The sequence below is a fragment of the Xenopus laevis genome, chromosome 1S, assembly GCF_017654675.1.
Source record: "Xenopus laevis strain J_2021 chromosome 1S, Xenopus_laevis_v10.1, whole genome shotgun sequence".
NCBI classification, from domain to species: Eukaryota; Metazoa; Chordata; class Amphibia; order Anura; family Pipidae; genus Xenopus; species Xenopus laevis.
The window spans coordinates 140,843,351-140,902,161 of record NC_054372.1 but is presented as its reverse complement, the minus strand read 5'-3'; the positions used below and the strand labels follow the sequence as shown (position 1 = coordinate 140,902,161).

Sequence of the window (58,811 nt, the reverse complement as noted above, 5' to 3'; positions counted from 1 at the left end):
GTTTAGCAGTAGGAAGAACATGACGAAGCCTGTGTATGGCCTGTTTAATGGAAGCAGCCAATCAGCGAGCTCCAGGTCGGCCATCCTCTGTGTATTGGGGGTGTGGACACACCTTCAAAAAATACGCGCTGTGTGGAGACTTTATTCCATGGCAACGCGAGAGACACTTCTGCGCATCAGCTTCCAGGGGAAATTATTGACAGCAGGGAGAATTTATAAGTGGAAAAGAAAATGACTGCGCTGCGGTAAAGGCTATAGCGGAAACCTTAGTGAAAGGTCTACTGACGTTGCAGATGAACAATGTAATCCATATTTCTAATGAGAGACTGGTATTTCCCCTTACTGCATAGTGTACAAACTGTATAACCTTAAGGGGCAGATTTATCAAGGGTCGAATTGAAATTTGGAAGTTTAAAAAAAAAAATCGAATTTCAAGCTATTTTTTTGTGTACCTCAACTAGGGAATAGTCCAAATTCGATTCGAATTTGAAAAAAAATGTGAAAATTTGAATATCGAAATGTATCATCGACTTCGACCATTCACCATCTAAAACCTGTCGAATTGTTGTTTTAGCCTATGGGGGACCTCCTAGAACCTATTTGGAGTCAATTGGTGGGCTTTGAAAAATCGAAGGTTTTTTTGGGAAAAACGTTGAATTGAATTTGATCGAATGCGCTATTCCTTAGATTGCGGCCTTATATGATCGAAAACGGACCTATTCGACCAAAATTTTGACTTAATTTTGGTTGGATTCAAATTTCTATGTTTTTTTGTAATTCGACCCTTGTTTTGACAGTCCGGAATCATTTGTAAATTGCTTTTCAGCTTTGCTTTTTTTCACAAAAGTTTAATGAAATTCTTCCGAGCTGAATTGTGGGGAATGAGTAAAACCAGAAATGCATGTTGGGCAAAGAAAACTACAGGCTGAAAAATGCACATTATCATTCACATGTGGTTTCATTGGAGTATTGAAGCTCGACTGCGTGTTTTTAAAAACGCACCATGTGATCTTGCCCTAACATAACAGACTCGGCCCAACGCATTTCATGACGACACATTGCAGTGAAATTTTTCTTTTAAAAAAGTTCATTGAAATCCAACAGGATTTAGTAGAATTAAGTCCAAAGTTAAATGGATCTTGTGGTTCGAGCGTGCAGTGAAAAAAAATGAAACAAATGACCTAAAAAGAGGAAATAAAAATAACAAAATACCAGAAACCAATATTTGGAGAAAAAAAAAGTCACAAATTAACAATTTAACCAGTATCCAGTTTAAAAAGTATCCAAAAAAGTATTGATTACTAAGGGAATTAATAACCCTACATTAAAGGGAAGGGAAAAGGAAGAATTACCTGTCCCTGAAGGAAAATCAGAGTTTGTTATCTAAAAGGGAAAGGCATAAGATTAGCAACTATTGGTATATTATATCACAGAAAACAGGACATGTTATACTCCTTATTGAGACCTCTAGGGGAGCTGGTTGTAGCAGCAGTTTCAATTATGGATCCGCACACACCAATTTTCTGCAGTTTTTCTTTTATTTATATTCACCACCAATATCAACGTTTCGGGGGTACAACCTCCCTTCGTCAGGATAGGGAGGTTGTACCCCCCGAAACGTTGATATTGGTGGTGAATATAAATAAAAGAAAAACTGCAGAAAATTGGTGTGTGCGGATCCATAATTGAAACTGCTGCCATTGGAAGGCCACGTCAGGCCGAAGGATAACCAGCACCACTAAAGCAGATAAAGTGAGTAAAATTCCAGGTGTGCGGTGTAACCATTTCAATACGAGCTGGTTGTAGCAACCAGATCCAATAACTCTCTCTCTGAAAGAGTGTTCTCTTATAGGGGGTTATGTAATAAAAGGCCCTAAGTTTGCCCAGGAGCAGTAACCTATAGCAACCAATCGGAAGGTAGCATTTCCTGGTCACCTGTTTAAAAGCAAACCTCTTATTGGTTGCTATGGCTTGCTGTTCCTGGGCAAACTTAGTGCCATATATTACATATGGGGGTGTGTCTTGTCCTCGTTTGCTCACCACTTTCTCCAAGATCTGCCAATGGAGTTGTGCCACCCGATGGCTATGTGTAAAAAAATGTTTGGCCAATAAAGTTTCTTGTTTTGTTTTCCCTGTCTCTTTATCTCTATTCTTTTCTTTGTTTTCAATGGGGTTCATAGCTGTTGTAGGCAGTTGGTAACTCCTTGTTGTGGATTTGTGTTCTTTTAACCTAGTTTTTATAGGTCTGGTAATCTGGCCCACATGAGCAAGGCCACAAGGGCATTTCAAACAGTAAATAACGTTACTGGTGCCACATGTAAAAAAAAACATTCACTGAGTGTTTCAAACCTTGTAGTGGGTGAGTAACATAGTTTCCAGAAATAATACAGTTACAGTGTCCACAGTGCCTGCATGGAAAAGTTCAGTGGGATTTAATGGAGGAATGACTGTCCAACTGTCACTTTGGCCTAGGTTTAACTAGACTTGTGCTCTGATAAACTTTAATCACTCTTAACTGTTGTACTGCAAGTTAGAGTGATATCACCCCCTGCCCTTTTCCCCCCAGCAGCCAAACAAAAGAACCATGGGAAGGTAACCAGATAGCAGCTCTCTAACACAAGATAACAGCTCTCTAACACAAGATAACAGCTGCCTGGTAGATCTAAGAACAGCACTCAATAGTAAAAACCCATGTCTCACTGAGACACATTCAGTTACATTGAGAAGGAAAAACAGCAGCCTGCCAGAAAGCATTTCTCTCCTAAAGTGCAGGCATAAGTCGTAAGACTGGGGGCAGCTGGGAAATTGACAAAATGTCTAGCCCCATGTCAGATTTCAAAATTGAATATAAAAAAGATTTTGCTCTTTTGAGAAATGGATTTCAGTGCAGAATTCTGCTGGAGTAGCACTATTAACTGATGCGTTTTGAAAAAAACATGTTTTCCGATGACAGGATCCCTTTAACATCCAAAAAGTGTAACTCTGTGGGACTAGCCTCCAAGGTGAACTTAATTGTGGAGTGTATATTATTTGTACTTGTAATTACAAATAAAAATCATTCTTAAAGTGAAATTAAGTTTTCAACAAAACATTTTCAAGTAAATTGCAAAGAAAATTAATAGTGTGGTTGGGCAACTTCCCTTGGGATAAGTACATTCGGCTACATTCCATTCCCTCTTCGTATGGATGGATGGATGTGAAAGGTCCTTGACATCCAAGGAGCATAAAAGGACACAGTAGCAGATCCTTCTTTTCTCACCTACTCTTTTAACCCTTGATTCTCTAATTCTAAGCAATCTTTCAGTTGGCTTTATTTTTTTCTTTTCTATAGTTTTTGCATTATTTGCCTTCTTCTGACTCTTTCTAGCTTTCAAATGGGGATCACTGACCCATCTAAAAAACAAATGGAACGTAAGGCAACAAATGTATTGATATTGCTTCTATATTTTAGTCATCTTTCTATTCAGGCCCTCTCCTATTCATATTCCGGTCTTTCATTCAAATCAATGCATGGTTGCTAAAGTAATTTTGTCCCTAGCAGCCAAATTGCTGAAACTGGAGAACTGCTGAAAGCAAAGCTAAATAATTAAAAAAAAACACAAATAATAAATAATGAAAACCATAAGACATGCATGCATCCAGTGCATTCACTTCTCTCAGTCTGTTTTTTTTTTTTTGCAGGCTGGTACATGCAAGCACATAGACCCGCGGACCCTCTCCTTTCCCAACCTCCATTGATAAAAAAGTACAGCTTCCATTTGAGTCCAGAGCAGCGGTGGTCCAAAAACAAGAAAGCAGATATCTTTTAGGCCAACTTCGGCTTTGCTGTCTGAATTAAACTGGCTTTACACATTGAGATCAAACCCATACCACCCCAATTTGGCCACCTGCATGCTGAGTCAAATCAGTATGATCCAGTGTGGTTGTCACCCAATCAGGGGCGATCCTGGCCCCTCTGCCGCCTGAGGCAGCAGCAGTTGCTGCTGCCCCCCCTCCCCTGTGCGCTTACCTTTTTGCGCCTGAGGGGGTTCAGGGGGTCCACGAGGGTGGCAGAGTGGGCCAGTATGCTAGTGCAAAGAGCCTAACTACACTCTCTGCGCTAGAAGAGACAAATTTCCGGGAGCGGCATTTTTGCTGCCCCTGGTACCTAGTGGGGTGCTGCCACCTGAGGCGACATCCTCAACTCGCCTCATTGGCGAAGCACCCCTGCACCCAATGCTGATCTCTTATTTTTAGACTGTTATTTATTTGGTTGGTCATCTGAAGGACCCTATATACAGGCCAATAAGCTGCAAGCCTGGAAGGCTGCGCAGGTATCTTATATCACAACCATATTATTTGATGTGTGTGGTCAACTTTAGCCTACACATGTGCATAAGCAGATTGCATTGGTTCAATTACTTGTCCTGACCAAGTAGGTCATTGCAAATAGGTGTGGAAGGGGAATCTTCCAGATATTCCCTCCTACAATTTATTATTGTCCAACACGATTCTCATTTTTGTGTTAAAGGAATCTTAATGCCTTTCATCTGTCACTCAGAATGGTTGCTAAAGAGCCCCCTACTTGAAGCAATGGTTAAAGGAGAACTAAACCCTAAAATGAATATGGCTAGAAATGCAATATTTTATATATATATATATAGTCAAATTGTTGAACCGGCACTTACCATCAATTAATCAAATCCCGGGTGCTTCTTCAGGAGAAAGCATAGAGATATGGTTAAGAGCACTCACGGGTATTGTGAAAAAAGGCTTTTATTGGAGTGTTACAATCTACCCCACATCAACGTGTTTCGGTTCTCTCTGAACCGTCGTCAGGATATATATATATATATATATATATATATATATATATATATATATATACTTTACATCTCAGTTCTCAGTGCTGCCACAAGTTTTTTGGACTCAAATTGCAGTCCAAGATACTGAGTTGAGAGATCAAGTTAATCAGCAGCGTAATCCTACAGTTAAAGTGTTTGGTAATGAGATCATCCTATTATTCCTTCCTGCTTATTGGATCACTTAAAACAGATCTTGTTTCACTGATACAGTTAGGTCTGTAAATCTTTGGACAGAGACACTTTTTTTCTAATTTTGGTTCTGTACATTACCACAATGAATTTTAAATGAAACAACTCAGATGCAGTTGAACTGCAGACTTTCAGCTTTAATTCAGTGTGTTGAACAAAAAGATTGCATAAAAATGTGAGGAACTAAAAGCCTTTTTTAACACAATAACTTTATTTCAGGAGCTCAAGTATTTGGACAAATCAAAAAACTAAAAATAAAACGTTAATTTCTAATACTTGGTTGAAAAACCTTTGCTGGCAACGACAGCCTGAAGTCTTGAACTCATGGACATTACCAGATTTTGGGTTTCCTCCTTTAATGCTCTGCCAGGCCTTTACTGCAGCGGCTTTCAGTTGCTGTTTGTTTGTGGGCCTTTCTGTCCGAAGTTTAGTCTTCAACAATTGAAATGCATGCTCAATTGGGTTCAGATCAGGTGACTGATTTGGCCATTCAAGAATATCCCACTTCTTTGCTTTAAAGGACCAGTAACATCAAATTTTTTTTTTCAAAAATTCGTTAGTACATAACGAAAAAATAACCCCAACACAAATTAAAATTTAAAATAGCAAAGCCTTTATTAAGAAATAACTTTGCCCGGGGCTTGTGAGGAGGCGATGGAGGCGGAGGTGGAGTAAGGGCCGGGCGGCAGGTCGGAGCGGGTGGATAAGCGGAATCTGCTGCTGCCGGAGCCTTCGTAGTCATGGTAACCGGCCGAGTATCTGCCACACGTCGGACCAGCTGGTTCCTCGGCCGCAGTGGAGCTACTGTCGTCCCATTCGTCGTCCCATACTGGGATCAACTGTGTGCAACCGGGAGGGCATGGGGACAGAGATCCGGAATCAGGACTGCTTCTCTCAACCGGAACCTGAGTTTTTCCTGAAGTCGCTCTGCCAGGTTCTCTTCTCAGTCAGCCGGGTGACACCTCAGCGCTCCGCTGCCTGTGGAGGGAGAACCGCTTGCTCCCAGGAAACTGTCTGCATCTTTGGCTGCCTGCACCAGTTGGTTTTCTTGCACTCGTACAGCAGAAAGGTCTTCATGTGTCGGTCCCGCAGGGTCTTGATCCGCAGCTTCAACTCTCTTCACCTCACTTCACACACTGTCAGTAGAATATTGGAGCTAGCCAGGGAGGACAAATCGAGCGCTGCAGGAAGGATGGTCGACTTTTCGCCGTTTCTGAAGAGGACAGGAAGTGGAGTTTCTGTAAGTTATTTCTTAATAAAGGCTTTGCTATTTTTAATTTTAATTTGTGTTGGTGTTATTTTTTCGTTATGTACTAACGAATTTTTGAAAAAAAAAATTTGATGTTACTGGTCCTTTAATAAACTCCTGGGTTGCTTTGGCTCTATGTTTTGGATCATTGTCCATTTGTAGTATGAAATGCCTACCAATCAATTTGACTGCATTTAGCTGGATTTGAGCAGACAGTATGTCTCTGAACACCTCAGAATTCATTCGGCTGCTTCTGTCCTGTGTCACATCATGGATAAACACTAGTGTCCCAGTGCCACTGGCAGCCATGCACGCCCAAACCATCACACTGCCTCCCAAATGTTTTACAGATGATGTGGTATGCTTTGGATCATGAGCTGTTCCATGCCTTCTCCATACTTTTTCCTTGCTTGCCATCATTCTGGTAGAGGTTGATCTTGTTTTCATCTGTCCAAAGAATGTTTTTCCAGAACTGTGCTGGCTTTTTTAGATTTTTTTTTTTTAACTAAGTTCAATCTAGCCTTTCTATTCTTGATGCCTATGAGTGTCTTGCACCTTGCAATGCCCCATCTGCACACTTGAAAAAGGGTATGTAAGACCCAAAACATGTCGTTTAGTAAACACAATCACAACATATTGCTATATTGGAGTGATCTCCTCTTATATGGAATAATTGGTCAAATTTGGGATAGCAGTAACCTGGAAGAGGATCTGGAGCGTTAATAATGAACAAAGGCAGTGCGGAGAACTTCTGTATATAATACACCCTCTGTATTTACTTTCATGCAGTCTTCTCTTTATAGTAGACTTGGATATTGATACGCCTACCTCCTGGAGAGTGTTGTTCACTTGTTTGGCTGTTGTGAAGGGGTTTCTCTTCACCATGGAAATAATTCTATAATCATCCACCACTGTTGTCTTCCGTGAACGTCCAGGTTTTTTTGCGTTGAGTTCACGAGTGCTTTCTTTCTTTCTTTCTTTCTTTCTTTCTTTCTTTCTTTCTTTCTTTCTTTCTTTCTTTCTTTCTTTCTTTCTTTCTTTCTTTCTTTCTTTCTTTCTTTCTTTCTATCTTTCTTTCTTCCAAACTGTGGATTTTGCCATTACTAATATTGTAGCAATTTCTCTGATGGTTTTTATCTGTTTTTGGAGCTTAAGGATGGCTTGTTTCACCTGCATGGAGAGCTCATTTGACCGCATGTTGTTGTCTGTTCACAGCAAAATCATCCACATACAAGCACCCCCTCAAATCAACTCCAGGGCTTTTATCTGCTTCATTGATAATGACATAACAAAGGAAATGCCCACACCTGCCCATGAAATAGCCTTTGAGTCAATTGTCCAATTGCTTTGAGCCCCTGAAATGAAGTGATTGTGCATTATTTCAATTGAAAAAAAAAACAGTTAAAACTTAATGCAAAGCCTTCATGTGCTCGGTAGAAAAAAGAAAAAAAACTAAGATAGGAGAATTACTTTAGTAATTACTAAAATGTGTCACTACAGTACAATAAGAAATCTGGGGCATAAGTGAAGTGTGGTAAGCCGGGAAGCTTCAAAGGATCTTGTGTTCTTAATCTAACATAAAAGGCTAGAATTGTTAAGCGCTGCAGGTAGGGAGAACAGAAATTACTCAGCTATTGGAAAAACTGTTATCTCCTTTGTACGGTATAAAATGTCCCTTCACCCATACAAGAAATATTATAATTTACTAAGATGGTTTGGCAACCTATTTTTAGAGGGGGGGAGCTTCAGAGGGTGCAATAAGTGATGTAATTACACCTGACAGCCAAAAATGTACCCACTTTCTAAAAAAATACTCTCACCATTGTCAATGCAGACTGTGGACATTGAAGATCTTTACTTATCCCCCACCGCTAAAAAATTCTCTCATTTGATATGACTGCCTACAGCGTTTTGATCAAGTGGTAACTGTGACACTCTTGAGTCAGCAAAATGCTGACCTTGGTTCTTTCAAACAGCTGCTTCAGTTGCTGCAGCTCTAGAGTCAGTGCAGAATTATAGGCAGCCGTTTCCCACTCGTTCTGAACAATCATTCAAACTCATTATAAAAGAGAGAAATACTTGATTTCAAGGCTCTATACATGTGAAACTGAATTGCATCCCTGGTGTATTTCACTTGGGTACCTATTATTCAGAACAATATATTTAGGACCCGTAGTAGTATTAAACTAGTAGTATTAACACTATTTAAACAAACAGTTACTAATTCTTAAGTGATTTGCAGTAACTAACTTTTATCACTTAGCTTTCTATTCATGTTTTCTCCTCTTCATCTTCCATTCTCTTATTCAAATCACTGCCTGGTTGCCAAGGTATAAAGGACCCTAGCAGTCAGATAGCTACCAAAATTCTAAACTGGAGAACTGCTTTTCTGGGTGGGGCTGTGAAGGAAGTTTGTGACCTGCTCAGACAATGTTGTGACAGCTCAAACCCATGGCCAGCCTGTACAACACTAATTTAAATACTTTCTCCAGTCACTCTAGCCCTACCCTGAACTTAGCTCATAATGCCAAAATAAGTGCATCCTGCTGCAATCAGGCCCAGACCATGTGAAGAATAATGGTGGTGCAATTCCATGCATAAGGTACAATGTGTGCCTTTGAGGAAAGAGGTGATACAGGAACAGGATATGGACATATATTTACAATCCCTTCAATTGTGTGAGTGATTCAGACGGCACAATGGAAAACAGCTAAAGGATCAATATTCAAAGGGAGTCTTGGTCCAGGGCTTCTTCACTCCTAAAGTTCACTCTTATTTGTGCTTTGTATCTCATTCATACAGCCAGCGATGCACACTGCTATTAAAGTGAGTCAAGTTGTATTGTACAATGTACAGTACATGGTATTATAGCTTAACACTCACAAATGAGCCAATTTGAGTAGCTTGTGTCGGAGTATGCACAACAACACAATTTATCTGTTGGAGGGACAATATGCAGGGTAAATAGAGATTGGAGGTAGAATGATCCAGAAAAACAATGATTTAATTGGAATTGGAATATCTGTTGAGGGAAAAACATAATCCAGAGAAATGGTAAGATCACCACTTATCTTAATGTGATGTATGCCCCCTAAGCATCTTCCCAAGCATGCTGGGAGTTGTGCTCTACACATTGTGGAGTAATCAGCTCTAAACAAATGTATTCATCATTAAGGTGTTTAATATTTAAATGTGTACAGTCCTTCAGAATATAATTGGAGTTCTATAAATAAATAGTAATGGTTTTAGCTGTTTGGTAATACTCATGCACATATTAAATACAATGCAGCTGTTTTGTTTTTTGTTTTTTTGGAAGAATTCTATCGCTGTAACAGCCTGATGTCTAACCCCAGTAAGCCTTGAAAATAAGCCTATGAAAGCAATATAAATGTAAGATTTTGCAGTGCTTACACAGGCTGAATTATTAGATGGTGTAATCCTAGTAGACATGGCTCTGTTCCTAGAGCAGCTCAGAGATTAGTAGACCAATGGGATATTGATGATGTTGGAGGAAAACATCAGAAAATGAATATACTACAAAAGCCAATCTGAGTATTGATTTCCTTTGAAGTTACATAATATTGACTGTGATCAGTAAGGTTATCACAAGGTGGGTTAAGAAATGCAGCAAAATAATATATATCATCATGTTCCTTTGCCTGTTACTCACAGTGGCCTCAAAGCAGATGCTTATTTTTGAATTCCAGGATTTTAGGCAAGTTTTGGTTGTATAAAAGCCATGTGTCAGGGCTGAGATCAGGGGGACAGCCGTACAAGGCCTGGGGTTTCTAAACTTTAAAGGAGAATTCAACTGTTAACTAAAAAAAATCCTACCCTATGTCGACCGCCCCTCCTCCCCCCCAGCCCAGCTTCCCCCCCCCCCGGGGGAAATGGCCCTAACTTTTTACTTATCCCTTGGTGCAGATTCAGGGATCACAGTTCACGGCAGTCATCTTCCGGGTGTTTGTGTCTTCTTCTGGTGATTCAGCAATTTCCATCCATTGCTATAACTGCGCATGCGCCGATTCGCCAGTCTCAGATTACCGAAGACTCGGAAGATGGCTGCAGTGAACTGCGATCCATGAATCTGCACAAGGGGTAAGTAAAAAGTTAGGCTGGGGGCGAGGAGGGAGGGGAGATCTATGTAGCGGTCTCTTTAGTTAACGGTTGAATTCTCCTTTAAGGGGGGCTGTGCTGGTTTATTTCACTGTGCATACCAACGTTTCGGTCCACATTTGGACCCCAAATGTTATAACATGTACCGTATACAGCAAATATCTTCCAACCAGCACACCCTTTGTGAAAAACTTTGTCTTGTTATTGCATAGTTTCAGAGTTCAATGTTTCGGTCCTCATTAGTACCTTTTTCAAAATCAATTTTTGTCTCATCTGTCCAAAGCACTTTATTCCAAAATGCCTGTGACTTGTCCAAATAAGCTTTTGCATACAACAGCGACTCTGTTTGTGGCGTGAGTGCAGAAAGGGCTTCTTTCTCATCACCCTGCCATACAGATGTTCTTTGTGCAAATTGCTCTGAATTGTAGAACGATGTACACATACACCATCTGCAGCAAGATGTTCTTGCAGGTCTTTGAAAGTGATCTTTGGGTTGTCTGTAGCCATTCTCACAATCCTCCACATATGCCGCTCCTGTATTTTTTTTTTTTTGGCCTGCCAAACCTGGGCTTTACAGCAACTGTGCCTGTGGCCTTCCATTTCCTGATTACAGTTGAAACTGACAGTTTAAACCTCTGAGATAGCTTTTTGTAGCCTTCCCCTAAACCATGATACTAAACAATCTTTTTTTCAGACCTTTTCAGAGTTGCTTTGAGGATCCCATGCTGTTACTCTTCAGAGTCAAACAGAAGCACAACTTGCAATTGGCCACCTTAAATACCTTTTCTCATGATTGGACACACCGAGCTAATCCAACCAATTTGATGTTGCCAGTAATCAGTATTGAGCAGTTACATGCATTCAAATTAGCAAAATTATAAGGGTATCCACATTTTTGCACATCTAGTTTTTCACATTTGATTTAATTTCCTACAACTGAATACTGCTTCACTAAAAATCTTTGTTCAGAAAACACCCCAGATGTTCCTGGGAAAAGCCAGGTTAAAAACAAGTAATGGAAATTAAATATAAATCATTTGTGGTTCAGAATGTACTCAGAAGGTCATCACGATTAGGGCCAGGTTGAAGGTACAACTGGAACAGTTGGGGCAGTCAGTTTCCCCACCATTTGTATTGGTAGATACTGTATATGTATTCCATTCTTGAATGAAAATACTCATGTGCTAGCATTTGATCTGGAATTTGAAGAAAAGCAGCATAATGTAAGCCAGACATGCACAACATTGTCTGTTGATATGAACCACAAAATAACTTCATGAAAAGCATTACAACCGGGGCTACATACTATAAAGTGATGTGAAAAACAAGTCGACCAAAAGCCAATGGGAAATACAGGAAACATGTTTTAATTAGATAAGGTGGCCATGACTGTGAAAGCCACTTTACAATTGCATAAGTTTTTTTTCCCATACAACAGGAACAAGAACAATCAAGAAAGGGTGGTGTATAATTATTGTCATTTAAAATCTGTTATTGTATATGGATAGGGTGTTTTTCAATAATGGCAGGGTGCAGACAGGTGGAGTCGGCCATTCTTGGTTCCACTTAAACTTCATGGCTATTTATTTTATAATTGCAGATCAGGAGAAGGCGATGCATTGTTCTAGAGTAGTACTTTGGGATTTGACTGTAGGGTGAAATGTCTGGTTTATTTACTTAAGCCAGAAGCAAACCATGTTGTGTATATGCTTCACAGCATTTGGAATGTATCCAGGCTCCCTGCTTTATCCACTGTCCTTGCAGCTAAAGCTATTTTGGGAGAACTTAATAATATCCTTTTTTAGTTAAGTGATTTAGTAGGTTAATTGCACACTAGTTTAACAATAACTAGGGCAAAAATAATACCTAGGGGACAAGTACATTGCCTGCCATTGTATTTGAGATCGCCAACTATATATGCATATATTTTTCCCCTTAAGGAACACATTTCCTTCCATGTCATTGTGTAAGCCCTGACGTCTCCTTTCTTATGTACAAAAACATATTTGTTTTCAACCCACAGTCTGTGAACTGTTCAGCCTACCACCTTGCTTCCAATGCTTAAGGTTGTCAGGGGATGTTGGGCATACCTTCCAACATTTGAAAAATGGAAAGAGGGACAAAAAGATATGGCTGACATAGAAAGGCCAAAATATTTTGACCATGCTGATTTTATGGCCACACCCCCTAATACCCATGTCCATTTTATAAATTTGGCAGGTTATGAAAGTTTGAACACATTTATGGGAGTTTTAAGACCATGTTTTTTGTGTTATACCAGTTTTGTTAATGAAGGTGAAATTGCCCTTTAAGCTGTGTGTGTGTCTCAGTTCTCCCAAAAGACTTGTTTATCTTAAATAGTTACATTTACATCTTTGGTAATCCTAAATTGTTACAAATGTATCTAAGTGTATGGGCTGAGGCTCCCTGACAAAAAGCCTCTTATTTTGATAAGATTTTAGAAACTTTGTATCTTTTTCTGGCTTCAGTACAGGAGATCAAAGAGAAACTCTGGACTTTTTAATAAAAATCCATGACGGCAGGCTGAGCTGTCAATATCGGGACTGTCCTGAAGAAAACGGGACAGTTGGACGGTATGTGTTGGGAGTTGTATTTCACCAGCAGCTGTAGGCAGCAAATTGGTCAGCCTCAGTATTGGGTTTTCATATTGGCTGGTGGTTTTACTGCTGTTACTGTAATTTGGTTTGAAATTGCATCCTATGCTTCTGTTTTCATATATCACTAAATTATTTTTAACTTTTATGTTGTATGTTTATTTACAATTTTTATAAATGCATTTGATTATATTTTATGATTTTTTTTCCGTTTTCCTTTTTTCATGTTTTCTTTTTTCATCAATTTTAGTTATATAATTTTTCAATTTTGGAAATTTCTTTTTTTTGTTTTGTTTAATTAGTTCAAATATTTGATATGATTGAAATTGAAACTAGTTATTCCTTTTGATTGCATCACCATGCCATGGTGTGATAGCCTCAGTGATTTTGTACTTCTATATTGCTCTTATTTTCCTCCCTAGTGATTGGATGACTACAATGTAGTCTTAGAAACTCGGTCATTGATTTTTTGACCAAGATATTATCCACTTTGGAGCAAATATACAATTGTGGACACAAGTATTGGAGGAGAAATTAGGTGTGCAAGTGTAAAACGCTTCTTGTACTTTGCTCGGGCAGGACATTGCCAAGCTTTGGGTAATCCTCGTGATTTAGAGGATTGTTGTACTGGTATATTGATTTTTTTTCAAAAAACATTTTCTGCTTTTTTATTTCAAACATTTTAAGTATAAACATAAGAAGAACATAGCAGTTAAATGTTTGTAGGCTGATGGTTTGTAGATATAATATTTGTTCTTCGTGCCTTATTGGAGCAGTTCAGTGTAAAAATACAAACGGGGTAAATAGATAGGCTGTTCAAAATAAAATAAAATTCTAATATAATTAGTTAGGCAAAAATGTAATGTATAAAGACTGGAGTGACTGGATGTCTAACATAACAGAACACAATACTACGTCCTGCTTTTAAGCTCTCTAACTCTGAGTCAGCAACTTAAAGGGGGGCCACATGGGAGATAACTGTTCAGTAATTTTGCAATTAATCTTTAGCATTCAGCTCACATTCAAAAGCAACAGTTATGACTCATGAGCCCCCCTCTAGTCATTTATTGGTTACTGCCTGGTAACGAATCAGTGTAAACCAAGAGAGCTGCAAAGCAAGAAGTAGTATTCTTGCTTTTATGTTAGACATCCAGTCACGCCAGCCTTTATACAATACATTTTTAATAACTAACTATATTGAATTTTTTATTTTATTTTGCACAGCCTACCTATTTACCCAGTTTTATTTTTAAACTGATCAATTCCTTTAAGGTGAGGGAGCAAATGGTTAAACAGAATTTTGAACAATAAATATTTCAGATAAGAAATATAACCTCTCCCAGATATAGGGAATGTGATTAAAAAAGAATAGGAGTAGTCACTAGTATTTCTTACTGCTGGTAGTTCTAGTGAAATTGAGTTATAGTTGCATAGTCAGAGGGATGAAATAAACTTTGATTTTTACTTTTTTTTTGTTGTATAGGCTCAACCTTATATTCTTCCGTTATATTCCACCTGTACAAGATCCTCTAGAGTAGTGCTGTCCAACTTTTGTCGTACTAAGGGTATACAGGAATTTCCATGACAACAAATGACTCGCCATGCAGTCTACTTCAAATTAACTTTATTTATTTTTCAGGCAGTGAAAAGTAGTATTAAATATGCTCCTTGGACCTCTTATTGCCAAAACTAAGGATGCTCAGAGCATTCTCGGCCAGCACCACAATTAGCCTTTGTTCTGTGTAAATGTCAGCGCACTGGCCACAATTCAAATAGAAATATACAACCAGTTTATCTGTCACCACAGAATACACATATTTGGCTCTGTGCTACATATATGCCCGCTGTTGCTTTATAAAGCAGGTCTATCAAATAATGGTTTAAATTACACTTATTATTCATTTGTTAGGAAATATGGGAAGCTGCTTCTATTCTATTATTGCACAAATCCTCTAGGAGTTAAATCACGTTAAGTCACACACTGAGGGAAGGCTCATGCACACAGTCTTCTCTTTTGCATAAGACTTTATGATCCTTCTACCTGCCAAGGATTTCGAATATACATCCAGGGCAAATGAGTGTATATACAGGACCCATGCTTGGAATACAATTTGTATTTATGGGATGTTAAGGCAGAAGGATCCACAAGAGGACTGGCTGATGTCAGGATCTGGGTGGCAGAGAACAGTGCCTCCAGGATAAGGTACTGAAGGTGACATGGGCACTTCCCCTTGGGGTCGTCATGCAGTGTGTCTTGAGCTCAGCCTCAGCGAGACATCATTCGGACAAATTCTGCCAGGAAAAAAGTAAGAAATAACATATATAAAAACCTCTGCTCCCTCAGCAAACAAACAGTACTGCTTAAACCAGTCTTTTTCCTAGAGTTTACTTAAAATTGAGTAACCATTACTACTGGTAGTGGCATGTAAAAGTTTCCAATGGTTGTGAATTCTGGTAAAGTTCTTGTCAGCCATGGGGCCAGTGGTAATGTAAACAATAAACTAACGGCACAAATATTAACAATCTCAACCGTCACTTTTACCGGCAATATAAAAACACCCCCCAAAAAAACGCCAAAACAGTTTATACATGCCCAATTAAATAAATTATGTAGGGTGTGAAACATATTCATTAAAATTATATTTGCCTTCAAAATCCACTTGTCCATCTCCATTCAGGTCAACGTCCCTTATGATATCTTCAATATCCCTGTGTCCAACCTGCTGCCCCAGGAGCTTTTTCATAGCCTCACGCAGTTCACTCATACTGATCTCTCCATCACCATTAGTGTCAAACTTACATAAGGTCAAAGACAAAAAATTGCACACTAGAATTACAGGTATCATTTGCTATCCCCACTGTTTGTTAAAATTACGGTTATAACTGACATATACTTATAGAAATACATTTTTAAGTTTGGATAGTTTGTTAACTGTAAATTACAAATACATCAGTCATTTCCCTATAAACTTCAACCCTACTCACAACTTAACAGTAATAAGTTTCTTATCTACTTCAGTAGGTTGATTTGTGCTTTAAATAAGATGAGTTTCTGATAGTGTGCAGGTTTTGGGCTGCCTCACCTCTTTGAAGGCATCTCGAAGCTCCTTCACTCCAATCATATCAGCTGTCTCAGCAAGAAGTTTGGGGCCCATCAGCTCAACAAAGTCATCAAAATCCACATGACCCCCAACTAAAGCGAGAAGAAAAATGTAGGAGTATTTAAAAATCTCCATGCATTTAAGATGTGGTTGTAGTGAAAGAATATTATTTATATTATAGTAATTCACCAATAGTATGGCTATAAATGAGTAGTTAAAGCTGGCCAAAGATGTAAAGATTTTTAAAAGATCTGATCGTCATCGTGAGACCACGATTATCTCGAACCGATCTTACAGATTGTACATCAACTAAAAAAGACCATTTCAGGCGATATTGCCAGGAAAACAAAGGGTAGCTGCCTGCTTGGCCCTGCAAACATAGATAGATTGCACTGGAGCCAATAAAGATTTTTTAACTTGGCCGATCAATTTTCTGACAGATGTCGGCTGAAAAATCGTAAGATGTTCAATCGTTCGAATCCCACTAACCAGAGATTGGAGTGGAAATTAGTTGCCCTGGGGAGAGGAGATTTATCATGGGCAACAAATCTCCACGTCTTTCAGTGCCCTTAAAGTTTAAGGGGAACTATTGTGAAAATAGAATTTTTACTATAAGCTTTGTCATGCTGAAATAAAAAAAACTTTCTAAATATAATCAATTAAAACTTCTCTACTGTTTCTGAAATAATCAAGCTTATCTTCTCTATCCCGATCTCAACATCTGTGTCTCTTCATTCAGGAGTTGGATGTCAGATATTCATTGACAGTTAGACCTAATATATCTTATGGGGGGGCTCAATTTCCTAGCAGATGTATTAGGGCTCACTCAAATAACTGATTCCAGTACAAACAAAATCTTGAATTTGGCACAGATCTCACATGTAGAGATACTGGATTTCTGGTGTATTAGAGGTCACTAGGCAAAAGAAGCCCACCCCTGAAAGATACATTGGATCTAACTGTCATTTAAAATCAGACTCCCAACTTCTGCATGAAGACAGAATGAAGTGAAACAGATGCTGAGAGAGGGATAACACATGATTATTTCAGAAACTGTACAGAGTTTTTAATTAATTATATTTAGATTATGAAGCTTATATTAAATTTTCATTTCATGATAGTTCTTTCATTTTTAGCATCCAAATATAAACTCTGCATCGATTTGACCCAGATTTTCATTGCCTTTCCATAACCACAGGGTTAGTAAGCAACCAAAATGTTCCTAGTGAATATTGGCTTATCATTTGCCTTGCCTTGTGTGCTGACACCTACTCTCCTCTCTCTCCTAGCTTACATGTCATTTTGATGTCAACTAAGGAGCTCTAGTGGGCATAAGCCATTAGTGAACAAAGTACATTATATAAGTACTTGGTTCCCCAATGTCTGTAGAGAATACCAGCAACACTGAGTTTAAAGGAGAAACAAACCCCTTATTAAAAAAAACCCTACCCCCCACCCCACATAGACCCCCCTCCCCCCAGCCTAGCTGCTACCCTATGATCTATCTATATATCTATGATCTATCTATATCTTTCTGTCCTATGATCTATCTATATGTATATCTATCTATTCAATTCCAGCAAGCATTGCAACTCTTTGCCCTCTATTAATATAGCATTTGAGTTAGCTAGGTACAAAGTGAAAAAATAGAAGTGTGTCTGTTTTTTTGCTCTCTGTCCCTTGCTCATTTAAGTCCATAAAAACGGAAAAGAAACTTCACTTTAAGAGAAACAAATGACTCACGGTTCATATTGATTTGCTGAGACAGTTCTATCAATTCCATTTCAGTTGGCATGTATCCCATGGTCCTCATACAGTCCCCCAAGTCCTTGCAGCTGATATATCCATCTTTATCTTTGTCAAACTCCTTGAAGGCTTCTCTGAGCTCTGTAGGAAATCCCTGGGATCAGTAGAGAGAACCTGAACCAACCAACCCACACCAAAGCACTCCCACTCCTCTAAAGCCTGCTTACACTTAACAACTTGAAACCTTTCTTTTTATCCAGTATTTTTTATGGATACTAAAGCACTACATTGCTGAATCATCTTTTTCATATGTTCCACCACCTGAGGTCATATATTGTTTAATAACCAATTATCATCACACTGTTGTATCACCACCATGAATTGCAAGATGCGACCCTCTAATGGTAGAGCCACTATTCCAATGTCATTTTTATAAATCATACAGTATAATCCTTCTTTAAATTCAACATGTAATAACAGTAGATAGCAGATAAGTTCTGAAGAATCCCATTATATACTACAGAGTTTATCTGCTGTGTATCCTGTGCATTTTTTCCTTTTTCAACTTTGAATTGCCTATGGCTACACAGCAGAGTTTCTAAAGCAAAATGCAGCAGTTTTACCAGTACAGGGCAACATCACATTATGCTGTCATTTTAAAATGTTTTCAAACACTTAAATTTTTACTTTTTTTACTTTGTTTTTTACACTTTAATTTTATTTGTTACATGTAGTAATTACAGGGCTCTTTTGTACCTTGTGACCAGCGGTGTTCCCCAGCTTAATGACACACAAGCTAGTGGGTATAAAGAGGAAACATATCCTGTCTAACTCCCATCCATACATATACAGTAGATATATATACACAAGGTTTTGCACCTTGCCCTATAGCCCTAACATTTTATAAAATGTACACACACAGTGCAAAGAATTCCACAGGAAATGTATGTATACAGCTACAGAAATAACAAGCCACAAGGAAGTGACCTTTTCTGATACTGTACTTAACACTTCTGCTTCTGACTCTAAGAGACAGATTAATCAGAGTGTTAACATTAGAACTTTGCCAAAGTAAAAATGCCACCACTATCTATTCATCCCTACGGGGATTTTTAGAGACCTGTTTATTAAATGGTGAACTCTTTCACTCCTTGATAAATATTCACCTCTAAAAATCTCATAGGAATGAATAGAGAGTTGTGGAAATTTTACTGTGGTGCACTCTGTTAACACTCTGATAAATCTGTCTCTAAATGCAGCACAATTTCAGAGCAATACTATCTCAATAATCTGACTTTAATGTTAAAATACTGGTCCACATTGTGACTGGAGCAAAATATCACTGCAAAAATTGCCAGAGTAGCATTTTTTTATTCCACCCTAAATTGTGATTTTAGGGTGCTTTTTTACGTGGGATCTAATCCTAATCAGTAGGGGTGCAACAAATCAACTATTTTGTGATCCGACTGAATCCCAAAGTGTGAAAAAAAGAGGGCAAAAGAGAACTACATAATTTCTTGTTTGTATGACAAAAAGTCACATGATTTTAAGCATTAGGAATCAGTATGGCAAGGCAATAGCATGAATTATTCTGCACAAGAAGCAGAATAATTAAAATGGGGAGCAGCCAGAAAAGGAAAACAGTGCTCCATTGGCTCAACATGATTAACCAGATTTGTCTGATCCAATAGTTTGACCCACTGTAGACCTTAACTTTCAAGATTTTACAGCTTGCCCAATCTATATCTTAATAAGCCCTGGTCAGATATTCATTTTATAGGGAATAATTGTGAGCCCATACACAGCCAGTAAGAGTAGCGAGGACAATAGCCAATGTCTTGCGAATGTGTAGGGACACAAGAAGTATGCAAAAGAGCCCGAGCATAAAACATTGTACATCTCTGAAGGAGGCAGTGTCGGACTGGGATGCCAGGGGCCCACTAGAAAACCTTAGGCTGAGGGCCCACTTTCCAAACTTTTATACCTCCTCTCCTCACTCAACCTCTTTATTCTCCTTGTTTCTTTTCTCTACATACTATACTCTATTCTTCCATTATTAAGTTCCAATAAAAAAATAGGGAATGACCATTAAATAGGCCAAATGGTCAGAAGCAAGAGGCCCACTGACACCTGGGCCCACCGGGAGTTTTCCTGGTATCCCTGTGGGCCAGTCCGACACTGGAAGGAGGTGGTCTAACCTTGTTGTGTGGAGTATGGGGTAATGCAGAATGCTCTTTCTCATAAACAGTTTAGTATGAAAGGCTGTGGAATACATTGGCAGCATAGACTGAACTGGAAAATGAAAAAGCTTTAGAAGGAAATGGATGGGCATATTTGTAGGTATGTATCTGTTGAGGCACATACCTTCTGCTTTAAAAGGGCTCTGCATTTTTAGTGTTTGGCATTTTGGCTTTTTCATTTTCCAGTTCACTCTATGCTGTCAATGTATTCCACAGCCTTTCATACTAAACTGTTTATGAGAAAGAGCATCCTGCATTACCCCATACTCCACACAACAAGGTTAGACCACATCCTTCCAGTGTCGGACTGGCCCACAGGGATAACATGCTATAATGTTATAGCATGTTGAGCTATAACATATGTAACTGAAATATTGTCTGTCTTTTAACATTATTTCTGATATACTGTTGCCTAAATTTTGATTAGCCCTCATGTTGCCTCTCTTCCTGCTTCTCCAGCGGAAAAATCCAGCTTCCATGTACCAAGAAAATGCATTTTGCTTACCTTCTATTTCTTCTGGCCGAAGCTCTCTGTCCTAAAACAAGACATATTGAGACAGATTAAAGTGAAAGCAATGCAGCATTGAAGATAAACGAGGGAAGGGGATTAATATACAAGCTACTGTAATCACACAGGGACATACGGTTGTAGGGTGGAAATTGGGGGGAGGGTTGTGAGTGCTCAGCCCTTCATTTTCATTTTATAAATATGAATATTTTATTTAATTTTTTATTACAACATTTAAAAATCACAATTTGACACAATAATCCCTCCCTAACTGAGGCACATAAAAATAAATTAAAAGGAATGCCCCCTCAAAAGCCAGAAAAGTAATATGCAGAGGTTTATTCTGATATCTCTGGTTTAGGCTTAGGATCAGGAGGCTAAAGCTGGCCATAGATGCAAAGATCCGATCGTTCGAATCATTGTACATTAACCATTCAGCTCAAATAAAGTAGTAAAAGAACGGATCAGCCGATGTTCTGCCCCTGACAGCAATCGTACGATAGTTATGTCTGACAAAGCTAGTGACAGTCTCCCACTGAAAATCGTACGATCGGCAATACACGCAGAGATATTATCGGCAGCCAACAGAAATTTTCTAACCTGTCTGATCGACCAAACGACCGTTCTCCACCAGATGAAAAATGTCTGGACTCTCCACACACGGTCTGAAAATCGCACTAATCCTCGATTCGTACGATCGGATCTTTGCATCAATGGCCAGCTTTAGGAACCAGGAGGTTATAGGGGCCCCATGAGACACTGATTCATATACAATTTCAATAAATAATGGAAAAACTGGTCAATCTCTAGACATTATGGTGGCCTGAAAATAATTTGCTGTGAGGTCCAGTAATTTCTAGTTACACCACTGCTTTGTATACCTATAGACGGGCACTGCAGAAATTCAGATTAACTTGACTAAAAAATGCAGGTCAGATAATCTTTGGTTGATTCAGTGCATGTACATATTGAACCAGGGAATCCTTTAATTAATGTAAAGGTTATGCATACATTAATGCGAATTACATGGTTACTAGACTACTGGGTTAAGTGCCCCAGAATACACAACAGAATCAAAACAGATACATGCCAATATTGCCAGATCATGTCTGGTTTAGACTTGCTTGGTATCCTGCACTGTATTCAGTGCAACCCTGCAAAATGCATTTATTAGACACATCCGTATTTAAAAGGCAATTACCTATATATTACCTATATAATATTAACCACTATACTCCCAGTAGCAACTTCCATCTAAAGCCAAAATCAATGTAGCACTGCTACAAAAAATGTAAATTTTAATAAAATTTTAATATTTTTTCTCCAAAGCGGTCAAGGGCCCTGTAATAGACAAAGGTAGCTATTAAATATGATGTTCCTTTTATACACACTTATGCCTGTCAGATTGCAATCAATAAAATAAGTGGACAGTCGAGAGCATTTTTTATGAAATCATTACCAATCCTGGTCACAAGAGCTATGCGCACAAATGGGCACAAAATTGCACATATCAGCATGCAATACAAACGCATGTTCTACACCTTGTGCTTATACAAAGTACAGCAGTTGATGCAAGGGAGCCCTGGACTTAATGCCTTAAGCAGGCAGTTGTACTGGGCTACAAATGTGCTTTGCACCTCCACGTGCTCCTGCTTGTGCAAGTAGGGGTTGTGCAGGTTGATGCCGGTGATCTACCAAAATTTATATCCCCTTAAATGCGATGCGCATTATGTTGGTGCTCTAAAAATAAATGTTAATAATAATAATAGGTTGGGCCTGACAGCACTATGGGTTATGAAGGCAGGTGCAAACTTTCATTTGCTACATGAAGATACTGGGTTCTTTATATCTACTGCCCAGCATACTCACAGTCACTTTTCCATCATGATATAAGAACCTTGAATCTTTGTACCTACAGACAATTTGAGAAACATGATCAGGTGTTTGGAGAGATGAGGTATTGAGGGGTTTCTGAGCCAGGGACCCACTTATAGACACAATTTGGAAGCCCCTCTTAAATTACCCACATCAACAGATACGTTTTACAGGTGTAGCACAGGTAGAATAATGAAAATAAATATCTAATTAGTCACTATGGGTTTCTACACTATGGGTATTTTGTCCCTGTCTCTGCCTTAAGTCATCCTTATGGTGAATTCATAGAAAGTGAAGCAAATACATTAGAAAAACTTATTCTTAACTTTATTATCTTACCCAACCAAATATCAAGATTGAACATGATGTGAGGAAGAAAATAATGTACTGTGGAATGGTAGTTGATATGAAAATGTAAAGCAGGCACAAAGTAGCACAAAATCTACAAAGGGACAAAACAAAACTCACGTACAGGCTGACGATTTTCAGCGAATCCCTTTCGGAGAAAGATACAGGCTGGGCCCAGCAGGTTATGCATCACTGCGCAGTTTTGAGCCAAAAGCATAAGTGGTCCCTGTGCCCCCTCCTCCCCTGACTGCGCTGGTCTGAGGCTGAGTCGTTCCTCCTGGTGCATCTTACAACACACAGCTTGTTATTACCAGAGGAAACTGAAAGGTTAATATTAAGAGGTGGGGGGGGAGAGCATATTCTAGTCCCATGTACAGTAATAAATGTGACTTTGGGATGCTACACGATGGCCTGGAATATTCAGTTAATTGATTTCTGTGCCTTTTTTTCTCAGTCCAAGACACTTAAAATAGGTTAAGTTTTTCCCCATGGGCATCTCTCTGCTCAGTATTTCTAGTTATCCATTTGTTTTTTGCTTTTTGGAAACTGATTTGTTGCTATCCTAAGGTAAATCCACAGTCCTTGTTCTTATTTTTCTTTCCATTCTGGTAAGCATCCTCCCACCCCTCCTTATTCCCTCTCTGTGTCTCTCCTTCTCTATATAAGGAGCTGTTCTGGTTACATTTTGCAGAACCCTCTATTCCCATGCCTTAATAAGACAATTCTCCTGGCAATCCTTGCAGATCCTTTGGGATTATATGGCCAGGATCAAAGGTCACACAATAAAGAGAAGATTTGAATTGTAAAAAAAAAAAGCAATTAGCTATATTATATACTGTATGATCTGAGTGTGGGATATTTACATCATCATCTAATCAAAGGAGAAATCAAATCCTTGGGCTCCTGTGCTATGAGAGAAGTGGGGGAGTGTGTGTGTGATTTTTATAGCCCTACACTCATCCTTCTACCTATTCTAGCCCCAACCACCATTTGGTGGCCACCATGGCTTCTGATGACATACCTTCTTCGACAGGTTTCGGAGAGGAGACTTCACAGAATTTCCCATAACCCAAAGTGAGGAGCAGAGGACAAGCTTTCCCGAAGGAAGAGAGTTGGAAAACAAGAGCATCCCGCTAAGTGAACACTTCTGCGCTTTGAGGACAGAGAGCGGTGGTCTGCAGATTAAACCCCTCTGAACCACAGATTGTTTCCCAGATAGAGCTTCTGCTTACAGCAGATAAACTGCAGCAGAAACCATTCCCTGATGAGCTCAGAGAATCCTGCTAATTTGGATGGTCCCCTTCCCCCATGAGCCTTAGAGCTTTTCAGTGACATGATGTTGGATAGATCAGCTGGAGGCGGACGCCGGGTACATGATTGACATTGATGCACGAGAATGCTAAAAACCTTCTTATTTTGTGACTTGCTTTGCACCTTGCCCTCTGCCAGGCAAAAGTTGCTTTTAAAATGTCTGCTTGCTTCTTATTAGGCTTCTGTAAGGCGATGACTGTGCTAAACAGGTACAAAGGAACATTAGTGGCATCTCCTAAATATCTCCAACAAAACCCCTGCAATAGCCCATGCAAAGGGCTTTAAACAGACACAACCAAAAAGCAGCTAGGGCACGCTGTGTGCATGGATTGAAATACTAAATGCAGCCAAAAATATAGTGGGTGGGGGTAATATATATATGTCCATAGAAAATGATCCACACTCACAGGTATTAAAAATGCAACATTATTTATTTTATAAAAGGTAAGGGCTGACGTTTCAGCCTATCCTAAGGTCTTTCTCAAAGTACCAAATTGTGTAAATCATCCTTTAAATCTATGCGGGGCAAAACAGCGGATATGATGTCATGTGTTAATTATTGGAAACAGGTAACTATCAATTAGCATATCACCGTGACCTATAAACATCATACAATCCATATACTTAAAGTATCCACCTCAATTGATACAATAAAAAACAGCTTAAATAGTTCAACTACAACAATACACATAATAACAATAGTTACTGACTAAAATCAGTTCTTAGTGTGTCAATCTAGAAATGCCGTCAGTCTTTAGGGTAAGGTCACACCTGGAGATTCGGGGAGATTTAGTCACCCAGCGGGCATTTTTTCATTCTAGCAGGCAGAAGACGGGGAAGCAGTTCAATTGATTAACCACATGTGCAAACCCACACTCAACACTGTGTGGTGCATACCCCTAAAAACCGTGTCAAATGTATACATTATAGAGTAAAAAAACCCACCAAATACATACTCCCCCACTATTCATTTTATATACAAATGCAGTAGTGCTAAATGGTGTGTCCCGATAAACTGTCACACATACTCAAAATGAAGTGCATAATTTTTATACATCATAACAAATTAAATAAGATAAAATAGCTCAACGGGAATACTAGTCATCGCTTTAGTCCATTTGGAGTAGGCACCATGTTGTGAGTCAGTGTTAATCAGCAATATAGGTTAGCTGCATTGGGCCTGTCATGGAATGAATATCTCAAAGTCCAAAGTTAAGTGGTGGTGTCCTTCTCCTCCCAAACGAACATGCTAAGAGTAAAACTACAACTCCGGGCTGCCAACTCGCAGACATTTCCTGCATAACAGGGAATACTGCTCATCTCGAGATTGCTCCACTCGGGCTCCCGGGCCGCATCAGCCCCACATCATTGGGTTAGTAAACAACCACATGACTTCAGTATACACAACAAACAGCAGTTAATGGACTTCCTTGCAACCAATGCAGATACTCTCATAGGTACTTCATCTGCAACACCAACAGAATGGCTGCAACTGGCACACTTATCTTCATTGATGATGTAATTACTGATGGCAGTTGCGCAATAAAATCTGAAATGTATAGAAACATGGTATCTGCTCAGGATCCAGTAAATGTCTCCAAACACATTTGTATGGAACGCATTTTAGGACATTGTCAGGGGAAATCATTGTCCTGCATGCGCTGTCCTAAGCAAGAGGAATGCGACATGGCATGCTTTTTTACTCACTCATCCTCTGAGGCTGATGTCACACCTCACTCCTCCCTCCTCAGCTGTCAGAACTTGCTCCTCACTCCTCCCTCCTCAGCCATCCTCCATCCTGGGTCTTCGCTGCTCACTCCTCCCTCCTCAGCCATCCGTCCTGGGTCCTAGCTTCTCCCTCCTCAGCCATCAGCGCTTGCTCCTCACTCAGGGTGCGCATATTCAGCCCTGCGCCCTGATTATAGTTACTTGCTCTCGCCATTCCTTTTAGCCATGAGGTGTTTTAGGTTTTTTAATTGCAGCAATCAAATTCGAGCTCCAGCTTATGACTGGACCCAGGACGGATGGCTGAGGAGGGAGGACCCAGGACTGATGGCTGAGATGGGAGGATCAGGACCTGACAGCTGAGAAGGGAGGAGCGAGGTGTGACGTCTGCTTTGAGGGGGGGTGAGTGAAAAAGCAGGCGACGTTGCATTCCTCTAGCATAGGAGATAGCATACAGGAGATGGATTTCCCCTAATATGCGTTACGTACATTGATGCTGTATATTATGCAACAAGATCATCATCCCAAACTGCTAAGGCAACAAAGGAGTTTCTCAAAGCTAAGAAATTAAAAATTCTTGAATGGCCAAGCCAGTCACCTGATTTAAATACAATTGAGCATGCCTTCCATATGCTGAAGAGGAAACATATATGGACAAACCCCTGGAACAAACAGGAGCTGAAGGTGGCTGCAGTAGAGGCTTGGCAGAGCATTGCCAAAGAAGATACTCAGCACCTGGTGATGACATCACATACTTCAAGCACTTTTCACAGCAGGTAGGGGAGGAGGGAGAAGGGAGGGGAGGAGTAAGAGAGGAGCAAACTGAGCATGCTCAAGCCCATTACCTGGAGGTTTAAGCTGAAAGAAGGAAGTTTGATACAGAAACCCATGTGCACACAATAGAAAGAAAGAAAGTAGAGCAGCATTACTTTCAGGATTTACTGGTGTATTTATATAGATGTTTCTGATAAAGCTTACTTAGTTTCATTCTCTTTTAAGATGGCCACTGTTACAACAAATTTCTTATTTTTGCTAAAGAGACATTATTAAAAGTCATTGAATAGAATAAGCCTTTGGGATACAGAGAAATCATTTTTATTGGATGAGAATAAATTGTCCTTGTAGGGAGCTATATTGGAGGTTATGTTTCAGTATGAGCCCATTAAGGGCAATTTTCTTTTAAAAAAATTATTTAATTATATAGGAACTGGAGGGCTGCCTCCCAAAAGCTGCTGCCCTAGGGACAGAGCTTTGGGTGCCTACATATAAATACAGTAGTGATGTGCAGGCCATCCTAAAACCTGCAGGACCCATGGGTTTACCCATGGACATCTGGTGGGTTCAGGCCGACCTCCACACACAGATTGTGGGTCGCAGTGGGTTCTGGTTGAGCTCCTCCTTCCGTTATTGCTAAAATAAAGCCTATTTACCTGCCTGGGTTATGGGAGGCGGGACTTTTGTCACTTGAGCTAAATCTCCTACAGTGTGGACTAAAACAAAATGGAAAATACATATCAGTGTTATTCACTACTGGTAAAACATTTCATTCACAAACACTAGAAATTGCCTTCTCTTGCATTTTTTTGGTGCTTACACAAATGTTTTGAAAGGTTTTTTCAGATATTTGGTTGCCCACACTAAAGTAGATTTAGTGCAGGTCTGCCATAACCCTTAATCATGAAAATCTGTATTTGTTGTTATTTTTTGAGCTAAATAGGTAAATTGAAGCAATTCCATGTTTGGTCCGTGCAAGGCAGATAATTAGATTGTCAGCATACTGTATAATGCTGTAAATTGGAGAGAATGCACGTTGCTTAAAAAAGTGTGTGATATATTTTAATAGAGAATGAAGGCTAAGTGTGCTTTTCTGTTTGGAAAGGTAAATTATCAAAACCAAGACAAAAACATTGTATGCATTTATTATTTATTATACAGCACTTAGGAATATGTTGCCACTTTATAAATATTTGTTGTTATTATTAATAGTAGTAGTATTATTAAAAAATCATTAATATTAATATATTCAGGGGCGCGCCGCCAATGAGGCGAGTTGAGAAACTTGCACGCCGGAGAGGTTTCCAGGGGTGGCAAAAAGCCGCTCCTGGTACCTTTAAGAGCCGAATTTCCATTTTATAAACCAGAAATTCGGCTTTACTAATGCGAGAGCGCGCAATTGTGCTCTCCGCATTAGTGTTCCTGCCTCCCCTCCCGGCAGGTAAGCTGGCGAGGGGGGCGGCATTGCGGGAGCCGCCTCAGGCGTTGATTTTCTTAGGACCGGCGCTGAATATATTACAATAATAACAATAATGCCAGTAACTGTTGTTATAAAGGGTGCAGTTCTGTTATAGTACACAAGAGGGCTGATTCATCTTACACCACAGGGACAGGCAGACTACTTTTAGAAATCAATATTTCATGAACTAGAATTAATAACCTTGAACAAAGTCAGAGAGACTGTGCAGGATTTTAGACTAATAAGGTGTGTAGTATGAAGTATGAGATATGTGCTCATTGTATAGTGTAATATCACAAATCAATTCAATCTTTGACCTGAATATCTGCTCATAATGGTCATTTGTCATGCTAGAATAACCCCTCTTCTAAGGGTAAATCTTAGTCTTGGATGCAGTCCACAACCATCTGCAATATTTTTGGAGACAAGTTTTTCATTGGTCCAACAGGCTAAAGCCACATCATACTGTTTCTTGGCCTGCAAACTCACACGTTTCATGCTGAAATGCACACCATGTGTCTTACAGCAGGCTAATGTACTGCCTGTTAATGCAGATACAAAAGTGAGGGGAAGTAAGCTATTAGACTGTATAAATACAGGCCGTGAAACAGCTATGTGTGATTTTAGGCTAAGGTATAATGATATAGGTGATAAGGTAATAATGATAAGGTATAATGATATAGCATACTGGGCTCATTAAAGTGTTAAAAACACATTTCATAGACTGACAATACAATTGTAACCCTTACCTTGCCTTCAAAGTACATGAGGGACAATTTTCAGTTTCAATTGCCCTGAGTGTCATTACCCTTACCAAGTGGATCCTGGCCAAGTGTGGCTACCCACAATACTGTGGGTTTATGCAGACGTATTGGGCATGGACCAAATAATTGTGAAGATGTGGCCCATGTCGGGATAATGCCCTTTATGCCCTTTCTTTGTCCTACACAGTCCACTGATCTCTGTGCAGATGCCTCAGGCATTCAGCTGTACAAGTAGCAATTTTACGGTAGAAAAATTTTGTAAGGTTACTAGATCATGTGAGATATCAGTCATACTTCTAATAAATGCTGATAGTTGGGCTGAACTAGTAACATTTTAATTTAATGCAATTCTCTCCATCTGGATTCTCTTGAAGTAGCCCTTTATTTTTCACATGATCTAGTAACCTTTTCTCTTAGTAAGTTAGGTTGAAAAAAGACACACATCCATCAAGTTCAACCTTTAAAGTCTATATAAAACCTGCCTAACTGCTAGTTGATCCAGAGTAAGCCAAAAATCTCCTTCTGAAGCCTCTTCAATTTGCCTCAGGGGGGAAAAATTTCTTTCTGACTCCAAGGGGCAAATTTACTAACCTCCGAAAATTCGCCAGCAACGTCTTCGTTCACATCGCAACACTTTTCCAGTCGTAGATTTGCCAGGACAACGCTAATTCACTAAATCCGAAGTGCAGGACGGCAAACTATTTTTTAAGGAAGTCCTATCCACTCTATTGCACTTTGTCTGGTCTTAGGTGGCGAAGGCAAGTCTGGCGCAAGAGGAAACGTTCAGTAAAATCCGCATCTTAGTGAATTTGCGTAGTTACGTCCATTCACCATAGTGCAACTTCGCCAGGTGTAAGGGAGCGAAGTACCACTAGAGTCTCTTTCGCTAGACGCCAGCGAATTTTCTCTATCGCTAGTCACTTTGCCCTTTAGTAAATCTGCCCCCAAGATGGCAATTGGACAAGTCCTTGGATCAACTGGTTCTTTCAAAAGCTTATGTTTTACCACCGGCATCTGGAAATGTCAGTGCAGATAAATGTAAAGTCATGCACCTGCTAAGGTTTATACCCTTAATGGCAAATCCATACTGGAGAAGGACCTTGGAGTCCTTGTAGATGATAAATTTGGCTGTAGCAAGCAATGCCAATAAGCAGCTTCAAGGCCAAACAAGGTCTTAAGATGTATTAAATGGAGATTAGATTCATGAGAGGTGGGGATTATTCTTCCACTGTACATAGTGCAGGTAAAGCCCCATCTAGAATATACCGTACAGTTTTGGTCCCCAGTGTTCAAACAGTATATTATTGAATTGGAGTCCAAAGAAGGACATCTAATCCGCTAATGGACAAGGGTGGAAAATCTCAGTTATGAAGAAAGACTGGCCAAGCTGGGGTTAGAGTATATGATAACTATGTATAAAATTATACGGGGTCATACAAAAAACTCTCTAATGTTTTATTTACCAGTACGTCTGTAATGGGGCAGCTGCAGCTACTGTGTCACCAGTTTACCTTTATTGCCTCAATGTAGTCACAGATACAATAAATGCAGTGAACTCAAACACTTATTTTACTGCAGGGCACAGCAGGCAATTCAGACGGCTCGGGTTGCCCACAAGGGTATTTTTCATACAATATCAGCTACTCACATACACAACAGCGTTCTCCCCTCTGCAGCCACCAGGGACCTTGCCCTTTAAGATACATCAGCAGGAGTGTCATTAGCTGTACAAGAGGCTCTCTCGCCTGAGGGACAATTATCCCTGATCTCTGCTGTGACCACACATACGATGCCCAAGCTTCTCTTGTAGGCTCTCCTCTAACCTACTCCTGTCTGCTTACTTCCCACTCTGGTGTACAATCACAACAGGCTGTCCCTGCTTGCTAGCTCTCTATCTTTCACTCCTGGAGCAAACTTACTTGCCCCTTCTATCTACTAGCTTCTATCTACCAACCTTGCCAGAAAGGACTGGCCACTTCAGTCTGCTGTTGCTTGTTTGATTTTACAGGCCGAAAGAGGAAGTGCCTCACTTACACAGGCCACAGTCACTGTCTTACATAGGGTGCACTATAGCATAGCTATTGTTCTGGCAGATACAATATCTAGCTTCAAGAGGGGGTAGAATGCTTTTGAGCAAGTAATAAAATACATGGTTAAAGTAAATAGCTCTTAGAACCAAGTTGGTCCAGAGACTGGTCCAATTGCCATCTGGGAGTCAGGAAGAATTTTTCCCCCCTCTGAGGCAAATTGGAGAGAAATCAGAAGCGTTTTTGGGCTTCCTCTGGATCAGAGGCAGGTTTTTATATATATACATTAAAGGTTGAACTTGATGGACATATGTCTTATTTTTAGGCTGTTCTATAACATACTAAAGGTAAAATAAAGGTGAATTAATGATTTAAAGGGATTCTGTCATGATGTAGTTTTTATTTTTTAATTACACTGTTTACACTGCAAATAATTCACTCTATAATATACAATTTCATTCCTTAACCAGCAAGTGTATTTTTCTAGTTGTAATATTGGTGTGTAGGCAGACATCTCAGGTCATTTTGCCTGGTCATGTGCTTTCAGGAAGATCCAGCACTTTAGGGTGGAACTGCTTTCTGGCAAGATGTTGTTTCTCCTACTCAATGTAACCTGGCTTTTTCTATTGAGTGCTGTTCTTAGATCTACCAGGCAGATGGTATCTTGTGTTAGGGAGCTGCTGTATGCTTACCTTCCCATGGTGCTGTTGTCAGGCTACTGGGTGGAGGGATGGGTGATATCAGTCCAACTTGCAGTACAGCAGTAAAGAGTGACGGAAGTTTATCAGAGCACGTCACATGACTGGGGGCAGCTGGGAAACTGACAATATGTCTAACCCCATGTCAGATTTCTTTTGAGAAACTGATTTCAGTGCAAAATTTTGCTGGAGCAGCACTATTATCTGATGCCTTTTGAAAAAAACATTTTTCCCATGACAGTAATCCTTTAACTTTTGCTTTTTTCTCATTCTACCAAAGAGGACCTGCCAAAGAGAGCGGCAGAGTCAGAGTACTGAACTTTCCAGCAAAGGGATTTGCAGTATGCTGCAACATGAAGAGGACTGCTAAAGGACAGAAAGACTTTCAATTGAACGTAATGAGATCTTAAACTGTAATGAATAGATTGTTATATAACAAGGGAAGAAACTAAGACAACATGCCTGGGAGAGTTAAGATGATGCATTGGCATTGCATTCGTTTTGTTTTCTTGGGCCAGTGCCAATTTATTGTAAACAGAACCAGACAACTAATGCTGCAGATTGACAGTCCTGCCTTGAGAGAGGAAGAGGCTTGCTAAGGTCAGAAAGATTTTCACCCCAACTGACCTAAAACTGGTTTTTAAGGTATCCATAAATAAGGACTGTACTGTAGAATTTGGGATTAACTGATATATAGAGTATAATTTCCAATTCAATTTTGTTGAATGGACCACATGATTGGGTGAAAGGTGAAAGCTCCTAAAATTGAATATCAGTCTTAAAAGGTTTTTAGTAGGAAAGCAGAAACTTTCACTATTTAATTGCATTCTCAGTCCTGGGGAGGTTTGCAACTATAGACACACAGTATTGACTCCTCACGCACCAGCACCGGAGCCTAAAAACAACATGTGGCAACTATGGCCCCATGGGGATAATTAGGCCTCTGCCAAGGTGCATCTAGAGGGAAGACAGACTATACTACCCAAAATTCCTTTTTCTGAAACAGTCTGACTGAAGCCAGGGAGCTGATAATACCCTGCTTTACTGAAATAACAACAACAATAATAATAGCCACAACATATTAACAACGTATATGCACTAATAACTATTGTTATTACAGCAATTGTAAACAGCAATGAAGAAGTGAATCATTGTTGCATCCGCTCAGTAGATTTTTGACAATAAGAGGTTTAGCTCAGGGTCAGACTGGGCCAGGGGGACACAGGGAAAAAACCCGATGGGCCTCTGGCTCTTGTGGGCCACGCTCGCCCAGATCCGCAGCTTGCACAGCTTCTTCCTGCCGTGACCTCCCTTTTTCAGGCCGGTCGCAGCAAAAACAAAAACAAATCAGGTACAGCTTTGTACAATTGTATTGCTGTGTTGACTTATAAATGGGGAACACTATTGTAGTATTTTCTAGGAGCACTGGGGTTAGCAAGAAGATTCTTTGTGGGACCATTATTATCCCAGCAGTATTTATGAAAACAGTTACACTCTCAGTAAAAATTGTGCCAAGCAGTTATGAGGAGGGATTACTACAACTCAGAGGTGGCTGTCATCTCCCTAGCAAATCACTGGGTAGCTATTCACACCTCTGTGATAAATCTGTCAATAGCCAGACTCCCACTACTGGAGTGTGAATTTCAAAATTAATCTACAAGGTTCTCAGAGTGATAGAGATGTTCAGTAAAGTTAAGCAGAAATGAATCTTTAAAGGGAAACTGTCATGGGATATCATTTTTTTTTCAAAATGAATCAGTTAATAGTGCTGCTCCAGCAGAATTCTGCACTGAAATCCATTTCTCAAAAGAGCAAACAGATTTTTGTATATTCAATTTTGAAATCTGACATGGGGCTAGACATTTTGTCAATTTCCCAGCTGCCCCATGTCATGTGACTTGTGCCTGCACTTCAGTAGAGAAATGCTTTCTGGCAGGCTGCTGTTTTTCCTTCTCAATGTAACTGAATGTGTCTCAGTGAGACATGGGTTTTTACTATTGAGTGTTGTTCTTAGATCTACCAGGCAGCGGTTATCTTGTGTTAGGGAGCTGCTATCTGGTTACCTTCCCATTGTTCTTTTGTTTGGCTGCTGGGGGGGGGGAAGGGAGGGGGTGATATCACTCCAACTTGCAGTACAGCAGTAAAGAGTGATTGAAGTTTATCAGAGCACAAGTCACATGACATGGGGCAGCTGGGAAATTGACAAAATGTCTAGCCCCATGTCAGATTTCAAAATTGAATATAAAAAAATCTGTTTGCTCTTTTGAGAAATGGATTTCAGTGCAGAATTCTGGTGGAGCAGCACTATTAACTGATTCATTTTGAAAAAATTTTTTTTACCATGACAGTATCCATTTAATGGCAACCAGAGTCATTGTATGATACACCTTATTGCTAGCAGGTGCCTATAAAGGCTGTGGCATACATATTGTTGCCCATGCAGCTGTCAGCTTCATGAATCACCTGAGCATTCCTCCTACCACCATAGGTCAGATTATTACCACTAAAAAATACTGCAGGGGAGTATTTCCAAGTCATAATCTTCTGACCCCACCAGGGCTGCAGATATTACTGTAAAAGTCTATAAAGAGGCACTTTTGTGTGTTTTATACCCTGTGAGTCAGAAATCAAATCTTGGCGAGCAAAACACTTAGATTTGTCCTGTGTCCTGTATTATGTTAAGACTGAAAGCTAAGTCTAAGCCATAGATGCAATATATAGTCGTACAAAACAAAGATTCACATTTTTTCAGATCGTGTGTGGGGTGTATTGCCTATCGGACAATTAATGGACTATTGTCAGTACTATTTGTCGTACATAACTTTTGTACGATTGCTCTCTGTCAATTAATAGCAGACTGACATTAATGAGCGTTTGTCGCTCAAAGCATAAAATCTGCATGTATATGGCCATCTTTAAAATGCTTCACAGTGAAGCATATGCTATGACAATTTAACCCTTTCTTTTAAAAATGGTATAGATATATGTATGCACTGAACACATGAACAGAACCTAGAATACTTCAAACCACGATATAAAACTAACGTATATATATAAAAAAAAGACCAGAAACCAAGAGCAAAATAAATCTTATATTATAAAATAGGTATAGGATCCATTTGGAAGCCTGTTATCCAGAAAAAGCTCTGAATTACAGGAAGGCCATCTCTTATAGACTCCATTGTAATGTATTGTTTTTACTCTGTAATAATAAACCAGTACCTTATACTCTAACCCAACTAAGATATAATGAATCCTTATTGAAGAACAATCCAATTGGGTTAATTAAGTGTTTAAATTACATTTAAATAGACTTAAAGGGATTGATTTTTATGCTGTAGTTTTTATTTCTAAATTACACTGTTTACACTGTAAATAATTTACGCTACCGTATACACAACAAGTGTATTTTTTAGTTGTAATATAGGTGTGTAGCCATCTCAGGTCATTTTGCCTGGTCAAGTGCTTTCAGAAAGAGCCAGCACTTTAGGATGGAACTGCTTTCTGGCAGGCTATTGTTTCTCCTACTCAATGTACTGTAACTGAAGGCGTCTCAGTGGGATTTGAATTTTTACTAAGGAGTGTTGTTCTTACAGTATATCTACCAGGGAACTGTTATCTGGTTACCTTTCCATTGTTCTGCTGATAGGCTGCTGATAGGGAAGGGAGGGGTGATATGACCCCAACTTTCAATGCAGCAGTAAAGAGTAACTGAAGTTTATCAGAGCAAAAGTCACATGACTGGGGGCACCTGGAAAACTGACAACATGTTTCGGGCTACTGGTGCCCTTTCTCAAGTGCCACTTGAGAAAGGGCACCAGTAGCCCGAAACATGTTGTGTTAAGCAGTGTGAATAATAAATATTTATCAGCAGTTAATCTGCAACTGAGTGCTCTCCTTTCGTTCATCGAAAAAGTGGATAATTTTGGATGTTTGGCACATCCCTGTGAAAGGATTGAGGCATGCCACAAAGACGCCATTAGGAGGCTGAGCCTGGATCTACACAAGTTGTATACAGAATATTTCAAGTCCCATGTCAGATTTCAAAATTACAACAGAAGCTTTCAGATACTAATGTGAGCAGTATTTATGATGTATAATCTCTGTAAAATGCTGTGGAATATGGAGATGCTATATAACTTAAGGTTAATAATAACTGCACTGTGGGGAGGAATGGCCTTCCTTTGATAGAGCCTTGGAACCAGAAGGGTGGAATAGATCTTCTGTGTGTAGAGTTGTGTTCAATTCAATGTTGCACACTAAGGGGCCAATTTGCATAAATATGAAAATAGCACATGTGTATAAAATGTGTCTCGGTTCATTGCAATTGCAATTGGGCACACACATGCTGCTGACCCACGCATGAGCATGAGACTGAGCATTCACAGCCTGGCAGCGCACAGCAGGGCTGACAGTGCCTCTTCTGCCTACTCCCTGTTTGGACATTTATGTGTATGGGTGAATTGCACTGTAGCTGACTATATATCCTGAGAACGGTCATATGCTTAATCATGACTCAGCTGCACCCAACATACACTACAGATACCTCAAGTCATGTACTTTTGCTAAAACATATTCTAAATGTTTTATTTTTTGCCTGCCATTCCAACTGCACATACTTGAAAATGCATACATGACCTCTAAGCTGTACATGGCCAATTCTATAAATGATTTCCAGGGGAAAAGAATAAAATTGCAGATTGTCTCACTGCAACTATAGTGCAACAGTTGTACAGTTGTGTTCAGAATAATAGCAGTCCTACATCACTAACCTGATCAATAACTGTTTTTAAAAATTGTATTTCTACATGGCAAATAATTTACTAGTAGTTGTAGTAGAGTAATATAAACCCAACAGACCCAACAGTCATGACATGCATGCTGCTGATTCGGTGTAATCGAATCATAAATTGAGGCTTGTTATAAATAATAATAGCTTGTTCCAAATAATAGCAGTGTGGAGTTCAATTAGTGATTTCATTCATTCTGTGAAAAAACAGGTGTCAATTACGGGCCCTTATTTAAGGCAGAAAATGTTGTGCATGCTGGTTATAGTGCATTTCTCTCTGCAAATCCGAGTAAAATTGGTCGTTCCAGACATTGTTCAAAAGAACAGCTTACTGCGATTAAAAAATTGATTGGAGAGGGGAAAACAAATAAAGAAGTGCAGGTATATATATGATAGGCTGCTCAGCTAAAATGAAAACTACCATTCAAATGGATAGAAGAATTGCCAAAATGGCGAAGACACCAGGCAGATCCAGGAAGATCAAAGAAAGTCTAAAGTTACCTGTGAGTACTGTTACAATTAGAAGATGCCTATGTGAAGCCCTTGAAATGGGTGTTTCAATAAGACAATGACTCCAAACACACCAGTAAACGAGCAACAGCAACAAGATTGATATTATGGAGTGGCCAGCCCAATCCCCAGACCTCAATACAATAGAGAACTTGTGGGGTGACACAAAAAATTGCTGTTTCTGAGGCAAAACCAAGAAATGCAAAAGAATTGTGGAATGTACCAGGTGCCAGAAGTTGGTTGACTCCATGTAACACAGATGTGCAGCAGTTCTCACTAGTCATACAACTAAATATTAGTTCAGTGATTCAAAGGAAAGCAAAATCTTGAAACATTATTCAGTTTATACAGGGAATATTTCAGTTGTAAAGAAGAATGCAGAAACTGCTATTTTTTTTAGAACAACCTAATATTTCCTATTCTTCACTTTCTGTAAAGGAATAAGACAAATGGGATAACTATAGGTTCCATGCAGGATGTTGCCACTTTGCAGAGTGATTTGTCTAAGTTGGGAAACTGGGCAGCAAAGTGGAAAATGAGGTTCAATGTTGATAAGTGCAAGGTTATGCACTAAATGGCAGTGTGTTTGGAGTTTCTTTAAATGAGAAGGATCTAGGGGTTTTTGTAGATAACCAGTGGCGTAACTACCGAGGGAGCAGGGGGTGCGATTGGGCCAGGGCCCGTACCCCCTCACGGCCCCCGGCATCTCACGAGTTCTTTAGTAATTGTGGCTCTACGGAGGTGGGTGGGGCCCGGCTCCATGTCTCGTGACAGGGCCCACCCCCCTCTAGTTACGGTACTGTAGATAACAAGTTGTCGAATTCTGGGCAGTGTCATTCTGTGGCTACTAAAGTAAATAAAGTTCTGTCTTGCATAAAAAAGGGCATTAACTCAAGGGATGAAAACACAATTATGCCTCTTTATAGGTCCCTGGTAAGGCCTCATCTGGAGTATGCAGTGCAGTTTTGGACTCCAGTCCTTAAGAGGGATATAAATGAGCTGGAGAGAGTGCAGAGACGTGCAACTAAACTGGTTAGAGAGATGGAAGACTTAAATTATGAGGGTAGACTGTCAAGGTTGGGGTTCTCTGGAAAAAAGGCGCTTGCGAGGGGACATGATTACACTTTACAAGTACGTACATTAGAGGACATTATAGACAAATAGCAGGGGACCTTTTTACCCATAAATAGGATCACCATACCAGAGGCCACCCCTTTAGACTAGAAGAAAAGAACTTTCATTTGAAGCAACGTAGGGGGTTCTTCACAGTCAGGACAGTGAGGTTGTGGAATGCACTGCCGGGTGATGTTGTGATGGCTGATTCAGTTAATGCCTTTAAGAATGGCTTGGATGATTTTTTGGACAGACATAATGTCAAAGGCTATTGTGATACTAAACTCTATAGTTAGTATAGATATGGGTACATATAATTTATGTGAAAGTATGGAGGGGTGTGTGTGGATACTGGGTTTTCATTTGGAGTTGAACTTGATGGACTTTGTCTTTTTTCAACCCGATTTAACAATGTAACTATGTAACTATAATTTTTTCTTCATATTTTGATTTGGAATAGAATGTGCAGTGTTCTGATTGTATTTGTGTATATGGAAATACAAGCTATTAAAAGGATTTTAATCTTAATTTACTTTTTTAAACACACTGCTATTATTCTGAACAAATGGCATGTGATAGAAACTTTAGCCATGTAGTTCTGAAATATAATGTGTCGCATTTTCCAGGAGCAACAAGTACCTGCTTTATATTACAGAGTCGTGTTCACTGTCAGTTCTATACACAGGTTTGCGCGGTTCCCTTTTGGAGAATTTTGCGGTGGCAAAAAATATGACCCTGACACACTAAGCACTACTACTACTACTGTCATAGTAAGGTCAGACATGAACTCAGCCCAGTTGAACTGTGTCAAGAACTTTAACCTGAAGAAATTTGTGATGCAATGATACAAAATAACTGTTTTTCCTCTTTTTAGGTAAAGCAACCATTTGAAGTGATTATACTGGGGATTCTTAAAATGTGGATTAGGACTCAAATATGGGACGCAGATTATAGCACCGAATATGTGAGTATTTTCAGCAGGTTAGTCACATCCAGTTTGCTTTTTATATGTCACCTCTTTAGAAAGCCAATAATCTGGTTGATGGGTAGAAAGCGATCGCAAGGCATAATCTCAGGATTCAATGAAGATATAAATATCAACGTGATTTACAGCAGAGACTTTCAACTTGGATCTACAGCTGTTGGGTTTTGCTGTTCACAACCACCAAAGCTTGACATCTCACATGAAAATATATAGAACTGTACAAAAGTGTTACAGGAAAATGTCTAAAGCCAATTTTATCAGAAGATCATACAGTACATTCCCTATTTAAGCACTCTCATCATTGCTGGCTACTAAACTTCCAGTAACAAATAGAAATAGTATTCACTCAGTAAAAACAGATATGTTTTGTGCATACATTAACAGGGGAAAGTATTCATGTATTGTGGAAGTACATTGCAGGTAGATGGTAGATACTACGCAACACTTGGTAAAAGATACAAGATAAAAACACTGTGCATATAACACAATAAACCCTCGTCCCTTGCTCTCCTACCCTGTTTGTCCTTTCATAATAACATAGTTTGGCATTGCACATGGATAACTGCATGAACTGTCAATCAGTTATCCGTGTTCAACTTCTGGATAACTGAAATGCTCCCAAGCCATTGGATTGCAATGTTTATGATGTAAGAAAGCATTAGGGTGGAGGTAGCAGATCTTACACATAGTAAGCCTTCCACACAGTAGATCCAGAAGGCAAGAATGTATTAAAGTGGGGCAGCAGCTAAGCTACACGTAGAAATTGAGTATTACACAGAAACTGTACTATTTCAAGAATGTTGATTAGGAACAGAAAACCTAGCAGTTGCCTTAGGGCCCAATACTGACCAACCAAGTTGGCACCTAACTTTAATATATCTGGAGGCGAATATATCATCTTTGAAAAAGTGTGCAGAAGCCTGGAATTGTTAATTTTTCACAATTGGCTGGGCCGAAACAGTTGTTACTAAGGGAATTTAGAGTCTTTACTTTCCCTTCAAGCAAGGTAATGTCTATTGGGCTTTCTTAATGAACCAAATGAAAAATGGTGTCTGAAAGACTAGTTAGACAGGATTATTATGGCTTACTCGACCAGGAGAGCTGCTGAATCAAATAATAAAAAATGAAAACCAACTGTAAATTGTCTTAGAATATCACTCTCTAGTCCCTACATCATACTAAAAGTTAACTGAAAGGTGAACAACCCATTTAAGTGGTCAATGCAAATCATGTACTAGACAGACAGTCCTGTATCTTACGGGTTTATCACCCTGGTCTTAAAGGAACAGTAACACCAATAAAAAAAAAACTGGTTTAAAGTAATCAAAATATAATGTATTGCTGCCCTGCTTGCTTCAGAAACACTATTATTGGCACAGGTTAAATAGCAGATAATGGATAAGCTCTGTAAAAAAAACATTATACTGTACAGAGCTTATCTGCTATGTCACCTGAGCATTTTCTCTTATGAATGGCTGCCCCTATGGCTACACAGCAACATATTTATATACTATTATATAACTATAGTAGTGTTTCTGAAGTTAACACAAATAAACATTTTTATTACTTTAAAACACTTTAATTAGCGTTGTTACTTTCCCTTTAACTACAAGGCCCCCCCCTTGTACAGGTGTTGGGACCAATTTCTCTGCTTCCTTAAGCAACAGAGGTGAATAAAAGTACATGGCCTTAGTCCATCCATAAGCTCAGCATTTTATGTTTGAATTGCAGTTGTCTTAATTATACTGAAAATCAGGAAAAATGCTGCATTATGGGAAAAAACACGAGTTGCACTATTTTTTTTATTTTGCATAAGTCAATAATATGGAGTAATATATGTCAAACATCAATATGACATTAATACCTAAAACCACAAGAGAACAAGCCAGCATAGAGTTCCTTGATACTATTATTAAGCTTAACATAATGGACTCACATCACAATGACATGCAGTTTTGGCAACCAATAAACATAATTATTGTATAAAGGCTGGACAAATCATTTGTAACAATGTATAACTGAGCACTGCATGCTTATATCAATAATGATTCCTGTAATAACTAGCACAAAAACACCTGAAATGCAAGTGGAACCAAACAAAGGATATTAAATAATGCTGTCACGGGAATTACATAACAACACCACTTAATTGTTTACTGGACCAGTACTGTGCAATTAATTCGTATTATTTTTCCTATCCTATCCCATGCAATATCAGTTACTTTAGAACGTATATATGGCAATAGTCTTCCCATTTGATTTTCCTGTGTCAAGGCAAAAAAATTTGTGCCTATTAATGAGGAACAGAGGTTACACTGGCTCACTGTAATCATGGACATTAGATTGAGAAGCAGTTCCCATTATCTTGTCATATGACAGGACAGAAAATTTCAGATAGCTCAATTGTGAAATTATATCCAGCTGAGCAACTGGCAAGATAATAAAGGATGCTGAGCTGTCGCTACAGTACCTGCATATCTTTACTAGAAGGGCACAGTACAGCTTGTGCTTAGACAATGTGCAATGTGTTAAGCTGGGTACATAAGGGCAGGTAAAGTTGGTCAATTTAGCCAAGTTTAAACCAAACGCATGTGCTTGAGGCATTTCCAGTTGGAACCTGAATCATGAAGATTGTGATCATAAATCTTTTAGTTGTTGATATTGAAGCAAATGCACCCACCAGTACCAGTGTTTTAAGCCAAATAGTCCAATGATCTGCTTTTTTCATCTGTTGATATTTAAGGGCAGATCTGCCATAATGTACCCAGCTTTGAACAATATCCATAAGTATATGATTTTTTAGTAAGTGTGAATGGATATGAGTGTGTGTATTTGAAGGCTTTAACGTATGGAACTATGTCTTTGTGTCCGTTTGTATTCATATTTGAACAACTGAGGACTACAGCTTCTTTATATAGGTCTAAACCTTTTTTATACAATATACTATAGTTCTTGCATGTTTTGATATATAATAGAATCAAAAGCACAAAAATGCTGATTGTAAAGCTTGTATTTTTCTAGATGAGATCAAGCATATCAGGACACCAAAGGTCATCTATGAGTTCTGTGACAGGTCACAAAGCTTCAAGGTGAAATTAGATAACCTTTAATATTGTTATACATGAATAGTAATTTTCAACGAAGGGAGCACAACGCTGATTAGTAACAGCTGCAGTGTTTGCTCTGTTTGATATTAACTATCCTATATGCTGAAGTCTCATCGTTCATTACAGGTAACTCCAGGGTGACCTCATATCTGCAGTATGCCACCCGCAGTTGTCCAGCTGTGAATGATCTATATCTCCAGTGACCCCTCCAACAACAATATCTGGGTGTCAACTGATGTTGGACAGCTGCAGGTTAGATATTTATGAATTATATCCTTATAAACCAGTGTGATACAGTATTAATTCCAATATATGCATATGTCATAGCTGTAGCATTATATTGTTTTAATCATAGTACTGGCATAAAAAAAACTTAATATAAGAAAAGTTTCTGGACATAAGGATAAGAACCCAATTAATATGTATATATTAAACATACATATATAATCATATATGTGGCGTTTATACTATTGCAAGATACTGTAGATAATACATTTTATGTATTACTGTATAATACAGGTGTATTTTCTAATGTATATTATGTTGCAGAATAACAAGTGATTTCAGATATTTATGAAATGTGTGTTTATGTCTATGCATACGGTTCTGCCATGTGATTAACTAAACCATCTGCATAAACACTTAAGTTTTACATACCTGACCCTATTAAAAAAATGATGGTCCTGAAATGATATGACCTTATAAAGTTGTAATTAAGGGTGTCTGCAGTCTACACTGTATCTGGCCTATGTTGTTAATAAACATCTCCAACAGAAATGTATTTAGAGGCAAGGCTTACAAAGCAACACATAAACTGTGTGCACTAGAGCATCTGTTTCCTATACCATTAGTCTACCATCTGGGAACCAGTATTTGACACATTTAAAAGCATTCTATGATTCACTCTAACAGGCATCTTGGTATTTATTCTTCAGCAAAGATAAAGGCTATCTATCTATCTATCTATCTATCTATCTATCTATCTATCTATCTATCTATCTATCTATCATCAATGAATCTATATCTATCTATCAGGTAAACACACAAATGCTGTAGCACTGCATGCAAAAAATCAAGGTGCGCTCCATGTTGTGTGAAGTTCTGCAGTGTTTGCTTGTTTGTCTACAAGTGCTTACCTCCTGGAAACATATGAGGGATACACTACATACGCTAGTATCCACATTGTGTACGTGATAACAATCAACAAACTGAATGCTTAAATATATAGAATTTGTCTACTATTATTATACTGTCCACATTACTGTACTCATAGTCATGACATGACAGAATCCTTAATATGTTTTATCTTATATGGAAGCTTTTCCAACTTGATAATCTGGGCCTCTGCTTAGAAGTCAATAAATAAAATAATTATATTTAATTACTAACATAAATAGAACAAAATATCTGAAAGAATCCCATACAATTAACTGACTGTGCAGGTCACATGCAAGACACAGAAAAGACAGATTGTAGAGTTGAATGGAGTCGAGCAGAACTTAATGTAAAACTACAGCATAGTAAAAAAAAAAAAAAAAAAAGGGTAGAGAGTGAATGGATGTTGAAATGACATTAGAGCCTCAGGTGCTAGAAACTAGAGGAGGGTTCACAGGAATCTATTTTTCTCACCTGACCAAACACAGAGCTGAGAATGGGGTGCAACTCCACAAACAGTGGTTCTGTTTCAGCCTCTGGGTCACTGTTGCTGGGCTTTGACGGCTGATTTGAGACTCCATCTGAACTCTTAACGCTCTCTTTCCTCTTTAATCTCTGTTCATCAGCACCTTCTGGTTGCTCCTTTGGGCTGTGTGGAAGTTGCTTAGGGCTTGGGGTTTGCTCCCTTGGGCTTACTGGGTACTCTCTGGTATGGTGAGCTTGATGCCTGCAGCTAGCGGTTTGTTGCCTGGGGCTAGAATGCACTGATCTTGAGCAAGCTTCATGGACAGGGATGGTTAGGATTTCATTGACATGATCTTGATGAGAGGGGGGTCGTGGGTAGTGACTTTGAAAATTAGGGTGATGCTGTATGTGATTGGGGTGACCATATGATGGGCTGCTGGAATGCTGACTATTGGAGGGGTAGTGGTGATGACTGGAAATTTGCCGGTGATGACTGGTTGGGTTATGAGGATAATGGGGATAACCAGGATGCCTAGATTTCCTTCCACCTTCATCCTGAGTAGATCTTCCAGGTATTCCTGATAGTGGGGAGCACTCAGGTTGGTGGGGGGATACGCGCATCCTGCTCACACCCATCCCTCTGTCCATGGGATAACACAGAGGCCTCCTAAAGCTTGGATCAGGCTCGTGGGGCAGCTGGTGTCCATGGTGGGATCTACGAATGTCCCCTGCTTGGAGCAGAGAGCTGCTGGGCTGGCTCATACTCCAGACTCGAGGATGCTCTAATGCCTGTTTCTCATAGACCAGGCACGACAAGTGCAGGCATCTCTTACCGGCCACCTCAGATCAGCACCACAGAGCGTGTGACAGCTCCAGTGCTCAACTTGAATGGGAGGGAGGGGACTGCTGGGGAGGGAGGAGGAAGAATACGGATGGAGTGGGGAGAAAGAGATGTGTAGCAGAGGAGGAGATTGTGTTGAGTGATTTAACCTCAGGGCCACAACAAGGCACTGGAATAGTGATTTGATGCTCATTTACTTTATTAAAAGGACCACAGCACTGATCACTATCATTTGTTGGAAGGAGCAGGGGATGGGACTGAGAAAAAACAAGTAGTCCAGATTGATCGGTCATCTGCAGAGAGGAAGACAAACAGACTGTGTGACCTTCTCTAAATGCATGGATCCTGCAGCCAGAGTGAGAAAAGTGTCACAGCTCTACAAGCTAGTTATGTCCCCAGTCCCTGCTTAAATGGTTAGTTGGAAATAAAGACTTACCAGACATTAAGCTTTTTTTGTCCCTTTCTTACCCCTGACTCCAGTCTCCTAATTTCAGGTCAGTACAATCAAATGTGGGCGATGCACAACTATAACTCGCTGCTTGTTGTAGCATCGGGTACAAGCTGCTGGTCCCCCTGCCAGGGACCCATGTAAACTCCAAGAGAACACACGCTGCAGCACTCCGAATCCTGTAAAAGTGGTTTATTGTGCCAACAAACTAGGCAACGTTTTGGGTCAACACCCCTTCTCAAGGCTTGAGAAAGTGTGTTGGCCTGAAACGTTGCCTAATTTCAGGTCAGATTACTCTAGATGTACATTTATACAACATATATGGGCCTGTGTTTGTTGGTCTTTGTGTGTGTCAAGCAAAGGTATAACCCCCACAGTGTGCATGGAGTACTGTGTACGTGTGTTTGCTTGCGCACGTCAATCTTTGTGTATAAGTATATATGGATTTATGTCAGCCTGTGTGTCAGTGCGTGTCACTCTGTACTGCCTTTAATCTACATAATGATTGCTGTGCATGTTGTGAATGTCAATCTATGTATATGTGTTTATAAATCTTTGAGTATATATGTGTGTGTATTTCCCTCTACTGACTTAATTTGCCGAAACATTTATTAATCTTCTATGAGTATTGTAATAAAATCCCCTCTGTAGGTTTCAGGATATCATGTGAGGGTACTTTTTGCTGTGTAAAGTACTTATAATCATTTAAGCCTTTGTGAGGGGAATTGAGTAATATTGTGTGTGTGCTGTTTTGTTTAATGACATGTCGCGGGACCACATACACGCACAGATGCAGCCGCGATCCTACGGGATTTTTTAACCTGCCCAATCAAGATCTGGCAGTGTTTTGGCCTGATATCGATCGGGAAGCCTGTAGGATGGCCCAACACATGAGCCAATAAGCTGCCGACTCGGTCTGTTAGCAGCTTTTATTGACCCGTGTATGGGGGGCCTAAACTGTATAATTTCCAGGTTAATGGCAGAGGGTGGGAATTATATTTACACTGTACACTACTCGACCAAGTATATATACAGTATAAACATAAAGGGGGGTATTTACTAAAACTCAACTCTCACTATAATTATAATAAAAATTGTACCAAACTCCCAAAACCAAATCCCCTTAATTTACCAATAATTATTCTCAAAAAAAATGGTGTGAAAAAATGTTGCAACAAAATTGTACAACTTTTTCAATTTGGTGGATTGCATTTTTCAAGTTGACCCCAAAAAAATCAAATTATCTGGATTATTGAATGAAAACCAGCATTAAAAGCCTGAAACTTTTGACAACCAAAGGCAAAAAACATGTTGCAATTGTTAAAGGGACTTGTTAAAGGGACCATCTGTCATTGACTTGACAGGTTTAAGTGGGTGTATTTTTGTATTTAGATTTTTAACAGCTTTGGAGCATAATAAATCTTGATATATTTCAAAAAGAGTTTTTCCTTTAAAAATTTGATTTTTTTCCCCCTTTAAAAAGATGACTAGAAAAATTCAACAAATAAGCCCCATAATCTTGACTTCCTTGCTGTACAGAATGCAATTCCTCGCCAGTTTACTTTAAAAAGGAAAAGAAAAAAATGGAGGAACAGTCCTGAAGCAGATTCCCAAGCAATCTTCTGAGAGGGGAGATGGGGGAAGTAGTTACTTAATCTGTACTTTGGTGGGCCAGTAAAAGCACTCACAAGGTGCTAGAGTCACACATAGATTGTTATTGATGATATTGCCAGCAGGCCAGCAGTATCAGGGCTCCTTTTAGTATCAGCATCTTAAATCAGCATAAATAAAAGTCTCCCACCATTTTACTCTCACCACCATAAACAGTCCTCCACCCCACTTGTACCACCCGTCTTCTTTATGGATCTGCTCCTCGATATTTCATCCAAAAGTTCTTTGCCTTAAGCTGGCCACAGACGCAAAGATCTGATTGTACGAATCAATGTACAATCTGACTTTCCCATCTCCCGACCTGCCACTAACCATTCAGATCAAAGTCTTACCATTCTGACCAAATAAAGTAGTTAAAGGGATACTGTCATGGGGTAAAACATTTTTTTCAAAATGAATCAGTTAATAGTGCAGAATTCTGCACTCAAATCCATTTCTCAAAAGAGCAAACAGATTTTTTTATATTCAATTTTGAAATCTGACATGGGGCTAGACATATTGTCAATTTCCCAGCTGCCCCAAGTCATGTGACTTGCGCTCTGATACACTTCAATCACTCTTTACTGCTGTACTGCAAGTTGGAGTGATATCACCCCTCTCCCTTTTCCCCCCCAGCAGCCAAACTAAAGAACAATGGGAAGGGAACCAGATAACAGCTCCCTAACACAAGATAACAGCTGCCTGGTAGATCTAAGAACAACACTCAATAGTAAAAACCCATGTCCCAATGAGACACATTCAGTTACAGGGAAAAACAGCAGCCTGCCAGAAAGCATTTCTCTCCTAAAGTGCAGGCACAAGTCACATGACCAGGGGCAGCTGGGAAATTGACAAAATGTCTAGCCCCATGTCAGATTTCAAAATTGAATATAAAAAAATCTGTTTGCTCTTTTGAGAAATGGATTCAGTGCAGAATTCTGCTGGAGTAGCACTATTAACTGATGTGTTTTGAAAAAAACAGGTTTTCCGATGACAGGATCCTTTTAAAGAACAGATCAGCCGATGTTCTGCCCCTGACAGCAATCGTATGATAGACAAAGCTAGTGACAGTTTCCCACTGAAAAACTTACGATCAGCAATACATGCAGAGATAATACCCGCAGCCGACAGAAATTTTTTAACCTGTCCGATCGACCAAACGACCGATCTTCGCCGGATGAAAAATGTCGGGATTTTCCACACACGTTCCGAAAATCGCATGAATCCTCGATTCGTACGATGAGATCTTTGCGTCTATAAACTTCTTGGTATCGGAACAGATACTCCACTTCCTCCCTGTTCCTAATTCAGACAGGTCTTTTCCTAGTTAAGATTCCTTGCCCAATGAAAGTTTATGTATGCAGGTAAAGGTTTTTAAAAATAAATATTTTAATATTCAAGTAACAGTATCAATTTAGAGCATGTCTTGTACACTTAACTTAATGATTTCACTATGTAGATTTTTTTTTACTGCAATAAATGTTATTCCTTACATTGTTCTTCTTATGGAAGACAGCAGGGGCTTGGACCTCTAGAATCAATAGCAAGTATTAACAAGAAAAACAAATAGGACGAAGAAGCGTGGCGAGTTTGGAGAAGCATTTAGAAAATGGGGGAGCTAAGAAGAAGCAGAAGAATAAGCTGAAGAAGAAGAACAATATATTGTTTTTTTGAAACCAACATAAATATATAAAATTATGTTTTTATTGGCTCATTAGTCATAACCCATAAAAACATTCCTTAAGGTAAGGGGCAGTAAGGGGCTGCTTTCTTTGCAACATAAACAAACATCAACACATATGCTTGATCTACACCTGCTTTGTATTTAACCTTTTCTCATCTAGGTGAAGTCTCAGTTTGCCAAAAAAAACAAAAATAAAAAAAACAAAGCAGGGTAGGATTTGAGATAAGACTAATGTCACATGCATAAGTAAATACATTAGAAAATTAAGTTTAGTATCTTCTTATGGGACTGAAATAGAAAAACCAGTGCTCTCTGCATGAGAAATGTATTGTTTATTTTTAGACTGTTCTCTTTTAATTGCCCTACTTTTCCTTGCAGCCTTCTATGCTGATCTACATACCTGCATCTTTCATTGGCACCATCCTCCCACACACATATACTGATTTAGATTCCACTCACAAACACGGCACTCTAACTTGACACTTCGTACACCAGCACTCACATACTGCATCTACACCACGCCATTTATTCCTAAGCTCAGTTAACCCATCTAACACAGTACTATTATTCTTCATACATATATAAAGATAGCTTATATAGAGTTAACAAACCTAAGATTTTCTATATATTTTCTGAGATTATTAGTCAGAGAAAAGGTCATATTGGCAACAACAGGTGAGTTATACACCTTGCCTGATGGGCCAGGACATTAACCAGCCCCAGGTCATGAGGGTGATAATGATCCAAACTAATTCCATGTCATACTAAATGGTAACATGAAATAAGGTCTAAACAAAATGCATGGTTCATTATCACCCTAATTAAATAAGGTATTTGCTTGGGCAGGGCAGGGGTATAGCAAGTAAGGTAAGGTATATGCTTGGGCAGGGGTAAAGCAAGTTAGGTGGCAGATGAAGAGGCTGTTGAGGGCCAAGACAGGAAAGGGATCTTAGCTTTAGTACTTAGATCTTTGCACAGTTTTGCCACCCACATTCTCAACCAAATCATACTGAACATACTATGGACCTATGGAGATCATAATGGCCCTTATCCAATAGAATTTTTTAACCTGTCTGACTTTACAATGGGCACCTAAGAGAAAGTCTATGGAACATGAATATATTGGAACTGCGCACCAGATTCCTGACCCTTCCCCACAGCAGTTGCTGGGTCTGCTCTATCTTGTTTTTATTCTTTCTTTATGCTAATAAAAAGCTAGCCATACACAGCAAGATGGTTAATCCAGTTGCCAAACTAGCAAATTTTTGCATATTTTAGTTATTAAAGTAGGCACCAGAATGGACCCAAAGGATAAAATGTTTAGATCACATGGGTCAAGGCCAGGTGCTGTCTTTCTAAGCAACCCTTCTCCGATTCTAAGAGTACAGGAATGAGCACTTTGGAAGAAAATTGTGTGGGAGTAGAAACCGCATAACCTAAACAAATCTCCCCCCAGACCTGCTGCCGTTTCCCAGCATCTTGGGATAAGTGTTAACCCCACAATACAGAGACAACCTGTTAGTATGACAATCGGGTCTTGCTTTGTCTCTTGATCCCCTAGATGCTGGAGAAAGCTTGTCAGGTTTGCTTATGTGGTAGAGGGAGAAACAGCTGATCCTTCAGCATACATGTCTGACCCAACTTAATGTCATGTTCAGTATCCCACGCATCAGAATCAGCTGGTTTGCGAGAGGGCCTCAACCAGGTACTATTATAACAAGGCTGCCATCTGTAATCATGAGTCCCATACTACTAAGTTAGTAGTAGCAGGGGCCCCCCATTATTATTCTACCAGTAACTTGGCCACATGGGTGGTATCCCCTGTCAACAAGTGAAATGGGTCCCCAATAAAAAAAATGCAGATCACATGCAACCAAGTCCTTGATCTACCCCAATCACACGCAAATAATGCCAAAGCCCCATCAACACAAAGCCCCACACAAGCCTTGCTACTTTTGTGATCCACAAATAGTGCTTTTGTGCAACGTTTGCCGCAGGACCACTGATTGCTGTACCCCCAATGGTGGCCCTGTATGAATATAAAAGATGCAATAATCATGACTCATACAACACTAATGCTAAATTTCACTTTTAATCATCCCACATTTTAAAAATTAAGCAAACAAGCAGAGTTGGCAGTGCAGTTGGCAATCCTTATTTACACCTGAATAAGGTAACTCAATACCTTGTCTTTAATGAGAAAAAATAATTGTTCAGGGCTGCATAGGAAATAGTGCAACTCTACACTTTGCATTTTGTATAAGCATCTCATGTTACAGGGAATGTCTGGTTACCTTACACTCAAAAATGGACAAATTAAAGGGCGCTATATCATGTTACATTTAATAAAGTCGATTCATTCAACTTTCTCTGATATCACAAGTATTAGCAATTCACTGGGCTCAGTTATCATACCTGGGCAAGGTGCAAAATACAAAAAACATTGCATATTGTTTTATTTGCACTTTGCACTTATGCTATTTCTAAGGTACACCATACACAATGCAATAGGGTGCACATTTAAAGTGATTCTGAGATACATGCACAATGCATGCTTTTTTGCCCCAGAGGGAATATGCTGGTTCAACACATTTTGATTTGAGTTTTGTCCTGGTGTCCTGCTGGCCCAGTCCAGCCCAGCTTCTGGAATTAACATCAGCACTAACAACTGTTACTTTAAGGATCTCTGTTTCATGTTGCACCTAAGTGCATTGTGGTTAAAAAACATGGCGATCTGCGTGTGTTGCAGTTTCCCAATGATACAAGGTATGTTTTGTCACTCAATCGTAATCTACTTCAGAGGGGAAAAACAGAGAAAAAAACCTCCGTTCTAATGCAATTCACATGTTTTACCAGTGCTGATTGACACCGACACCAATGCAAAGGTATTTTCCAGCATTTTGCTGCCAGTGTTGGAGGTCTGTAGTGTTAACAGTTCTTTATTGATAGTTACTGTTTACAGAATTACATTTGCAAAGTCAAAACACCATTTATGTAAAAAAACTACAGAATTGTTCTAAAGGCATATTACTACCAACTGCAGAGAATAAAATAAATAATGTTCCCGTCTTGAATGTGTGTATTCACACCTGTTATGGTGCCGTTATTTTCTATATAGGAATAAATTTAGGGTGGCACGGTAGGCAACATTAAAGGGGAACTCCGGCTTCCAAACCAAAATTTGATAAAGAGGCCCACATAACACAGAAAACCCTAATATACCCATCACAGTTACCTGTTTCTTCAAAAAGTATAAATAAATACAATTTTCTATCCTGAAATCCAGCTGTATAACAGTTTAACTCTTTCTGCATCATTCGAAATCCTGGCAGGGAAGGAGGGACTAAACACTGATGTTACAAATTGTAACAACTTCTCCACAGCTTACAGACAGCATGCAGGAACTACATAACCCACAATGCATTGCACTGTGATGTTCTATTCCTTATTGAAATCACATGTGCAGGGAATTGTGGGGTTTGGAGGATGCAGGCTGAGGACAGATTGCTGTTGATACAAAGTAACAGTAGTCAGCCAGCTCAGCAAAGTAGTCAAGATCCGCAGAAGAGCAGGGGGCTAGGGTTAGGGAACTGTCAGAAACCAATAAAATCATGAAAACTCTGCATATTTTTTTAATTGATGTATATTGCAAAGTTGCTTGAAATTATGTTTACTTTTCAGAAAGCTTAAAGGAGAAGGAAAGGTTAAAACTAAGTAAGCCTTATCAGAAAGGTCAATCTAAATATATCAGTAAACCCCCAATGTAGTGCTGCTCTGAGTCCCCTGTCAAAAGAAACACAGCATTTCTTTTCTTCTATTGTGTACACATGGGCTTCTGTATCAGACTTCCTGCCTTCATCTTAAACCTCATTGCCCTGGGCAAGAGCATGCTCAGTTTGCTCCTCTTCCCCCCTCCCTCCCTTCTCTGCTGTAATCTGAGCCCAGAGCAGGGAGAGACTCAGGCAGGAAGTGATGTCACACCACGTTAATACTGCAGCTCCTATCCTAAACAAACAGAGAGTTTCTAGAGCTTTTTACTCAGGTATGGTAAAACATTCTATAGAATAAATATAGCATTCTAGCTTGCACTATTGCAGCTAATCTATTGCCAAGAAAATGCCTCCGTAGCTTTCCTTCTCCTTTAAGTTACGTTTTTGTGGAGTTCCTCTTTAATGAGGTATGAAAACAGCTGTTCATTCTAATGCCTAAATTCCCTGCATATTTTGTAGCTGTGCAGTTGCTGAAATAAAAAAAGCAACCAAATTACAGGAGGGATTAAGAGAAAGTGACAGCACAGAGACAAGGGCGAAGGGAGAGAAAACATCATGGTGAATATAATCAATAGGACGTTAAAGGGATGAGACAACCCTATCAAGAGAGAAGGGGGTGGCAGACAGTGGGATGGAAGATGAAAAAATTCAGACATATACTAAAGATAATGAACATAATCAGGATTGAAAAAAAAATATATTGACTTTTGAGCTATGTTGATTAACAGATCCCAGCACCCCCAGTCAGTATCAGAAGGGTTGTTGCTAGCCACAGCTGGAAATCCCCATGAAGTTCTTACCCCAGCTTTAAATCATCATACAATCTTGTACTCACTGTCCTACTGGTGGGTGAAAATAAACCTGGAGTAAGCAACTGGCTGATACTATGAGGTACTGGAGGAAGAGATAGCTGATCCAAAGATTAAGCCATATTTTCTGGCTTTGTATACATATAATTAGTGATTTAATTTGTAACACACTATTATCCAAATAAGCACAGTCTGCTTGGCATTAGGCCAACTTCATTTAAAAGGGAGAAAAAGAGAGAAACACTTTGGAGCATTCATGCATGCAATAACTTGCCATAGTAGGCAATGCACAGGCGGTGTCAGCATTTATACATGTGAATGTGTAATCAGGTGTGCTTCTAAGAATTCCAGTGTTCCGTGGCTTTATATGTGTATATATACACACACTGCTGCCTCCAGTCTGGCCAAGCTATTTATAGATCTGTGTGCATCCCCATCCTTGACACAACTATTGATGGCACTTTTAGGCCTTCCGGAATGTAAATGAGTTTAATGGATTCTGACCTGTATGTAGAACAAAGAAACGTGCTCTGGCGGAAACAGGTGAAGAGAATGGGATTAACACATCGAAGGAATGAACACAAAGAGACAATGGGAGTTGTAGTCAAGTTGCTGCTGGAGAGATCCATGATGCCTTGTTACCACCTCTTACATCTAAGCAAATGGGCCAAGGGATATTGAATGGAAATACAATGCCACTTTAGTGAATTCCAGGTATGGCATCTGTTACTGTATCTGAAAATGAGCAGTAAGTAATTAAATAAATGTTTATGACACACATAACGGTGACCATGCTTAGAGAGACCTGTATTAATGTTAAATAAATAAACTATGGAAGGCAGCCACAGCAGAACCAGCTGTAATCTTGCTGCTTTAACACATGGGCAGTCTCTGTGCTGGTACAGGTTAATGGCAGATAAGGTTTCCTTTAACAAAATGTCAGACAGTGGATTTTAGGAAGCAGGAACAGCCACCTACCACGGCAAGTAAAAGAAACTAGGTCAGCACTTAATGGAAATGGATTAAAGAATGCTTGAAGATAGAAAGCTTAGAATCAGTGCTCAGTGTCAGGCTGCAGCAATGAAGGTTAAGAGGATATTCCTTTGCATAAACATTATCTGAAAAAAAATATAATTTTTTCTACAGATTAATTCATTTGGATCAGCGATTCTGGTATAAAGAGTTCATTAAGGTCACTTATCCGTTTTAAAGAAAATCATAATTCTGTAAAGCTGCTTTTTAAAATGACACAACAGAACTTATTTCAGTGCAATTGCCTGACCCAATCTGCAGAAAAGTGAGACTTTTTTCCCAATGAGATAACAGATTTTGTTATTACAAGAGACCTTTCTTTAACTTAATCAACAGTTCTAATCCAGCATTCCCACACAAGAACAAGGTCATTGCTCTTTCAATGCAATCCATAAATGAGAAAGGTACTTAAAGAGGTGGTTCATCTTTAAGTTAACCTTTAGTATGTTATAGAGTGATTAATTATAAGCAACTTTTCTATTGGTCTTCATTATTTTTTTATAGTTTTTGAAATATTTGCTTTCTTCTTCTGATTCTTTCCATGTTTAAAATGGGGGTCACTGAGCCCATCTAAGAAAAATGCTCTGTAAGGCTACACACTTATTGATTGTTACTTTTAATTACTCTTCTTTATGTCCAGGCCCTGTCTTTTTCAAATTTCAGTCTTTTATTCAAATCAATGCATGGTTGCTAGGGTAATTTGTAGGAATGCACCGAATCCACTATTTTGGATTCGGCCAAACCAAATCAAGGAAGTAAAAAATGTTTTTCCCTTTCCACCCCTAATGTGCATATGCAAATTAGGGATGGAAAAGGAAAAACATTTTTTACTTCCTTGTTTTGTGACAAAACTGAATCCTGCTGAAAAAGGCAGAATCCTGCTCGAATCCTGGATTCGGTGCAATCCCTAGTAATTTGTACCCCAGCACCCAGATTGCTGAAACTACAAACTGAAGAGCTGCTGAATAAAAAGCTAAACAAAATAAAAACCACAAATAATAATAATTTAAAAACAATGCTGTCATACTAAAAGTTAACACAAAGGTGAACAAGTGCATACATGCTCCTTGCATCGAGGAACAATACACCCCCTCAACCTGCTTTGTTAAATTACACACAACTGTACACACTGATGCAAGGGAGCCCTGGTAATTCCTGGGTTCCCTTTGCCTCAGTATGCACAACAGTCTTTTGCCACTAATGCTGTTATTAATGTATGTAACGGGAGTAACGCCATTGAAAAACACAAATGCGAGAAGAAAAACATTTGTTGCAAATTGGACATAATGTACCAAACTGTATATGAAGCACAAGATGCAGTCAGTGGGCGCAATTACACTGGAATTCTTGGGAAAAAAAATCTGTATTGTACTTGAGGCATCTGAAACGTATACTCTGATGACCATTTGTCAAAGTGGATTTTAGAATAACAAAGATAACAAAACAGCAGCTTCTCTATTTTAAGTCTGAATCTTTGCTCCTTTATTTGCATATCAATTTCCTGTGTATGAGTCCTGCACAGAATATGAGTAAGGCAGTCTGATCTTGGCAGGATTCTACTTGCAGGGCCGCTCCTGCCATGAGGCGAGTTGAGAACCTTGCCTCAGGTGGCAGAGAGCGGCCAGTTACAAGGGGCAGCAAAAAGCCACCTATTGTAACTTTAATTGTCAAATTTCCGGGTTTGAACCCAGAAATTCGGCTCCACTAGTGCAGTGAGTGCAATTGCACTCAATGCACTAACGAGGCTGCCCCCCTTTGACCCATTCCGACGCTGATTTTTAAGCGTGGAACGGGAAATGGGGGGTGGCATCTGGGCTGCTGCCTCAGATGGCAACAGCCCTAAAATCGCCCCTGTCTACTTGACATCTGGACTGTGCAGTTGGCCCACAGGTACCCTTTAGCTGCAGTGGGGTAGGTTACATGGACCTAATTAAAGGAGGAAATGTAAATCTACTTTTCCCATGTACAATGGTGCATGAGTGACATCACTTTCATTCTACACAGAGTTTTCTACAGGGGGTAACTTGGGTGTTGTTGTACAGGAACAAGAAAGCATGTATGCAATTGAGGGCTGTGCTTAGAGTAAGTGGGTATGGGTCAGGCACCGGTCTCCAAAATGTGTGTTTACATTTACATTTTTTAATAGGCTCTCAGTTTGGCCAGTATAATATGGATGACATTTTTGGCAAAGGGTATATTCTAATTCCACAAACCCATACAATCATTTGAACTGGAAAAGAAGCATCATAAGGCCGATTTGCTGCTTAGTGTTTTTTATTAGCACGACCAAAAAAAAAAAAAAAAACACGCTAAGCAGCAAGTCTGCTTCTTTTCCATTTCAAGTTTGTAACCCTTTGCATCGTGAGTGGGGTACACTAAAGAAGCATACGACATTACTTCCTCCTATGTTGGAACCCTCCTATTAATTCAACCATACCATCATTTGTAATGTTTTGGTTTCTGTGTTCTATTAATTGTATAGCACTGAGAAATATGCTGGCTAATAATACAAATGACAAACTATGCAAGGGATTTGGATGTGGATTTTGTTTGATTTCGACAGATGTTGGAGATATTATTCAGTATTAGTTCCATTGCTGATTATTTTAACTTTACTTTAGATATCTTCCCATACCTCTCAACTGTCCCGTTTTCTTTGGAACTGTTCTGATTTTGACAGCTCAGCCTGCAGTCCTGTTTTTTAATATACCAGAGTTTCTCTTTGATCTCCTGCACTGAAGCCAGAAAAACATACAATGTTTCTGAAACGTAATTAAAATAAGAAGGTTTTTTTGGCAGTTAGCCAAAAACACTCTGCACTTAGATACATTTTTAACAATTAAGATATGCAAAGAAAGTAACAATTTAAGATAAGCAAGTCTCTTGGGAGAACTGAGACTAGCAACTTAAAGGGCAATTTCAGCTTCATTAGCAAAAATGTTATAACACATAAAACATGTACCTAAAACAACCAGGAATTGGTTCAAACTTTCATAACCTGACACATTTTGTAAAATAGATATGATAATTAGGGGGTGAGGCCATAAAATGGGTGTGGTCAAAAAATTCCCTTTGTCCCTCTTTCCATTTTTCAAATGTTGGGAGGTATGCCTTCCAAAGGGTTTGCTCAGCTGCTGGCAACAAAAAGCCATAAAAGCTATGGTTGGCTATGTTGCTGATAATTGTATACAAATATACCACCAGAACTTAGGGATCATTTACAATTGCAACTGTAGTTGTGGTGCAAAAATCGAAATAATCATTGCATTAAATGTACTTGCACCAAAGCCAATCAATGCACTGGTGCCAGTAAGGAGAATAATAGAGTAATTCTATATAGTTTTGTGTTCTTTGCCCAGAGATGAAAGATTTCAGAATATGTTTCACACATTTAACCAAGCAATTTGGTTAAAAAAGTCTTAAGTTTGCCTACATCAAGTAAGCCATATAAACCAATCCAAAACTGGTTTTCAAACAGCTAACCAATAGCCAATTCTGATTGGCTGCTAAGCATCACTAGACAATTAGCATTTAAAACCATTTTTGACTTTACCCCCTAAATCTTTATTTTGCCCCTATTTATTCTCTAATCAATATGTTTTTGCATTCTTCTCAGTACTTGCCAACCCCTCTCCACACATACAATTATTCTACTGCACTTTAGATATTATACATTATTTACTGCTCAAGTGGATGCTGCAGTCTAAAGGTGGCCATGGACGCACTGATAATATTGTACAAAATGAATTTCCCTACCATATTTTGTACATGTATGGTAGGAGATGAGCCGACCGTTATCGGGAGAAGACTTGGATATCGGTCGGTTCGTTGATCAGGCTGGCTGGAAAATTTTGATTGGGCGCCGGGAGCTCCCGGTGTGATCAGCCATGTCCGGTCACTCACATTAGCCCACATCTTGGGTTGGGGATAACATTTTTACCCAACAGGTGCCCTTTAAGGATCATATAAACATGCGATGAGGTAATTCTTTATCAGGAACCCAAGTCTGGGAGCAATTAGAGTACCAAGTGGGAACACAAGAATTTTGATGGCAATAACTGCCCCTGCAGGGTGATTTCTGGTATTCTCATCAGTGATCGTCTGAAGTAGGTGGTATGCGATTTTATTGCCCTTCCTATATATTTTAACTCTGTGGGATATTCACCATATTGTGTAAAGCACTAATAGAAAATGAATGTCTGAAAATGAATAATTAACATGGGTTGAACTTGATAGATAGATGTCAATTTCACCCTCGGTTAACTTGTTACTAAATACTTGTGTATTGGGTGTCCCCCATGATACAGAAGCTGCAGTTTTGCTCAGGCTAATGTGGCCATGTGTTGGTGTACTCTTCCCAACAAAACCTGCTGAATGCTGAGTGAACCCTGTGTTGTGTAACTAATAAGGAAGCCGAATACGGTATATGAACAGGTGCGACACGAAGCTTAGGGCCCTGTTACAATTTATTCTTTAAACTGTATTAGTCTACAATTTATTTATTTATTAGCTGGTCACATACTAGCAATGCATGAATAATTCAATGATGTAAAAACCTGCCTAGACTTATATACTTCAAAGTGGAGCTAAAATGTTAGTGTTACAGTCTTTCTAATAAAGCCTTAAACTTTTTTTAAGTGAGTGCAGTAGATATAATGTGAAGGTTTTACTGTTTCGGGCCCAAAAGGGACCTTCATCATGAACAAAAATGTGACACCAGAGTAACTCCAATCCCATCTACTGAATACCCCACCAACAGCCACTAGGTCACAGATCCCTGAAACATTCTAAACAAGCTTGCTGTAAAAAGTAACCAAAACAATAAACTTTGGTCTATATAAATACTAAGTTGGTACATTAGAGG

General features: G+C 39.3%; 1 protein-coding gene across 3 annotated transcripts; it reads right to left on the bottom strand.

Annotated features, from left to right (window-relative positions):
• Positions 1–14,622: 14,622 nt before the first annotated feature.
• On the bottom strand, positions 14,623–44,615 carry cabp1.S (calcium binding protein 1 S homeolog). Of its 3 annotated transcripts, XM_041580277.1 has the most exons (7): positions 23,853–23,935; positions 22,956–23,117; positions 20,606–20,636; positions 17,858–18,001; positions 16,097–16,206; positions 15,661–15,808; positions 14,623–15,305 (listed from the first exon to the last, which is right to left on the bottom strand). In XM_041580277.1, exons 1-7 carry the CDS (start codon positions 23,895–23,897, stop codon positions 15,280–15,282), a joined length of 666 nt encoding a protein of 221 aa, XP_041436211.1. In that variant the 5' UTR covers positions 23,898–23,935; the 3' UTR covers positions 14,623–15,279. The 3 variants fall into 3 exon arrangements, with proteins under 3 accessions (XP_041436211.1, XP_041436210.1, XP_041436212.1); XM_041580276.1 differs by lacking the exons at positions 22,956–23,117; positions 23,853–23,935 and adding an exon at positions 43,723–44,615; XM_041580278.1 differs by lacking the exon at positions 23,853–23,935 and having other exon boundaries at positions 22,956–23,315.
• Positions 44,616–58,811: the final 14,196 nt, after the last annotated feature.

Bases quoted from the DNA above. Each gene is read 5' to 3' on its own strand.
- cabp1.S (XM_041580276.1), bottom strand. From the start codon at position 44,475: ATGAGCCAGCCCAGCAGCTCTCTGCTCCAAGCAGGGGACATTCGTAGA. The intron at 18,002-20,605 runs GTAAGCAAAATG...GATTTCCTACAG, and splicing joins TCGGCCAGAAGAAATAGAAG to AGCTCAGAGAAGCCTTCAAG. The intron at 15,809-16,096 runs GTGAGGCAGCCC...ACCTTATGTAAG, and splicing joins TTCGAGATGCCTTCAAAGAG to TTTGACACTAATGGTGATGG.